Source organism: Eucalyptus grandis, chromosome 6, assembly GCF_016545825.1.
Source record: "Eucalyptus grandis isolate ANBG69807.140 chromosome 6, ASM1654582v1, whole genome shotgun sequence".
NCBI lineage: Eukaryota > Viridiplantae > Streptophyta > Magnoliopsida > Myrtales > Myrtaceae > Eucalyptus > Eucalyptus grandis.
Genome location: NC_052617.1, coordinates 26,901,813 through 26,971,718, shown reverse-complemented (window position 1 = coordinate 26,971,718; position 69,906 = coordinate 26,901,813). Strand labels below are relative to the sequence as shown.

Sequence of the window (69,906 nt, the reverse complement as noted above, 5' to 3'; positions counted from 1 at the left end):
ATTAGCGATAGGGCATTCAGAAAAACCAAACTTGACGTGTCTATTTATCAAAGTTTCTGTGGAAGAAATAAATTTGGAGGTATCAGACTCTCAAATTACTATCTTTTTCCCTCTTTCAAAGGAACTGATTCTTAGAATCAGCACAGCAGACCAGAAAAATTGCTGATCTTTGACAATGCAGCTGCTCAAGATTATCACAATGATCATATGCAAAAGAATGTGGATATTTCTTAACCTCATGAATTTTACCTTGCAATTATATTGACAATGGAATGCTAAACCACTCTGCTCTCAATCCAATTCTATAATAAAGTGGTAGTTCTTATTCTTATGCATAAGCTGAAAGGATGCCAACCTTGTCAACTTACTAACAATTGGCAATCTAAAAATCTCATATAACTGGATAAAGCTTCAATAAGTTGGAAGACAGGTTAAAACAATTAAAAATTCCAAACTGGTAGCCCATGACACATTTACCTCAAACTAGTTTGTCTCACAAAAAAATATATATATATATATATATATTAGACTTGTAACCCTCATGACATTGTAAACTAATTTTTATCTCACAAAGAATCCCAAACCAATACTCCTAATCCAAATCTACCAAACACGTCATATCCCAAACTACTAATGGAGGGTAGATTTGGCGTACATGTGTATAAAATGAAAAGAAATTTGGAATGTATGGATAAAGGGATACCAGTTTGGGATTTTTTGTGAGACGAAAATTAGTTAAGAGTAAATGAGTCATGAGGATATTAGTTCGGGATGCCCTTGGAAGAAACACAACCACATTCCAGGTGCATGTACATACTATGTAAAAATCAAGAGCCGTTATTCTCATTCCATATTAGTTTTATTTATTTCTGTAAATACTTTTACCCACCACTAGTTTCATACTGAATAACGCTGCTAATGCTCTGCCTATTTTGGTCTTACAGCTTTCCAATAGGAAACAAGTCAGCTCAGATTAGTCAGGTTGTAAATAAAACTATATTGACTTGGTTGTTACATCTCTCATTAGAGGTCACGTCATTAATATCGCTTCCTTTTCAACTCAGCAAGAGTACGCACCAGATCGTGCTTGTAGAATCTAAATATACCTAAATTCCTGGGAAAACAGATAGATGGGTGTACAAAAATTATCTGGCAGTAGAAAGTAGGAAGTGGAATACCATCAACATGACAAATTCTCAATCACCCCAACATGGTGCTCTTGCCAACACTGGAGGCCAATGTGAATATCTCTACTGCTCACAAGCTGAACGTCTCTCTAACTCGACACTGTTATCCATTGTGCAAAATTTACAGGGCCAGGACTTGAACTTGGAGCCCTCATCCTTGAGCCTTTCTCAACCACAAAGCTTACAGATTGGAGCAAGTGGCTGCATGGCACCATGACAAATAATGCCAAATGCACTTGTTATACAAGAGTTATAGAAGGAATGCAGCAAAAGAGAGAGCTTGCCCATGAATCTGGTCGATGAGATGAAAATGAAGCAATGCTAGTCACGCCTCAAAGAAACTTTATCGACTGCATAATGTAGAAAAGTTACAAAAATTCACGTCACGGTGCAAAAAGTATAGAGCTTCCACTTACTTCTCAGATTCACACCCAATTAACATTTTCACGTGTTGCCAAATCTTCAAGTGAACCAACAATGAAACCAGCTTGTAAAGCAACACTCTTTAACACATCTAGCAACTATGAGTAGCTCAGTTGCAGGTTCAGTACTAATACCAAAAGATGGACAAGGAAAAGAGAAGTGCAACTGCACATGCAACCTTCAACCGGAAGGAAGAAAATAAATTGAGATTTATCAATCTAACAAACAAGAAAAACTTAGAATGAGAAAATATGCAAAATGAAAACAATGAAAGTATCAAAACAACATGGAACCATCTATCTACTCGGTCAATTATTGGTATTCATTTATGAGTCATAAGACTCACAGGATTTAATGAGTTGTGTGAGAGCTAGTATGAGCACCTAGAGGGGGGTGAATAGGTGCAGAAATAATTTCGCGAGATATGTGCAGTACAAATCAACAATAGATTATGAAAAGGAAATTCTCAAAGCGAATTACGATCAAAGTAAAAGAGTGTAGAGAAGAGAATATGAACACAGAGATTATAGTGGTTCGGCTTAATCCAAGCCTACATCCACTATTCCGCACTGACAGCCCATTGGCCGGATTTCACTATGAACAAAAGAGATGTTACAGTTAGGCTCTTCCTTGAATCCACAGTGTAGAGACTCTACTACACTTCCTCAAGGTCTTTCAATGATATAGACTCTCTTTTGCGTACAAGATTTCGCTCAGCAGTTTAATTGACTAAGAACAAGGAGCTTCAGACTTTGGAATTCTTCTATCGCACACGCATTTGAACAACTGGAACGTCTTCCTTATATACTCATTTATGCCATCATACCCGTTGGCACTTACCAAAGGAATTCTTCCAATCTACCCGTTGGACAGAATCAAATAAAAAGATCTTCGAGCTATTTAAGGAACATGACGATAACCCATCAATCTTGCTCGCCCATACAATCAGGATCTTGGTTTCTATAAGTAGAACCTTCCAAGTATACTTCGCCAATCAACGAATCCACGATTCCCAAATCAGTATTGATCATAATAAAGGATTCCGTCATACTATATCCAGCCAAAAGATCTACTCCAGTCGATAAAGTCAAATCCTTGACAAAACATCCAGTTCTGGATAAGTCTTCTTCAACAATCTAGAAACTGTCAATGAGGATAGACTTTGAGTCTTGAGTCTGGCAGTCCGGAGGTCTTCAGACTTTGATGGAAGAGTCTGCAAGTCTTCAGACTAGACTGATGGAAACGTTTTATCAACTTCAAAACACTCAAGGAAGTTTTCTCCGACAATCTCCCCCTTTTTGATGGTGACAAAACTTTCCTGCAGATTTGGATAACTTTGACTTGCAAAACATTACTCAAGCAAATATGGATATCTCATAAAGATAAATGGCTTAGTAATAACACTAGAATCTGCATCCATAGAAAGTAGGTTAGCCTTATGAACAAGGCCATGAGATATCAATAATACTTAAGATAAACAGATGTTCAAACAATCAATTCCAAATCCAGTCCAAATCCAAACAGCCAAATGCAAACATCAAGTCAATCAAAAAAGGTTTTAAATCCAAACAGCCAAATCTGCACATCTCTCCCCCTTTTTGTCATCATTAAAAAGGTAGAGATGAAAAGAGAATGAAATTAAGATGGCTTGGGAACACGGACAAGCTGGAAATCTCCCATTGACTAAACAATGCCTTCCAGCCTTTTTAAGTCCTCCTTTAGTTGCGCTACTTCTTCACCCTTAGCATTTGTTTGAACTTGAAGAGCAAGGGCTTGGAGTTGATCATTCAAAGAAACTGAGGAAGCTTGTCCTGCATTCTGCATATTCTGAAGATCGCATCCCAGAGCATAGATTTGACATTTCATCTCCAAAAGAACATCAAGAATTATGTGAAAGTCTGCTGAATTATCAGTTTGAGTACTTGCTTCTGCACGATCAGACGGTGTATAAGTAGATGATGGCAAATTAGCATTGTCACGCAGATTGGGCGATGAAATATCGTGTCCCTCCTCAGGAAATTATGGGGCATAGATGTCCTCTGGATCTGCTGGAGAGCGACTTACTCCTTCACTGGTGGCAGGGATTGAGGATGTTCTTCTTTTCTCAGGATCTCCCCCTATTTCCATGCCTTCAGGTGGAGAAGAGTGTTCTTTATGTTCTTTTTCTACTCTCTCCTCTTCTTCTTCTTCTTCTATTCTTTCCTCCTCTGCATCTCTCTCCTCTGTTTCTTTCTCGAAATCTTCACTTCTCCAGGCCTCTATTCTGTTTCAGCCGTATCTTTTTCCTGTCTCTCCGTTGATTCTGGTGCAGAACGACTCATGTTCTTCAAAGCCATTGCAGAAATGGTAATGTCATCCTTATCCTCTTCATCCTCAACGTTGAGAACTCTTATTTTCTTGGATGGAGCAACCATGGGCTCCTTCCCTTTCCTTTTTGCAGTCAAAGATATTTGATGAGATTTGACAGGGGTTTTCTCCTTGAACTTCTCCAACTCCTTGTTGAGTTCCTTCAAACGCATTTTAAAGACCATTTTTAGTCTCACCACCATTTGATCACACGCTCGACCACAAAGAATTCGGGGAGGCTGAATATTCAAGTGTCTAAATAACTTGGTCACAAGAGCTGGATAAGGAAGTTGTCCCTTGTCCTTCACCACTGCCCTGTACATGTGGAACATAATAGTGTGTGGAAGAGAGAATTTTTTCCTAGCATTGATGGCATACATCAACTTTGCCTCCGAGTTTGAAACATCAGTCTTTGAAGTAGATTTTGGTCAAAGGCAATTAATCACAATCTTGTGAAGAAGAATGTTGGTTGCATTCATCCTTGAATAGGAAATCTTTTCTTCCGTTCTTCGATCCTTAACAAGTTCCAACGTTGCACGATTAATAGACACACTGATAGGTTAATATCTTCCTCTTTCAACCCCAATCACATCAGCCAATGTATTCATGTCAACCACATGGTCCTGATCTCGAACACTAAAAGAGAATCTATTCGCATCCAAGAAACTAAGATTCGAATAGAAATAAGTAGTAAGTTCGAGATAGGCTTACGTAGATTCGAACAAAACTGTTCGAGTTGAAGAAGACTGAATTTCTCCCACATTAACATTCACAGAGTCAAGAAAATCAAAATCCACACTTCTAGGGTTTATCACCCCACGCTTCAGCAACTTAGAGTACAATTGCTTGTGGTCATCCGATCTAAACAAGTCTGTCCTTTTGCTTCGGATTTTTGCCGCAACACCCATTCTCGGTTTAAACTTACTGTACATCCTATCATCGTCATTCTCATCTGGCTGACTCAGTCCTCCAACACGTGGATCAGTTGGGATATTTGCGAATGCCTCTTTCGCCGATCCAGCAGGGGCAATTCCCAAACGTTCCATCGTGCGTAGAAAATAGGTTTCATTTCGATACCCTTTTTCTTTCAAAAATTCATCAATGTAGTTCAAAGGAGTACCACCCCTCTTCAAAACACAGTAAAGCTTATAAGTAAAGCCAGGCTTAAGAGTTCTTACGGGTTCTGCGTCTTCGACGATTTCTTCCTCTTCTTGATGTGCAACATTCTAAGGTCTAGATGGAGGAGATGGACGCTGCTAAGAATGTTGTGGGCTTTGTTGCTGATTAAGAGATTCCTCTTCCTTAGTGAGATCAAAGTGCGTAGGCCCCTCACGCATCTGCTATGGTCCCCTGTTCGCGATCCTCGAAGACTTTCTTTGAGAAGACATTTTTCACAGTATTAGAGGGATTCCAAGCTTTTTTTCCCAAGAAAGATGACAACTTTTCGAAGATTAAACAAGAGAAGAAGATAGAAATGAAAGATCTGTGCTCTCTTAGGGTTTTTGAGAGTAAAATGAAGAAGAATCGACAGTATATAAGACAGTCGAAGAGATGCATACGGAACGTTGTAAAAATGAAATATAAAGATACCTTTTAAAAAAAATAACTGCCTTTTCAAAAATTAAATAACTGTCATTTTAAAAATTTCTTTTACGAAAATGAAAGATTACAATAATCACGGAAATTAAAAATAGCAACAATCAATTACGGATAAATGATCGTACCTTTTCGAGATTTGATCTAATAAAATATCTTACAGTCAAAAATCTTGATCATCTAAGTCTGATATTCTTTAGACTTTCAATCCTGGGTTTGAACTTTCTCAGACTTTAAGATATTAAGTCTGGAACGAATAGCTTCAAATTGATTTTTCTCCAAAGGCTTTGTAAATATATCTGCCAGTTGATTCTTTGAGTCAATAAACTGAATCGAAATTTCTCCATTTTGAACATGATCTCTAATGAAGTGATGTCGAATCTCTATATGCTTTGCTCTTGAGTGAAGAATCGGATTCTTGGTGAGATTGATTGCGCTGGTGTTGTCACATTTTATTTTAGTGCATGAATCTTCAATTCCAAAGTCTCTTAACTATTGTTTTATCCACAGAATTTGTGAACAATAACTTCCAAGAGCTACATGTTCTGCTTCTGCTGTAGAAAGAGCTACTGTACTTTGCTTCCTTGAAAACCAAGACATTGTCTTGCTTCCAAGTAGTTGACAGGTGCCCGAAGTGCTCTTTCTATCAACTCTGCATCCGGCTAGGTCTGCGTCTGAGTATCCAAGAAGAGTAAAGTCTCCTTCTTTAGGATACCAAAGACCCAAAGTTGAAGATGAGGTAATGTATTTGATAATACGTTTTGCACCACTTAAATGAGATTCTCTCGGGTCTGATTGAAACCTGGCACAAATGCCAACACTAAACAAAATATTAAGTCTAGAAGCAGTAAGGTAAAGAAGTGAACCAATGATGCTTATGTATAGCTTCTGGTCGATTTTCTTTCCTCCTTCATCTTTGTCCAACTTCAAGGAATTTGACATTGGTACATCAGTCTTTTTGCAATTCTCCAGTCCAAACTTTTTGACAAGATCTTTAGCATACTTTTCTTGATGAATAACGGTTCCTTCCTTCAGTTGTTTTACTTGGAGCCCGAGAAAGAAGGTTAGTTCACCCATCATGCTCATTTCAAATTCATCCTGCATAGACTTAGAGAATTTCTTGCATAGACTTTCATTAGAAGATCCAAAAATAATATCATCAACATAAATTTGAACAAGTAGAAAACTTTTGCTTTCTCTTTTGATAAACAATGTAGTATCTACATTACCTTTGACAAAGCCATTTTGGATTAAAAACTTACTTAGTCTATCGTACCAAGCTCGAAGTGCTTGCTTTAGACCATATAGAGCTTTTTTCAGTCTGAAAACAGAGTCTGGTTTCCTTGGGTCTTCAAAATCGGGTGGTTGTTCCACATAAACTTCATCTTGGATAAATCCATTTAGGAAAGCACTTTTGACGTCCATTTGGAATAACCTGAAATTTTTATGACAAGCAAGAGCAAGTAATAATCTAATTGCTTCTAACCTTGCTACTGGTGCGTAAGTCTCATCATAGTCTATCCCTTCTTCTTGCGTATATCCCTTAGCCACGAGTCTTGCTTTGTTTCTTACAACCTTTCCTTTCTCGTTCATCTTGTTTCTGAAAACCCATTTAGCTCCAATGATGGATTTACCTTTCGGTTTAGGAGTCAATTCCCATACATCATTGATACTGAATTGCCTGAGTTCTTCTTGCATGGCTTCAATCCAGCTTTCATCAGTTAGAGCTTCTTCTATACTTTTGGGTTCTATTTCTGAAATAAGAGCCACAAAGACTAGACTCTTCGCGCCTTTTGGATCTTGTGCGAATTCCTTCATTAATATCACCGATAATGAGATATGTGGGATGACTGGACTTATGCTTCCGGTTGTTAATTGATTTGTCGATTGTTGATCTTTTTCTTCATTTGAATCTTCGACAATTATTTGTTCTTTGGTCTTCGAAGTCTAAGCGCTTACGGAGATTTAGACTTTGTAGAGTCTAAAGCAGGTTCAAATTCTTCAAGTTGAGTTTGAATCGATTCATTTTGCATAGAGTCTTGAAATTTGACATTCATTGATTCCTCCACAGATTGAGTCTTTTTGTTGTATACTCTGTAGGCTTTGCTTGTGGTCGAATATCCAAGGAAGATCCCTTCATCTGATTTTTCTTCAAACTTCCCAACTCGATCATTTGCATTTTTCAAAATAAAACATTTACATCCAAACACGTGAAAATATGAAACAATGGGCTTCTTACCTTTGAATAACTCGTAGGGAGTTTTTTTTTCCAGAATAGGCCTTAGAAAAACTCTATTAATGATATAACATGCTATAGAAACTGCTTCAGCCCAAAAACGTGAAGAGATGTTTCTTTCAATTAAAAGAGTTCTAGCCATCTCTTGAAGCGATCTATTTTTTCTTTCCATGACTCCATTTTGCTCTGGAGTGTATGGAGAAGAGAACACATGCTGAAAACCAGATTCATCACAAAATCTTGTAAAGTCTTGATTTTCAAATTCGCCTCCATGGTCAATTCGTATACTTGAAATAACATACCCTTTTTCATTTTGAACCTTTTTAGCAAACTTTTTGAAGTAAGAAAAGGTTTCAGACTTACTTACTAGGAAATATACCCAAGTGAATCGTGAGTAGTCATCCACAATTACTAGGCAATATTTCTTAGCTCCAATGCTTTGAGTTCTGGTTGGTCCAAAGAGATCCATATGCAGAAGCTGCAGTACACGATTAGTGGCAACTTGATTTATTGGTTTGAATGAGTTTCTTACCTGTTTTCCCAACACGCATGGTGTACATAGACCAGTCTTTTGAAATGAAAGATTGGGTAGATCACGAACAAGCTTCTTTGCTGAAATTTTGGTTATTTGCTTCATATTGATGTGCCCAAGTTTTCTGTGCCATAAGTTTGCTTCTTCTTGAATTGAGATTAAACATTGAGCTTCATCTAGTTTGACATCCAAGAGGTAGATATTTCCATGTCTTCGACCCATGAAAGACTGAGAGGAATCTTTACTGGTTCCTGAATATATTCCCTCTTGAAAGTTGATTTTGAAGCCGGTGTCGCACGGTGGCGATACCAAGCAAATTGTAGTTGAGTCCTTCCACTAAAGAAACATTACGATTGTGAGACTTCCAATCTTTTACAGTTCCAAATCCCACAATTCTTCCTTTGTTGTTTCCTCCAAATGAAACTTTTCCACCATTAACTTGAACAAGTTTTATGAAGCAATTTGAATTTCCTGTCATATGCCTTGATCATCCACTATCCAGGTACCATTTAATTTTTCTCTTGATAGTGACCTGCATTTACAAAAGAGACTCAAGCTTTCTTTGGTACCCATATTTTCTTGGGTCCATTGGTGTTAGTATGATATATTGTCTTTGCCCATACCTTCTTAACAGGTTTCCAAACCATAGAACATTCTTTTTCAAAATGATTTGAACTATTGCACTTAGAACATTTAAGAGTACTGCGACCTATTGGTTTTAGAAACACTTTTTGGAAATGATTTTTGTAAGCATTTCTCGTAGGTATTTGCTTAATTCTTTCTTTTACTTTAGGAAAATCAATTAGAGGAATGGTTTCAGCAGTCATTCCTAAACCTGATTTATTGAAGTAAGGTCTTTGTGCTGAAAATTTTTTCTCAAGTTTCTCAGATCCTATAGAAAATCTTTTAGAAATATTTGAGATGTCATTTTTCAAGAATGCATTTTCTTTTGAAAGATTGTCTTCATTTTCTTTCAAGGTAGAAACACTTTTGTCTAAACTTTTGACCTTTTCTTTCAAAACATTTTCCTGTTGTTTTAGTGCAGAGTTTTCTCTTTTGAGTTCGGAAATTCTTTTAATAGAAGTCTTGAGACTAAGACACAGTTCATCAATGTATCTAGAGACTTTAGTAGGGATTTTCAAGTTACTTACCTCGATTTCATTGTCTGAATCTGAGTCCGATTCGGAGTCTGAGTCTGATTGTGCCATGAGACAAATGTTGGCATAATCATTATCACTTTCTTCACATTCTGTATCACTCCAAGTTTCTGCTTTGAGTGCATTTCGATACTTCTCAGTTTTTTCCTTTCTTTTTCCTCAGAAGGGGACAGTTGGGTCTGATCTGTCCTTTTTTCTTACATTCAAAACAGACTATATCTCTATTAGATTCATCATCCTCAACAGACTTACTATGTTGCTTTTGAAAGCTCTGTTTCTTTGGATTGAATCTTATTCCCTTTCTGTTTAGCTTTCTAAATCTTCTTATCATGAGAGCAAGCTCTTCATCATCCATATCGTCTTCAGAATCTGTGACATCAGAATCATCATTAGATTTTAATGCAATTGATTTCTTACCTTTAGGATCTTCATATTCGTTGATTCGCTCCACTTCATAAGACTAAAGAGTCACAACCAACTCATCAACAGAGAGTGGAATAATTCTTTGTGTCTCCCTTATTGAGGTCTTTATGTGATTCCAATCCTTTGAGAGACCACACAGTAGCTTGTTTATTTTCATTAGATCAGAAATTGGTTGACCTTGATTTTCAAGACCATTCACTATCTCTGTAAACGACTAAACATGTCAGTGATAGATTCTCCTGTTTTCATTTTAAATGCTTCATATTGTCCGAGGAAAATGTTGATTCTGGTTTCTTTCACTCGGTCAGTTCCTTCATAGGTGATGTGTAATCTATCCCATACTTCTTTAGCTGTAAAACAAGAAGATATTCTGTTATATTTTTTTTTTGGTAAGGTTTTTTTATTCACCCAAAAAAAATTAGTTAAAGATATTCTGTTATATTCAGTAGATGATAATGCACAATATAAAGAATAAATCGCTTTTGCATCAAGAGCTTGTCTCTTGGTTATCTCTTCTTGAGTCATTTCTCTAGACTCAACAGTTTCTTTTCCTCTTTCTGAGACAGGTGCAGCTTTAGGAATAATTCATTTGTCTACCACGTCCCATTCCAGAGGATCCTTTGATCTTAGGAATGCCTTCATCTTGTTTTTCCATATGTTGTAATCCTTTCCATCAAAGTAAGGCGGTCTGGTATTGCTTTGCCCTTCAACCAGTCCTGGAGCCAACATACTAGCCATGGATCTTTAACTCTGAAGTAAAACACTTCAATTCAAGTGAGTACACAAGCTCCGATTCCAATCCTTTGAGAGACCACACAGTAGCTTGTTTACTTTCATTGGATCAGAAATTGGTTGACCTTGATTTTCAAGACCATTCACTATCTCTGTAAACGACTAAACATGTCAGTGATAGATTCTCTTGTTTTCATTTTAAATGCTTCGTATTGTCCGACCAAAATGTTGATTCTGGTTTCTTTCACTCGGTCAGTTCCTTCATAGGTGATGTGTAATCTATCCCATACTTCTTTAGCTGTAACACAAGAAGATATTCTGTTATATTTTTTTTTTTGGTAACATTTTTTTATTCACCCAAAAAAAATTAGTTAAAGATATTCTGTTATATTCAGTAGATGATAATGCACAAAATAAAGAATAAATCGCTTTTGCATCAAGAGCTTGTCTCTTGGTTATCTCTTCTTGAGTCATTTCTCTAGACTCAACGGTTTCTTTTCCTCTTTACGAGACAGGTGCAGCTTTAGGAATAATTCATTTGTCTACCACGTCCCATTCCAGAGGATCCTTTGATCTTAGGAATGCCTTCATCTTGTTTTTCCATATGTTGTAATCATTTCCATCAAAGTAAGGCGGTCTGGTATTGCTTTGCCCTTCAACCAGTCCTGGAGCCAACATACTAGCCATGGATCTTTAACTCTGAAGTAAAACACTTCAATTCAAGTGAGTACACAAGCTCCGATACCAATTGTGAGAGCTAGTATGAGCACCTAGAGGGGGGTGAATAGGTGCAGAAACAATTTCGCGAGATATGTGCAGTACAAATCAACAATAGATTATGAAAATGAAATTCTCAAAGCGAATTACGATCAAAGTAAAAGAGTGTAGAGAAGAGAATATGAACACAGAGATTATAGTGGTTCGGCTTAATCCAAGCCTATGTCCACTCTTCCGCACTGCCAGCCCACTGGCTGGATTTCACTATGAACAAAAGAGATGTTACAATTAGGCTCTTCCTTGAATCCACAGTGTAGAGACTCTACTACACTTCCTCAAGGTCTTTCAATGATATAGACTCTTTTGCGTACAAGATTTCGCTCAGCAGTTTAATTGACTAAGAACAATGAGCTTCGAACTTTGGAATTCTTTTATCACGAACGCACTTGAACAACTGGAACGTCTTCCTTATATACTCCTTTATGCCATCATACCCATTGGCACTTACCAAAAGAATTCTTCCAATCTACCCGTTGGACATAATCAAATAGGAAGATCTTCGAGCTATTTAAGGAACATGACGATAGCCAATCAATCATGATCGCCCATACAATCAGGATCTTGGTTTCCATAAGTAGAACCTTCCAACTATACTTCGCCAATCAACGAATCCACGATTCCCAAATCAGTCTTGATCAGAATAAAGGATTCTGTCATACTATATCCAGCCAGAAGATCTACTCCAGTCAATAAAGTCAAATCCTTGACGAAACATCCAGTTCTGGATAAGTCTTCTTCAACGGTCTAGAAACTGTCAATGAGGATAGACTTTGAGTCTTGAGTCTGGCAGTCCGGAGGTCTTCAGACTTTGATGGAAGAGTCTGCAAGTCTTCAGACTAGACTGATGGAAATGTTTTGTCATCTTCAAAACACTCAATGAAGTTTTCTCCAACAAGTTGCATATTCATCATGCCCACATAAGGAGCTCAATTGAAGGATCAAATTGGATGGCATGCTAGCTGAAGCATTTCCCAAATGACATTTCAACTTAGAATAGAATACATTAGCTGATTCAAATTTTCTTCTCTGATGTGCACAACTGAGATCATCTGCTGCCCCACATGTCTGATCATTCCCTCTTGAATCCACATAATTCTGATCCAAATCACTGCTGGACGATCATGAAGCTGAAGCTTCATTTGATTCATGAATTCTTTTTCGAGATATTCAAAGCTTGGCTTCCTGCATTATCATGCCTCGTTTTTCTAGAGGTTATAATCTCATTCTCAATATTTTGCAGAATATCAGGCTTACTTTTTCTATCCCTGCCATCTTCCAATTGAGAACCACACCAGGTGTCATCCTGCAACAGCCATCGCAGCAGCTTGTGCTGGACTAAATACCATGATGCTACCTACTATCACCGGCAAGACACCTCGGTCCAAATGGTAGGAGAGAACCCAAAACTGCTCTCCTCTCTGCAGCAGCCAGAGCAGTTTGCTGCACCGATGAAATAGGTGGCTTTTTAGAAAAACAGCCAAGACGCCTCCTGGGAAGATCAAAACCCGGGCCAGTGCCGGTTATTACCTTGGCCATCAACATCTTGCATTCCTATGGTTGACATCGCAATGTACGTAAAGTAGACTGGAATACAAGTGAAGGCATTGTGACAGCACAATGCCCAAACCACCTAGTAAATTTCAAAATATAGTACATCTATCCTGAAGACTTGAATGGCGATGGCTAGAAAGGACACTGAGACATTTGTAATGACCGACCTTTCGAGGTTCATCCCAGAGCCTGTAGAACTTGACATCGTGGTGGCCGAGCGCCTTGGGGCAGAACTTGCGAAGCATCGTGTCCAGGACTTGATCATAAGGATAGAAATGATCGTCTCCATTCGGCCTGCGGAACCTCAGCTTCACATGCATGCATCGATCCACGTTCAAACCCTGAAGACGCGCATTCGTAGGAGTGCAATTAACACCGCTCTAATATCACAAGGAATCCTCCGTCCCAACGATCAAAAATAGAGATTCAGAATTCCCCACACACATACACGGATAACCATCCCAATCCTGGACAATCCGAACCACTATTTCATCGCTACGAGAGCAGCAAGATCTTACTAGAACTCGGAGAGAAGCTTGACCCTCCATTGACGCTTGTGTACAATGGGTTGAACCTGATGGGCGAGGATCTTCCAGGCGTCATCTTCTCCAGGCTTCCTCTTCAGGGCCTTGATTTCGCATATCTCGATGAGATCACCCTGGTTTATCTTCTTCTTTTGTAACTGGCAAAAAATGCACGAAGTTTCCAATTTATAGGATCCAACCCACTTAGTCCATAATCTTTAATTGCAAGACTATAAGACTAGCATGCTTATGTATTGGCCCACGCACTCACGTATTATTTACGTGGGATAAGACTCCTCTTTGTTTATTTGAAAGAAACTATCGACAACTTTTGTTGACTGCCTCATTGGAATGGGGTTTTTTCTTAAGCAGCCATAGCACAATCTCGTGAAGGTTTGAAATGTGGGAAGGAAATTGGGGGGATGGCGAGATCGGTTTAGTTTTCGAGTTGGATGATGTTTGGAGGCGGGGATAATGATGACCGTCGTAATAAGAATAATAACAACAGCATTAGTGACTATTATTATTTTATTTATCTTTATTTTTATATTGTTTGTCACTATATAGTGAGAACAGACTTGCTCTATTACGAGCGATATTTCGCAGGCACGTTGGAGTTGTTATATTACCTAATAAATTTAGTTTAGTCTAATCTTAGTTGAGGTTGCTTTATATTTGATTTTTATTTCTCACTAAATTTATATGATTTCGAGTTTTCCATTCAAGGCAGCTTTCCTTCTTTCGTTTTGTTATAATGGGTGAGTGGCGCATGTATTTTGTTATGATTTGAAATCTTATCTCTTGAAAATTATAAAAGTTTTAAGTATGATATAAGGTATGAAAAAGGTATTCCATAGCATGATGTTTATTAAAAATGAAATTTTTTTAAGATATATTTGTTGCATATAACTGGATTGAGCATTTAAACCGGCTTAGCTATTTGAAATGGAGGAAAAAGAAGTCATATTAAGGCTATTTTAGTCTTTTTGCATTTGTATCAATTTAGTTTATCTGGCTAATTTGACTGATCGATGCTGACATATACATTGGGCATCCTATGTGGCTTCACCCTATTGATGTGAATAATTTTTAATAATATTTTAATACTTTTAAATTTTTAAATTCTTTTTCTTTTTTTCTCTCTTTCTTTCTTTTCTTTTTTTTGGTCACTTTCTTCTTCCTCTAGCCGGATGCCGATGGTGACCAACGAAAGGCAAGGCCGACGAGGTCCCTCATTGGCCTTGGGGAACTTGGCCATGGCTAGGTGAGGCTCAACCTCGCTAGTCGAGCGTTAGCTAGCCTCTAGCCTCGCCTAGGTCAAAGGCAACCTCACCAAACATAGGCATTGCTCAACCTTGTTAGCAGTGGCTGGGTGAGGCTCACCCTCGTTGATCTGGTGAGGTCAGGCCTCACCCATGTCTGGTGAGGCTGGACCCTTGCTAGACCTAACGAGGTTGCCCCCGCAGCCTTTGCCAAGGTTGAACCTCGCCCAACCTTGGCCAAATTCCCTGAGGTCGGCAAGGTCCCTTGTTGATGCTACCTCTGGCTATTCATCGGCAACAATCGAAAGAAGAAAGTAATGAGAGAGAGAGAAATAAAAAATAAAAATAAAAAAATTATTATTAAAAATTATTCACATTAGCACTAATGGCACCACGTAAAATGGCCAATATCCATATCAACACCAACAGGCCACCAACTAATCAAAATTGGTCAGATGAACTGAATTAATATAAATACGAAAAGTTTAGAACTCAATTAGCTAAAAAAAAGTTTTATGACTAAATTGGAACAATTGCAATAAGTTTATGATTTTTTTTAGTAATTTTCCTGTTTAAAATGGCATAATAAAGCATCTCTTCAATTAGTTTGTGAGTTGATTATCTATGAAAGAGTTTGAAAAATGTTATATGACATATATCCTAACGACAGAATGAATTATGAAAAGTTTTATGTATTGGTCTGTGAACTTATTAAACGTTTTTTTTAATTTGGTTAAGAATCGGGAGATATGCACACGATCTCAAGGCGTCCTATTTGGGTTGAGCCATCGGCTGGTACGGGGGGAGACTCACTTCAATAGGAGAATCTTAGTAGGTCTTATCACATGTAAAATTATTTACAATGAGCGTTAACTTAGTCAGCGGAAGAACCATTAATATTATCATGATATTATTGTTTAATTGGATTTTTCATATGTATGAACTTATGTGACTATATGAATATATCTTCGGAAGTTAAGGCAAGTGACATATTGGGTCTGGGATAGTGTGTTTTGTTTTGAAATGATTAATACTATACACCATGAATACTCAATTTGTTTAGAAGAGAATTTTACTTCTCATTGAGCATTGGTTTTCTGATGTCATTCATTTTCAATCTTTTTTTCAGATTTTACAACCATTGAATAAGTCGGCCGAGAATGATTTTGATGTGGAACTTTTTTGGAGTTCAATTTTCAGTATAGTTTGAGATAATTGTGTATATGATGTACAATTAATTTTGTTGAGTTTAGTCTGGTTAGTCACGGGAGATATAGTTTGGTTATTTGACTTTCCTAGTTATTTGGTGAAATGTATGAGTTCTTTCTTGTGGACTTTGTAATTTTGATCCTACTAACCAGCTTGTCGTTTTATCCAATAAGAATATATACTGAGAACAAGTTTATATTGATATGTATGAGGATATATGTTTCAAATAAACAGACGACAGTGTCATTTTCTCTATATTTTTGTAGTTAGAATGTGATAGACTATTATGTCGACACACTACCATCGTAAAAGTATTATTCCTCAAACAAAGTTTGAACTATGATACTCAAGCTTATTAGTAATTTTATTTCAAATCATCATGATATCCAACAAGTGGCCAAGTGTTTGGAGCAAATGATTTGAATTAGAGCATGATCTCTCAATTAGAGTAACTAACGGGCTAAGGCCCTCATCCTCTATATAGAATCTTACCCTATGCGAGAGAAAATGATGATTTGTATGCTCTTTAGGAGTTAGCCAAACTGAATTTGTTTTATAACTTGGAGAAAATATTAGGCACCCAAGTGATAGACACATTGACTTCATACTAGTCCATTCAACGGCCAACACATGTCATTTTTGTGGTCCACATATCAGAGCCCCTCCCTCTCTCTCTCTCTCTCTCTCTCTCTCTAATGAATGACATACAAGTGTGAACCTAATGTTTCTTGTACCAGGGAGCTTAAAAAGACAAGTAACAAGTGGCACTCTTTAGTACATAAGCCTCTTCTCCCTCCTCACAACCCTATAATTGAATTCTTTTCTGTTTCTTACCTGTCGTTATTGTTGACCAACATCTGTAACCTTAACAACCCTTGTAATAACTACTAAAGAAGATCTCAACCGGTGAAGGTAGGCTGATAGGGCTTGGGAACCAGGTACAGATCCCGCTTCCTCCTCTGAGTTACGCCCAGCAACTCGCCCATGTCCAGCTCTTCTCTCTTCATTCCCTCAGGGAGCTCCCAGTCGAAGTGATACAGCAACATCGCGAGGGGAAGCTCCACGTTCACAATCCCGAAGTTCATCCCTGGACACATCCTCCTTCCTGCACCGAATGGTATGTACTCGAAGCTAGTCCCTTTGTAATCGACTGGGCTGTCCTTGAACCTCTCCGGGTAAAAGGCCTCAGGGTTGTCCCAGTACTTGGGGTCTCTGCCGATCGCCCACGCATTCACGACCACTTTGGTCTTGACCGGGATCTCGTACCCGTTTATCTCGAACCTCTCTCTGCATTCCCTGAGCAGCAAGGGAATAGAAGGGTGCATCCTCAGGCACTCTTTTATTACCAGCTTCAGATACTCTAGTTCAGGCAACCCCGTCTCATCTGCTTTGCCTCTCCTGTCAAAGACCTCTCTCACCTCGGCCTGCGCCTTTTTGAGGATTCTCGGGTTCTTCATCATCTCGGCCAATGCCCAATCAACCTGCGTGGCTGAAGTTTCGCCCCCGGCAACGAAAATGTCCTGCATGCACATTTCGTATTCCATTTTTTGTTAGAATAACTCGAATGACAAAGAAAAGATTGCCTCGAACTAATCAATAACATGTTCGAACATCAAAGTTATTTTTAATCGTCTCGAAGTTCATGCTAAATTAATTTGGGCCGTGCTGTCTCGATAGACTTCTTCTCGCACCGATATCATTTCCACACATGAAAGTCCACCCATGTCAAACTTTGACTGTGTTCTGAAGTCAAAATCCAACTGATTTGAAAACCCAAAGCTGCAGTTCATTTTTCTGAGGGAAATTGAGCATGATGAAGAACAGAAAAACTTCGTTACCAGTATTACTGCTTTGATGTTGTCAGTGGTCAGGGAAAATTCAGGACCACCAGGATCGGCAAACCTCAAGAGAACATCGATCAAATCATCATGTCTCGTTTCATCATCTCTTCTCTTAGCCCTCTCTTCTCTTTTTTCTCTGATGACGTTGTTCATCATACGGTCTGCTTGCCGATGCAACTTCTCCAATCGTGGCTTCATCCTGCTAATCACATGAAGCCACTTTGACGAGGGAAACGCGTCCCCAACCTCAAAGCCAGCCGCCAATTTATTTGCTTTGGTGACTACTGAGATGAACTCCTCCTGCTCTTTGAATTTCTTCCCGAAAGCTGCAATCGAAGTAGCTCCGTAGTTGGTCGAGAATAGTTTCTGAGTAAGATTGATTGGAGACCCCGCATTAGAAGCAACCCATTTGACGAGATTCAAAGTCTCTTCTTCCCTTATATGCCTAAAAGACTGGACCCTCTTGGCACTAAGGAGCTCCAAAGTGCTGATTTTTCTAATTTGCCTCCAGTATTCACCGTAAGGCGCGAATGCAATGCTGGTGGATCCATATGACATTACTTCGGAAGCAAGAAGCGGCGGCCTCATTGCGAAAGTAAGGTCGTGGGTCTTCATCACCTCTTTGGCCATCTCGGCCGAAGAAACGATCACGTGAGGAACTTCCCCAAGCTGCAAATGCATCAACGGCCCGTGTTTCTTGGCCAAGTCCCGCAACGCACGAAGAAGCGGTGACCCGAGAAGCTGGTGCAAGTTTCCTATAAGAGGGAGCTTCCTCGGACCGGGAGGAAGCTTGGGAAGCCCTTTCATTTCAGATTTGTCACATAATTTTCGTAAAATGAAGATGCAGAAGGAGACTATGCTTGCAAAGGCAAAAACTCGGAATTCCATTTAGGGGAAAGTGTAGGAAAATGATCAGGCTGCCTTCCTGAACAGACTTTGATGATCAATACTTTTATTTATAGACTCTTTTGGAAGGCTGAAAGCTGTTTCTGACACAACAAGCCTATAAAAGTCAAAATTGTCATCTTTGTGCCGACGATGGCAATGAGATAATCACTGATTTGCCGCCAATGGGACGCAAGCATCTGCCGAATGAAATATTATATAATATTGGAAGCACCTTAGGTGCGTGAATTACCTATGATGCTTCCATCATAGGAGAGAATTCAAATAAATAGTTGGACGTAATAAGATGTTTACTGTCTAAGGTTGAGGGGACCATCTAAAGATCAGCCTGCCAATGTCTCCAAAGAAGAGAAAATGGAAGAACTGCTTTGAATTTTCAAATGAGACGCTTCGTCATCTAAGGTTAAAAAGGGAATCGATCCATTGTATCCTACGATCCTAAACATTGGAAGCACCTTTGGTTGCTTGTGTCCAAATCTTTTTAATTTGACTAACTTAATCCTAAATATCTTAATAAATTATCTATTCAATCTATCCAATCAATTTTGGTCAGAAATCACTGACGTAAATGCCATACGTCTTACGTAGCACTACGACACTGACATAAACAAAATTTAAAAATTGTATGAATTTTTTACTTTTATAAATATTATTTTCTCTTTTTTTTTCTTTTTTTTTCTAGATTTTCATTGTGTCCGGTCTCCCGGCCTCTATCGAGAGTCACCCGTGCCAAATCTAGCAAGGGTTAGACCTTTGTGACCTAGGCAAGGTGCGACCTCGCTGGATCCAATAAAGTCGAGCCTCGCACATGGCCAGGAAGGCTTGACCCTCGCCGAAGCCTTGCTAACCCAACCCTGGCGGGGCTAAGCTTGCCTAGCAACGGTAAGGCTCGGTCGATGAGAGTTGTTAGTGACCTTGCGGGCCATAATGAAAAAATAAAAATAAAAAACAAAAAATAATAAATAATAAAAAAAGGAAAGCATGAAACTCTTACAAGGACATTAATAACCACTTCCCCACTTCCTCGGGAATTAGTTCTCCAACGCCCTCGACCGTTGGATCATCAGTCGTCCAATCACATCCGTCCATTTAAACTTCACACATTCAACTCTTCTCCCAGGCGCCCTACTATTGCAAACCGGCCATCCTAGAAGGACGAGAAAGTTGTGGATGCTAGAAATCCCCAAATATTACGATAAGAAATCCAGAATGTGAAAAACAGGACAAGAAAGTCGTGGAGATCGTGCTTATAAACTACATAAATCTGATGGTAATAAAATTACTTAACGATTGTTGTTTTTTTTTTTTTTTTTGGTGACCAAGGATCTGTCGAAGTCTGCCCTTATCGGCTTATGCCGATTTGGGTTCTCACAGCAACCCACTACCAGGGCCCCTACTTTAATCGCTAACAATGCAGGATTTCGAACCTTTGATCCCCTTCACTGGAGGAGAGATCTCATCCAACTGCGTTGTCCACGGATGGGTAATGATTGTCGTTTAGTGAACAGAAAGCAACAAAGTAAGCATCAATTGATAAAACAAATTGAGGCGCCCACGATGCCAACTTCATTGTAAATTATTCCTCCTTTAGTATCAATGTCCCACGGCTGCATCAAGAATAATAATTTTTCCCTCTCATTTGAGCAATTTAGATAGGATAACAAAGTTGACTAAGTGAGAGCGATAGAGATGACAAGCGACGATAGAGATGACAAGCGACGGAGAGACGGTGGTGTGATAATGAGCAAGTATTGAATATGATCGGAGCCCCCATTTACTTCATCGTGTGCTACATCATTTTTGGGCATGGAGATGGTGTGGCATTGTTTGTGCCCTACCCATCCACGTTGGACTGAGCTACGCCATTTTGCATGTCCACATGAACTAGATTTTTAAAAACATATGCCAACGCAAATTATTCTTTAATTATAATCGCCGTGTAATTTTTTTTTGTTGGAATTTCTCGCTGGAAGCACTTAAATAATCATTTTTTCTCCAATTTGACACTTAAGTGAGCTGAAAAAAAAACTTTTAGCACTAAAATGAGTACCTACGAAACTTTTGGCAATTTTAATGTCCTTATGCCGATTGAGTTGCCATGAATTGATGAAGAACTTCTTGAACGATTAATATATTATCCTAAATTTGTCGTCCACTCACAAAGGTAGCCTGTTCTTTTGAGATTAGCTCACAAAGCCAAGGTTTTAGATGATTTGCCATGACCTTGGAAATAATTTTGTATGCATAATTGCATAGGCTGATCGGTCTAAACTAATCAAGTCTTTCAGGGTGATTGATTTTGGGAATTAGAGCTATTACCGTCTTGTTTAGATCGCTAAGAAACACTCTCGAACTGAAGAAATCTCTCACCAATATGATAAAGTCATCCTGAATTATATCCCAATGAGTCTGGTAAAACAGACCATTCAATCCGTCTGGACCTAGAGCCTTCGTGGCCCCTAGCTGAAAAGTTGCCCGTCGCACCTCGTCTACACTGACTAAGGTGGTTAAGTGGTCATTCATTTCTGTAGAGACTACCTATCGACATTGATCCAGAATTGCTCCATAGTTACGATAACCAATAGCTATATATAATTGTGAGAAAAAATCAGACGTCATCTCCTTTAGGGCCTAATTGTCCCACACCCAGTTGTGATTATCATCCTGTAACATACCAATTCTATTTCTCTGCTGCCGTTGGATGGTAGTTGCATGAAAAAAATTGCTATTCTTGTCTCCCCATCTCAACCAGTTAATCTTGGATCGCAGAGCCCAAAACTGCTCTTCTTGCTGCCATATATGTCCGATTTCCTCCCTAAGATGAGATGCTTCCTCCTTATCAATGCTGGTACCGTATGGTTTGTTTACAATAAGTTGAAGCTGCTATTGTAAGACTTGCATTCTCAGGTGGCCGTTTTGGAATTTTGAGCGGTTCCAATCTTGTAAAGCATTAGAAACAATCCTTAGTTTATGCAAAAGGCTGGAATTTCTTACCTGAACTGAGTTCCATGCATTAGAGATGATCGCTCGGCACTCTTGATCTTGATTCCAACAGGCTTCGAAAATGAAAGGTCTTCGGCGTCTTCTATAGGCTACTGATGTGGACAAAAAGAAGGGGGCTATGGTCAGACCCTAGGGCTGGCAAAGCAAACACCTCCGCCTTAGGATATAAAAGTCAATCTATCGTACACATAACACGGTCCAAACGTTCTTTTACTAGTTCAACGCTATCTCGATTATTCATCCAAGTAAAAACACATCCCTTGCTTTCTAATTCCACCAGGGCACAGTCGTTTATGACCGCTCGAAAGGAGTGAAGACAATACCGATCTGAAGGACACTTGCCTACCTTTTCCCACAGATAGAGAATTTCATTAAAATCCTCGGCACATATCCAAGGTAGAGTGTTTGAGTCGCTGATCGTTCAAAGTTCCTCCCATAGCAGCTATCTATTATGGTAGGATGGTGGAGCATGAAGACAGGTGATGCGCATCAGCCTATCTTCCATTAAATCTCGATAGATCATATCAAAATAGTCCTTCGAAAATTGTTCTATCTCTAACGATATAGTTTCATTCCAAAAAATCGCCAGACCCCTTACTAAACCTGCTGGGTTTCGCACAAAAGAGCTTCTGAAATGTAACCGTCACTGCAAGCGTTGAAGCACATTCTCATTGTTCTTTGTTTCCATTAAGAACAGTAAGTCAAGCTTTTCCTTGGCCGTCAAGGCCTTTAGAGCATGAACTATCAAGGGATTGCCCAAACCCTAACAGTTCCAGTAAAATATCTTCATTTGTGTGTGGGTGGCTGTTTGAGGCCAGCCACCAAAGCCTAGTGATCCGCTTCATTTGCTTCTAATACTGGTGTATCCATAAATTGAGTATCATCGACGTCATTGGATGCTAAGTGCCTCATATCATAGGGAGAATACATTTTATGTTTTTTGGCTGATCCCATTTTTGGAATGGCTCCGGTACCCTTCTGTTTCTTTGGTTGCTGCATTGCCATGGAATGACTTATAATGCCCTTCTTCTTGGCTTGCGCAGGAATCAAAGCTGTTGTGAGAGTATGCCCCTGTATTAACAAAGGCTGTGGGATTTGCTGATGAGTTGCTGCTGTAACAGAGTTGCGTTGTGCTGCTAGTTTAGGCAAGGTTACTTCTTCGGCATTATCTATTCAAGGCAACACAGTCGGTAATAAAGCTAGAGACGTCTCAAGTACTGTCTCTTCATTTTGCTCCTTATTCTCAGGGGGGTTATAGAACGCTTGCCAATAAGGACTGTATTCTCTAACCTCCGCTCGTAACCATTGACTGTAAGTCATTTTGCATTTACCATCCAATTTCACTTCATCAAAAGGGTATTCTTTGCAATACGTGGCAGAATGGCCTAGTCTCCCGCAGGAATAACATAAATGAGATAACCGTTCATATCGAAAGTCGAGCCACAGCGTCCTCCCATCTATACGAATCAGTTTTCCGGTCTTTAAAGGTTCGTCCAGATTTATTTCTACCCTTACCCTTCTAGCCCTTAAGGCTGAGCCCTCTTTAAAATCAACTTTAACTTCTAAAACTTCGCCGATCTATTTCACCGTCTTTCTAATCATCTGTTCCGTAGTCCATTCCAAAGACAGTCCAAAAACTTGCACCCAAAAAGCACAACAAGTAAAATCAAAACAATGTAAATGCGTATTAGGAATTCACGACTTGAAAATTACTAAATGACTTGAGAAGAGCCACAGACCTCCTTCTAATACTCTTTGTTTCTCATTGTCGGAACGGAATTTTGCTATGTACAATCCACCCTCTCTCTGAGAAATGTCAACCTGGTCAGTCTGCCAAACACGCTTTAAGGTACTCTAGAAGGCTTGGAAGTTAATAGAAGAGTTTGATAGGACTTTACCCACTAATATTAAATGACATTTCTCCAATTTTTCTGGTGGGGGTTCCTCCTCCCATATCTCTATTTCTTGTGCAGAACAGAGGCGTCCCAAGCATTGACACAAGGCAACCAGTCGCAAGGATTCATCCTGGTTGTCCAAAGCCATAGGACAGAAAAAGCTCAAGATAGACCTATCCTAATTCGAATTGAATAGAGTAGATACCATGGTACTAGCTACCCACTGTTCTTCGGAAAAATTTGGTACCAATAGATTGAAAGATAGTGATAAAACAGAACAAGGCAAGAAACAAAATACTACAGATGGAACTAAGTCACCTCTGAAGTGAATTGCACAAAAAGACGAGGCATGCAACCATCCAATAGCCAAGGATAGAAGACTACTAGGTCACTGGGGGTTCCGACAGAGATGCAAAGACTGTTAGGGAAAAGAAGCCATGGGTGAAAGCTTCGCTGGGTAAATACGGAAAGATAGGGCAATAGAAAAAGGGTGGGCAATGAGGGGGAAGGCAATGAAATCCTAATTAAATATATTGTACAGGCAATTCCACAATATGCAATGTCCATCTTCAAGCTTCCCCTATCTCTTTGTAAAATGATTGAAAAGAAAATTTCCAGTTTTTGGTGGAGGAACGATAACAGCAGGGTAGGAGTTCATTGGTAGAAATGGAAATTGCTTAAAACCAGCAAGGACAATGGAGGGCTAGGCTTCCGAGACCTAATAGCGTTCAACAAGGCAATGCTTGGAAAGCAAGCTTGGCGTTTACTTCAACAGCCTAACTCTTTATGGAGTCAAATGTTTAAGGGGCTATACTTTCAATCAAAGGAGTTCCAATCACAGGTAAAGGTACTCACTCATCCTAGGGCTGGCAAAGTCTTCTTATTGGCAAAGAGGCCATCCTACCTAATGTACCAGTCTGTTAGGGATGGAAATATGATCAAGATTCGTGAGGATAGGTGGTTACCTATAGGAACTATAGGCAGACCAGCCACAAGAGAGGAGCTAGGGATGGTGGCTGATCTTATTGATCCTATCCACCATACCTAGAATCTTCCTCTTATCACACAAATGTTTGACGATTAGGTTATTGCAGAAATAATTAAAATCCCTATTAGACCCTTCTATGCTACTGATCAGTTAGTATGGACAGCTACAAAGGATGGGAATCACACAGTGAAAAACAATTACAAAACTCTAGTCAACACAGCAGACATACAAAGCGGTCATCAAGCCTCAACATCGTACCAAAACCCCAGAACACTTTGGCACAAAATATGGACTATGAAAACAGCACCAAAAATCCGCACATTCTTATGGACAGCATGCCAGAATGCCCTTGCTGCCAAAACAAATCTATTTTATCGTCACATCACCCCTGATCCTATATGCAAACTATGCAATCAGAAATCTCCAGAAACCCTAAAACACCTATTCTTCTCATGTTCGTGGACTAAAGGAGTATGGAGTCATCCTCAGCTCAACATTTCTGTATCACCTAATACAGTGCATCATCTGGACACGTGGATCACAGAACGAGCAACAAATCACAAACTCTTACCTAAACTGGAAACAATTGCACAAGTCTTATGGCAGATCTGGTGTATGCGCAACAACAGCATATTTCGCCGGCAGAGCCCAGATCCAAACTGCGCAGTTGAGGACGCCTTTGCACAAACACGGATCCAACACATTTCTACTCAGAGCCAACAGTGAACGGGGGACTCTACTCCCAAAACAGAAACCTTGTGGAAACCCCCTGATTGTGCATCCCTGAAATGCAGTATAGATGGATCTTATCATCCTAGCAGTCAAGAGGGCACTATGGCGTGTATAAGCCGAAATCATCAAGGTAGTCTTACAGATGTCTACACCAGAAGCTTCCCAGTAGCTTTTGTGTTTCAAACGGAAGTTGCAAGCGCTTACCTTTACTCTTCATCACCTGCTGCACCAAGGCCTCAATAAGGAAAATCTGGTGATTGAGTCTGATTGCCTGCTTTTGATCGACACAGTTCAAGCGAGAAGGAAGCCACCATGGGAAGAACGTGCGTTGTTTGCTGAAATTGCCACTTTGCTTTCCCTTTACCCTAATTTGCAGCTTCGGCACTGTAGACAAAAGGCAAATGGAGAAACAGATTAGGCTGCCAAAACCCACAACAAATCCAACTTGGCCTGTAATTGGAATATCTTTCCTCCCTTTGTTTTGCAAGATATTGTATATGCCGATGCAATTGCTTTTGGATTTAATGTTGCGACTACTTAAATACTATCTACATTTTCGACCTAAAAAAAAGGTCCAAATGAATAGTGCCCTCTCAAAATTCTATTTTATTTGCAGGGCACAAGCCAATACAACCAGGAGAGAAAAACCGAAGAAAAATAAAGTAAAAAGAACAAATTTGAAAATTGCAGGGCACAAGCCAATACAACCAGGAGAGAAAAACCGAAGAAAAATAAAGTAAAAAGAACAAATTTGAAAATGGCATGATGAGAAGTGCACTTCGCGTAGCATCATAAAGTGAGTGTCTTTAGTCGGGGAAAAAAAGAGCAATCTAGTTTTTTTATTCCCGTTTCACTGAAAACAAAATAATGGTGGAAACTCTCACGATCCAGTTCGGACATACAGAGAATTCTGCAGAAACTTAAAACAGATACCAAATGAAAACATCAAAATCCACGAAAAGATCATGGCAACTTTACAAATTTTTAGAGTCAGAAAACATGAAACTCTTGCAACTTCCACTATCCCTCGGGGATTAGTTCACCAATGCCCTCGACCGTTGGATGATCAATATTCCAATCACATCCGTCCATTTCAAACTCGCATGGTCAATTCTTCACCCAGGCCCATTGCAAGCCGGTCAACCCAGATCAAATCCTCGGCGGATGATAAATGATAGGGTAAGAAATTTAGAATGTGAAAAAGAGGCCAAAAAAATTGTGGAAATCCGGCTTATAAATTACATAAATCTAATAATAATAATAACAAACCCCCACCCACGAAAAGGGAAAATATTTATCCGGAGTTAGACCCATCCTTAATTAGAACGGATCATTCACAATGATTGATCACGCGAATTTCGCAAAATCATACAAAATAATTGTTATGGAAAAATATTCTCCAGAAGAAGGGGAGAGAGCAAGTGGAGAGGCTCAAAATTAATGGCAGAAGAGACGGGAAGCTCATGATACTAGCATTTGCGATGACCCATCATCGGTTGAATATAAAGGGCAGAATAAAGAGAAATCTCTTTTTTGGACCATTGCTGGCCATTCGTCATCGTCCCCGCCTTCAACTGTATGGGTACCCAAATCGAGTTTAGACCTGAACATCAGATTTTCAATTGAACAAAAAGCCCAGCACACGGAAGCAATTGATATGTTAACCTGAAAATGAAGCTAGCCATGACCATGTACATCTTCATCAGATGATGACCTCTCAAAAATGACACTTTCTTTCTCTATTTGCGGGCTTTATGTTAATAAGAGATCTGAACTCCGAAGTCACTCTTTGCCAGTCAATTTGCTAGCTCCTCCAAGCGAAGAACCCTATCTTGATTGGCAGCTTCTGCACGAGCCTCAACAATAGGATCCATTGTCCACAGTGATACTTTGGATGTACATTATCTGCGTTGACCATGCTTGAGTAGTCTATGGGAGTCACTGAGACCACCATCAAATTAGGATATACACAGCTGAAACAATGTCTACATAGTTAGTCCAAAAAGCATTTGGAATGCTCAAGTTTAGAAAAGTACCTTGTCAATAACGTTGACAGGCACAGTGATGGGTCATTAGTTCCTAAGACAGTGCAAGATGCTCTAATTAATGGCCAGTGAAAACTCGTCATCTTTCTGTGAAAACTAGCTTTTATACCCTTTTCATGTGCAGCCTCTCTTTGATAAGCCAGACCTATCAAATTATTCTTCTAAGTTCTTACTTCTAGTATTGTAAGTGACAAATATTTGTTAATGTCTTCTTTTGTGGCCTGGCTCAATCATTGAGCAAGACATGCTTCTTCAAGTTGCTGAAGCAGCATAAGTCGATTTAAAGAACAAAAACAAAAGCTGCCGAAGCAGCAATATATGGCCATCAGGCAAAAATCATGCCGTCTGTAACAATTAACGACGGGGCATTCAGAAAAACCAAACTTGACGTGTCTTATTTACCAAAGTTTCTGTGGAAATAATAAATTTGAAGACATCAGACTGTCAAATTACTATCTTTTTTCCCTCTTTCAAAGGAACTGATCCTTAGAATCAGCACACTAGCCCGGAAAAATTACTGATCTTCGACAATGAAGCACCTCAAGATTATCACAATGATCATATGCAAAAGAATGTGCATATTATTTAATCTCATGAATTCCTTGCAACTATATTGACAAAGGAATGCTAAACCACTCTGCTCTCAAGTCTAATTCTATATTAAATTGGTAGCTCTTATTCTTATGCATAAGCTGAATGCCAACCTCGTCAACTTACTAACAATTGGCATTCTAAGAATCTCAGATAGATCGATGAAGCTTTAATAAGTCGGAAGAAGGGTTAAAGCCTTTAAAAATTCCAATTCGGTATCTCATGATACATTTATCTCAAACTAGTTTGTCTCGCCAAAAAAAGAAAAAAAATGGTACCCTCATGACATCCCAAACTTTCACAAAAAATCCCAAACCAATGCTCCTAATCCAAATCTACCAAATACAACATATCCCAAACTGCTAACGAAGGGTAGATTTGGTGTACATGTGTATAAAATGAAATTTTAGTTTGGAATATATGGGTAAAGGGGTACCAGTGTGGGATTTTTAATGAGACGAACAAGAAAATAAATTGAGAATGATCAATCTAACAAACAAGAAAAACTTAGAATGAGAAAACTTGCAGAAGTGAAAACATTGGAAGTATCAAAACAACAAGGAACCGTTTATCTAATCAATCAACCATTAGTATTCATTTACGAATCATTATACTCACAGGATTTAATAAGGCGCATATTCCACGTGCCCACATAAGGAGCTCAATTGAAGGACGTTCAGCAGTGCCCTTAAGCCCGGTTGAGGAGTCAAATTGGATGGCATGCCAGATGAAGCATTCCCCCTAATGACATTTGAATTTAGAATCGAATACATTCACTGATTCAAATTGTCTTCTCTGATGTGCACAGCTGAGATCATCTGCTGCCCTGCATGTCCCCAGCATTCCCTGTTGAATCCACGTAAAGCTGATCCACATCACTGCTGGATGATTGTGGCTGAAGCTTCATTCAATTCACGAATTCTTTTTCTGAGAGATCAAATCCGAAGCACTTCCTGCATTATGATGCCTCGATTTTGAGGGGGTTTTGATCTCATTCTCAATATTTTGCAGAACATCAGGGTTACTTTCTTTATCCCCACCGTCTTCGAATCGAGAACCACACCAGATGTCATCCTGCAGTCTCCTCTCTGCAGCCATCACAGCAACTTGTGCTGGACTAAGTACTAAGATGCTACTATCGCTGCCAAGACGACTCGGTCCAGATGGTAGGAGATAACCCAAATCTGATCCCTTCTCTGCAGCAGCCAGAGCAGTTTGCCGCAGTGATGAAAAAGATAGCTCTTTAGAGAAACCGCCAAGACGCCTCCTGGGAAGATTGAAAACCTGGCCAGTGCCAGTCATTCCCTTGGCCATCAACTCCTTGTACTCCTGTCGTTGACATCACGACGTACATAAAGTAGACTAGACTACAATTTAGGGCATTGTGACAGTGGCGCTATGCCCAAACCACCATCCACATTTCGAAAATTAGTGCATCTATCCTAAAGACCCAAATAGAGATGACTAGAAAGGACATTGAGACTTTTCTAACCACCGACCTTTCTAAGTTCATCCCGGAGCTTGCAGAACTTGGCATCGCATCGTGGCAGAGCTCGTGAAGCATCATGTCCACCACTTGATCATAAGGATAGATATAATCGGCTCTAATCAGGCTGCGAATCCTCAGCTTCACGTGCACGCCATGACCCACAGTCGAACCCAGAAGACGCGCATTCATTGGACTGCAATTACCACCGTTAATTCATCATAATGAATCATCCCTCCTATCAATAAATAAATAAGAGATTCAGAATTACACGCGCACATGCACGGATTACCAACCCAATCCGGGACTACCCGAACCACTTTCCCCATCGGGAACCAGTGCACGCGCAGATGTGACTGAGCTCGTGCGTCAACCAAAGGGCATTCGTCCAATAAAAAAAACAAAAACGAGGGTCATGCGCATAAGAACAGCCCAAGTGCCATAACTTGGCACGGAATGACACTTAAAGTGCCATAACTTCACAGTGATACACTTGAGTGCCAATTTTGAAGTTAAATGGAACACTTAAATGCCACTCCAACGAAAATCCGGCCAAATGGCTTACGTGGTCATTTTCCGACGAGTTTGGTCCAAAACGACAAAACGGCGTCGTTTTGCACGCTAACGTGGCGAGAAAATGCAAAAACAACGACGTTTCATGTCTAACGTGTAAATAATAATATAAAAATTAATTAAATTAAATTTAAACTTAATTTTATTTAAAATATTCAAAAAAATTTAAAAAAATTTAAAAAAAAAAAAAAAAAAAAAAAAAAAAAGGAGGTCAAGGGGCGGGTGAGGGCCGAGCCCTCGCCATCGCCCAAAGGGCCGGCGATGGAGGGGGAGAGTCGGTCAGGGGTCGCCGGATCGCAGCGTGGGCCACGACCCTCGCCCCATCTCCGCTCGAGCCCTCGCTAGCCCCTAGCCAAGGTCGGGCGACCCCAACCCTCCCCACTCCATCACCGACCCTTCTCGGCGGCGAGGGCCCGCGAGCCCTCGCCGGATTTGGGCGAGGGCCGCAACCCTCGCCCCAAATCCGGGGGAGGGCTTGGGGTGAGGGTCGCGGGCCCTGGGCGAGGGTCGGGAGGGCCCGCGACCTCCGCCGCCGCCCCGAGAAGGGCCCTTCCGACGACGGGGGGAGGCGGCGGCGACGAGGGCTCAACCCTCGCCCGCCCCCTTCGACCTCCCTTTAAAAAAAAAAAAATCTTAATTTTTTTAATTTTTAAATAAAATTAAGTTTTTAATTTAAATAATTTTTATATTATTATTTACACGCCGGACACGAAACGGTGTCGTTTTGCATTTTCTCGCCACGTTAGCGTACAAAACAACGCCGTTTTGGACCAAAATCACCGAAAATTGACACGTCGCCATTTGGCCGGATTTTCACCGGAATGACACTTAAATGTTCCATTTTACTCCGATATTGACACTTAAATGTACAATTTCAAAGTTATAACACTTAAGTGTCTCCGTGCCAAGTTATGACACTCTAGGTGTCCCAATCTCTTGGCATTTTAAAGCATCAAAACACTATCGGGGCTTGCAAGACGAAACCGAAACGGGAGCAGCAAGATCTTACCGGAACTTTGAGAGAACTTGATGGGCATCCGCTCGAGGATCTTCCGCGGGCTTCCTCTTCAGGGCCTTAATTTCACATACACCGTTGAGATTACCCTGGTTCATCTCCTTCTTGTGGTCTCAGGAGAAAAAGCACTAACTTCTGCGAACTAACTCATTGTGGATGCGGGTTTTTTTTTTTTTTTTTTTTTTTTTTTTCTGAAGCAGCCATGGCACGACCTCGCGAAGGTTTGAAACGTTGGAAGCGATTGATTTGGCGCGATGGCGAGATTGGTTTATCCTTCGAGTTTGCGGGGTGTTTGGAAGCGGGGATAGTGCTGGCAATGAGGACACAAAATTCTCGTTGGGCTTCTGTCTTCCATCTTTGGGGCCACCTTCCAAAAATTATGTCTAAAAAAAGTGTGTTTGTTGGTAAGAAAAAAAAGGTTTGGCAAATTAGTTTTTTGAACTTTCACTTAAAATCACTCAACAGAATTCCACCTCTGATTCAAAAAGTATACATGATTAGAAGTAGGAAAATGAGTTCACTAACTTGAAAATGTGATAATTTTTTCTTGAAAACTGATTTTTTGAAGAGTATTTTACTTTGGGAAAAAAATTTCAAAAAAAAGCTTAAAGTAATTATTTTCTCAAAAAATGATTTGAAGCGGATCTCATTTTAAACGAAAATCTAAATGGCCATGATTGTTTCAAATAAAAGTCTCAAATGGTCATATGATTATTTCAAATAAGAGTCTTACCTCGTTGATAATCGACCAACTAAATTTTTCCATTGATGAAGGGTGCTTTTGTCCAAATCTTCTTTTCTTTTCTCTTCCGGCATTAGCTGGCGAGCGCTGGCAAAGGCTATCGAGGATCGTTCTCCACGATCCTCACCGACAACTAATAAGGGTTGATGAGGACCTATAAGCACTCATCGAATAGCAAGCAAGGGTTGGCAAGCCCTTGTTGGCCGCAAGCGAGACCACCCTCGCCAAATCTAGTGGAGAGTTGACCTCACTTGGGGCTAGTGAGGGCTTGTAGGCCTTCATCTGCCCTTACCAACAACCGGTGAGGCCCAACCTCTTTGATGCTCACAAGGGGCAGCCTCCCCCATAGTGAAGGTCACCTCACCCAAGTGAGGCCATCCCTCGACTGTGGCTAACGAGGGTGGCCCTCATTGAATTGGGTGACAATGACCCTCGCCTTGCCTTCTACAAGCATCACTAGCGCCCAATTGAACATCGACAAAGAAAGAAGAAGAGTTAGAAAAAAAAAAGAGCAAATGACAAAAATGCCTTTGATCGCCAAAGAGTCAAATCCTTATTTGAAACACAACCATTTCATGTCATTATTTGAAACAAACATAATTACTTTAAACTCTTATCTTTCATACCGCAAAAAAAAAAAAAAAAAAAAAAAAAAAAGACTCTTATTTAAAACAAGATCTATTTCAAACATTTATTTGAAAAAGTAATGATACTTATAAAATGATGTACATTTCATATCCTTATTTAAGAAAATGAAAACATTTCGGATTATTTTTTGGAATTTTCCTTTTTACTTTTATGAACACTCGATGTTCTATAGTATAACGTCGAAGTACACACATTTGACAATATATCTTTTATATGTCCGTCGTGGCATCACAGGTACGAATGATTAGTGCCTGGGGCAAAACTCTTTCGAGATTAACAATCAAAATGACGAAAAAGACCTAAATACATCGTCGTTAATTCATCACTGACGTTTATGAGCGTATTTTCAAAATAAGCCCTTTAAATAATTGTTAGTATCACCACTAGCTTTTTTTTTCTTTTTTTTTTTCTTTTTCTTTTTCTTTTTTTTTTTTTTTTTTTGGGGAGGGTGTCAACTAGCTTTGATAGCAACGAAAACACTTTCTTAGGGGGGGAAAGCGGAAGCGAAGCAAATTTCTCGGGGCTTTCCGCTTCTCCTTTTTGCTCTGCTGATAATCCTAGGGCATCACAGAGAGAGACGAGAGAGAGGTGGATCGAGATCTAACGCTGCCAGTCGCGCTGACCCAGATTTGACGTCGGGGACGATGAGCGGAATAGCCTTAGTCCTTGAGCTCGCGAGGAAGAACCCCACCTTCCCTTCCGCCCAATCTCTGCACTCCTACGGACATTTCTCCGCCGCCGCCTCCTCCGCCGCCGCCGCCGCCGCCGCCGCTCCTTTCGCGGCGCGATTCCTCTTCGGGTACGCTCCCCCGCCCTTCCCGCCTTCCCAGGGCATCGTCCTGTAAATGGTTTCTTGCAGAAAACTCATTGCTTTTTTTTAGCTGAAATTCGCGTTGCCGGCAGTTGATGCGAGTCTCCGATACGATGTGGCAGCGTAACTGGATTCTTGCGAGAAAGAAAATTTAGAGAGTTTGGGATATCGGGGCTTTTTGGGTTTTAGCGTGGAGATCAGAGTGACGTGTTGGTATCTTGAGCTGTGAAGATTTTCGCTTTGGTAGTCTCGGAGCAATGAAAGCTCGTGACCGGGAGCGATTATCTTTTGCGTCGCGATTGTCGCGTGCGCGGTGTGTCATTGCAGTATTGTCTCTATCATTTAACATAGTGTGATTCGGTATTATTTCCGATGTGGTCAGCTTGGTGTTTCGGGATACATACCGAAGTTAGGGTCACCTTGCAAAGTTCTTGAGATCCTAATTATGCATACGGATGATGTGAACTGATTTTTCGCTTGACCGAGTGTCGAGATGGAAAATCCCCAACTTCTCAGTGGAGAAGTTCAGAAAGTTAGGACTGTTTGTTTCTTATGATCAGTAGCTTTTGCTGTGTATGTCGTATGTCTAGTGCAATCCGACGCTGGTGATTTTAATGTCGATGTAAACGCAAGTTGTATCCTCATGGAGGGTTTATCTTAGATAGACTGTCTTGTTGTCGTTGTCGTGTTTGCTTGAGGCGGTGATTGGTGATGTTTGCTTTCACTGGCGTATGCGTTTTCTCATAAGGGATGAGCAGCTATTTGCCCTAAAAAATAATGCATATGCATATTTTCTTATTACTTTGAGATTTCAGTGATTAAAAGATTGACTCTGCTCGGCTACAATTTTTATTGGTCTCTACTAGCCGTTTCGCTGAATATTCTTCCTCTCCCCCCTTATCCTTCATGACATTTCATTCTCATGCAGCAGTTTTAGGTTACCTGTGGCATACTGCGATGCCGGGACAGCACAGTCTGAAGATTATGTTTCTAGTACACAAAGTAATTTCGAGAATATACTGCATGAGGAGTCTTTGACACATGGCGCCAAGATATACAAAATAGAGATGAAGCCTCTCTTTTCAGCTTTTGAGTTTAGGACATTTGCCTTGACTTCGTTAAGGTCTTTTCTACAGTCCTATTTGCCTCTTATACAGTCCAGTATCCAGGAGGAAGAGGATGAGAATTTCCTGCAGGATGCGAGGGAGGAGCATCCTGTAGATTTGGTTGTTCCCTTCAAAAATTCTGTCAAGCAAATCATTCGGGAGGTGAGTGCATATATCTCCCAAATTCTTCAACGCGGTTAAGAACACCATGATGGCTTTCCATCCCATTGCTAAGAGTGATTCTCTTTCACTGGCAGAGAAGCACACAATCAATGCAAATTAATATGGGGAAAAAGTGGGGGTTTTTAATGTGTAGAGAAAGAAACATTACTGAAGATTTCATCTATTTGGAGAAAAGAAATTAAGTTCTAACCATGGAACTATGGAAAAATTATGAGAATGGCATTTTACTTAATTTTTTACCCCTTTTACTTATGATTTATTTAGTGCATTCTGATCTGTTTGGCATTTTTAAAAGAAAAAGACATGAAATTTTACGGAAACTTTTGGTAGCAGTTTGAGTTTGAAATTTGCTTCATAGCTATATTGGAGAAAGCCATTGGACAGTTCTGTGCTATTAGGATTCTTCATCATACTTTAGTATCGTCTGGGGCAGATATGTATTGTGGAATACACCTTCCAGGCTTTACCACGTCATGTCTGTGGTCTCTTTTGTTCGGTTCCAGAGCTATAATAATGACAGTAATGTCAAAGTTCAATGTCTTATAGGACTTTGTGGCAAGTTATGGTTGATTCACTGTCACTTCTCTTTTGAAGGAAAAAGTTTGAGAGAAAGAACAAGAAAAGCCTAAAGTTTCTCTCTAGTAGACTAAAACTATCTTTTTCCTTCTCCAGACTACAGTTGTAACTACTAGACGGGTATTGGAAAGGCTTGCTGTCCAATATATTTCACAGAGAATGGCATGGAAACTTCTTAAAGGTACTTTTCTCGCAACTCAGCATGTGCGTGAATTAATCCAGCGTCACCCAACTAATATCTTCTATCCTATGTTCAGATGTTCCCAAATCCACTACACGCAAGGCACAAAGAGGGATGCCAACTCTAGTTTATATATGCAGTGTTAGCAGGACAACTTTTAGAGGTGAATTCCTTTACATTTACAACTTTCTACACTGCAGTGATGAGTTGGTTGATTATCTGTCTCATCGTTTCTGCGTATCATGTACCTTAACAGGGCAGTTACTAGGAACTGCGGCAACATGGCTGGTTCAAGTAGGAATTGAAACTTACCGATGCTTGTCTTGTATATTCAAGTCCAAGGAAGAAGATGAAGTTGATCCAGTAGAGCAAGTTGTAATTCTCGGGAAGAAGGTCTATATAGTTACTATGAAGTGTAGTGCATCCCTGATTTTTGCTTCGATCGGGGCAGGGATTGGTGCCACAATCGTGCGCCCTTCACTGGGGCAGTGGATTGGTAAGCACTCTATTGGTTGTGGGCGCCCCCCCCCCAAAAAAAAAAAAAAAAAAAAAAAATTGATCATCTATGTTGATAGGTCCAAATTCTAATGTGGTGCGATTGATTTGTAGGCTGTGCTCTCGGCGACTTAGCTGGCCCTATTATTGTGTCATTTTGCTTGGAGAAATATCTCCAGTTGGCTATATGAAGTATTGGCTTCCAATTCTCTCGCATGGAGCTACCCCAAAAATTCAGGGTCTAGCTAGACTTGAAGCATTAACTGATGATGCCACTTGCTTGATGATGTCCATTGGAAGTGGTTGTTGAGGCCAGATGCTGCAGTTCAAATCATTTATCAAATTCACACCAATCGGTGTGGTTCCTTCATTTGGACGTGAAGTCAATCGCATTTTGCTTCGGAATCGCAACCCTACATTGTGTCCGTCATGATATGAACGATAGTGTATTTGAGATATTCCTTCATTTAGACGTGAAGTCAATTGCATTTTGCTTCAGAATCGCAACCCCACATTGTGTCCGTCATTATATGAACTATAGTGTATTTGAGATAATTCTACAGCAACTTAATCAAGTTTTGTGGAATTGTGCTGCAATTTGCTCTAGCGTACCATGTAACCAGATTTTTTCCACTCTAATAATCATCTCAGGGCATTATTGTTTTGACTTTGGAAGTGATCTTAATGAAATATATGCATTGCAATGTGCTTCTGGTATTTCCGATTATAAAGTGTTAAAGTATGCTCGTAACTAAAATTTCATCAGCACGCTTACAAACCTCAGCAGCTTAAATTCCACCAATTCAGCAGAAATTTCCAACCATTTCCCTCCTCTCCACACTAATCAGCATCTGGAGCCCTAATTATGGTGTTCGTTTCTCTTTTCCCCATAATAAGTACACAGCGGCAGAGTATCCGAAGGCATCCCAGATCATCAAGCCTACAATTATTCCGAACCCAACTATCGTGGCCAAGAACGCATCCACAGAGTCCACGTTCTGCACGTACCGGTAGGAAATCACAGAAACATAGATGAACATGCCGCAGAAACCCGAAAAGATGGCAGAGCTCCAACCTGCAACCACACCCTGCGTGGTTGGATCTATTACGATCCCTATGGCCATGCCGATGGAGCTTGAGATTGCATAAGCAAATGCATATGCATCACAGGACGAGAGAGGCCTGTTGGGCATCATCCTCAGGAGGACGATGCCCATTGCAACTGCAGCAAATATGTTATGCGGGAAAATGGTCCGCAGGGTTTTCCATGCATCTGGCTTCGTTTCTGCGACTCCAATGGCGATGCCTAAAAAGACCGAGTGGAGACAGAGAGCTATGATCAACAGGATGCCGTCACTGGGCAATCCAACGGCCACGCTCAAGTTGTGATGGTGGGTCGCTCCGTTTGCACTGCTGCCTTTTCCATGCACGATGCCTCCTGGCATGAAAATGGAAAGATTTATATGATTTCTTTCGGATAAGATCATCAACATAATCATTGCACATGGTTTTTCTGCAAACAGCTGAGCTGAGGAAAAACTAAAAGGCTTAAAATGGTTCCGATGTTTAGACAGATAATTTGGTCTTAAAAACCCAATTTTTTGTTCTGTTCGGGCAAGAGCGCCCTGTTTCTGTTATCAAATGCTGTCAATCGGCTCTGCGTAATGGAGAAAAATGAAAGAACGGTGGACCAACGGAAACTCTTAAAAGTCTTGGAATTGACTAGGTATGATCGATTGGCAAATGTTCTGGAGGAAAACAAAGGAAACAAAGACTATTGCTTCCCCAACAGCCCTCTGCTACCAAAAACAGAGCAGCAATAAACTGGATTGACTCGACTCCGCTTCTGATTAATTCACTTGATATTCATCCAAAATCTTCTACTTCCACACACTAGTATGAACCAGTGCCCATGTTCATGGTCTTTGGTCCGTTTTGGCAAATAAAAGCTGCACGCAATGCCTGGACTCTGTTCCTGATGCGCATTTCAGAGCAGAAACAGAGTTTGCAGGCAACGATTAAATTCACGCAGTCAACCGCGTGACGCATTCATAATGGGAGCCCAGACACGTTTAAAAAAAAAAAGGAAAATAAACAAGGACACAGAAACAGGTCTTGTTTTCCATTTACCTGAGACCTCCAAATCGACATTGGAGCCACTGCTCTGTTCCTTCTCCTGCTTGCCGTAAAGGTAAGAGATAGCGAAGTGGACGAGCATGGTGAGCAAGCTGCCGGCGATCGAGAGCATGACCGTGGAGGAGAACTCCCTATCTGTCTGGTCACCAAACGTCTCGATGGCGTCCATGGGGAAGCGCATCCATTCTGTCGCGAGGAAAAACCCGCCGGCCACGTACGTCCCCTGCAACAGGAACGCCTCGTCCCACTTCAGCAAGTACGGGGAGACACCGCCGACAAACGTGCCAACGAAGACCAGGGTGAGGCACCAGATCTTTGCCAGGATTAGGGACTTCGAGCGCATGTCTTCATGTTTGTCTCCGACGGAGTTGGAGGAGGAGTCTTTGCCGTTGTCCACGCCGTGGACGGCAGCGGCGAGGAGGAGGGACAGGAAAGAGAGAGAAAGAAGAGGAGAAGAGAGCGAGACATTGTTTGCAGTATAAGAGAGAGTGGCGGGGAAGACCAACAAGGGGTTAACATTCATGAGGATTTGAAAATTTTATAGTACAAGATACAGGAGGATACGGCCGAATTTGAAAGGACTAATAGCGACTGGTAAATTAGCGATGTTACCAAAGAAAATCTGATGTCGTTCTATTGCAAGATTACGATCACTAAACCAGTTATAATTACCGTGTACACTTGCACAAACACAAAGCTTAATAAAATAAATAAACCCCTTTTGATTTCTTAATCGCCTTTCCCGCAGCGTCGACGATCATAGTTGGGATCAATGAGGCGATACGTCTTGGACTTCTTGCGTATGCCGTCCATTTTTTTTTTTTTATAACCTATGGATGTGTTTCATAAAAAGAGGGCAGGCTTATGAAGCTCGAGGTCAACTTGTTTGGTTTTACTTAAAAGGAGAACATTTTAAAAATGAAAGAAAACGTTAATTCAAATGATCATGAAAAATACAAATTCACATGTCGATATGCGCAAGGTTCTGCATTGAATAAAGAGAAAATTTCCAGAAGCGCTAACACCAAAACATGTTCAAGCCTTTGATCATCGCCACGGTTAGCAAAGATCAAGTTAGATGAGATAGAGGCAAGATTTGAGGTTTGGTAATATTTTTGTTTTCTAGGAGAAAAATTTATTCAGAAATGATTTTTTCTATTTCTGTTTCTAGGAACAAAGAAATACATATTTTGCACTTCTTGTTTCTATTCCAAATCTATTCTCTGACCACTTTTCTATTCCAAAAAATAGAAAAATTAGTTGCTTTTGCCAAATGGATTTCTTGTTCTTCTTTTGTTCTAAGGAACAAAAGAACATAAAAATTGAAAAATGGAATGGTTCCCAAACAAGTTCTTAGTTAGCAAATTTAGTTTATTGACAAGAAAATTGATTTTAGCCGATGGAAAAAATGTGAGTGAAAATGACCAAATCTCGAAGCAAAGCATCGACAAATGAAGGTTGATTCAAGCTACAAAAAGATCACGATTCATATGACCATTGATGGAATGAGTTTGAAATAATGGTCTAAGCATTATAGCCGGCAACTTTGGATTCAACTGCCAGAGGGCCATTTGTAAAGGACTAGACTTAACACAATTGTTGAGTAGCGAAGTTGAGAAGTCCACGAGCAACTAATAGTGGCAATTGCAAAGAAGTGGAGAAGACAGAACCGTCCAAATGGTGGAGTCATTTGTTTATGGGTAACCAGTTGGAGATGGGAATTGTTGCTTTGGAGGAGTCACATAGGATGTGCTTGATTTCTTTGTAATTGTTGTTAAAAGTCAATATTATGTGTAAATGCTTGGATTCCAGTTTGGAGAAGGGATCAATCCATCAAAAGATTAGTAGTTGTTTAATTTTACTTCCAATTTTTCTTCACATTCCAATACCTTGTACATGAATAGCAACGATTGTTATTGGTCCATTTTTCTTATAGTTTATATTTCCTATCTGAAAATCAATAAAGAACCTTTTCGACACCTTTTGTCAGTTCGCATTGATCCATATGTTCGAAAGTATATTTTCAACACTTCGGGCAAAATATCTTTTTGACACACTCGATGTGATCGTTTTTTTTTGATCGGAGAAAGCTTTCCTGGCAAGAACCAGAAATCAATAAGAGGGAAACTGTAAAATATGGGTTTGATCCGGTCAAAAAAGGAAAAGAAAGAAAGAAAGAGAAAGAAGAAGGAGAGGGATTGAGAGTCTTCGGGAGAGAGGAAGAAAAAGAAGAGAGAGAGAAGGAAAGAAAAGAAAGAAAGAAAAAAAGAAAGAAAAAAGAAAAAGAAAAAAAAGGGAAAAACAGAAGGGAAAAGACGGAAAGGAGGAGAGAGAGAGGCACGACAAGAGCTCGTGCAAGGAAAAGGAAGGAAAGAAAGGAGAAGGAGAAGAAGGAAAGGAAGAAAAGGAGGGTTTCACGCTTTCTCACCATGGAAGCCTTGCCAAGCCACCTCAACTATGTAACGCAATGCCCGGTAAGTGCTCGTGCCTCCCGTTCATTCAACAGGAGTAGTTTCGGATATAAGGCTTGAAATTCGGAATTTTGGAAGAATTTTGAAAAATTAAAAATGGGGATAAGTATAGCACAAGCGAAGTGCCATGATTTTTTTTTTTTTAGTCATTAAGCCACGTATTTTTATAGAAATGATAGTTTATGGTGTTATGGAGCTGAATTTTAATATAAAAATTAATTAAATTAAATTATAAAAATAAATAATAATATTTTAATTTAAAAAAAAAAAAAAGGTGGATCATGATTTGAGTTTACGATTTCCCCCACCTTTTTCTTAAATTATTATTATTTATTTTATAATTTAATTATATTAATTTTATACTACGTCAGAAAACAAATTTTTTTTCTTTGTTTAACCATGTCAACACGTTTCTTTTGCGCACTTTAGTTAAGTAATCCATTTTGATGAACAGTGTCATCCGTCTAGGGCACTTGTCTAGCACTTAGAAATGATAGTTTAGGGTGTTACAAAGCTATATGATTTTATGGATCTTGATTTGAGCTGTAATTTGTTGGTTTTTGGCCTGATTTTGGGTCGATTAAATAAAGGTTCTTGTAGTATGTTAGAAGGGCTTTCTATTGACTATAAGAACGTTTGAAACGGAGTTCGGTACAAAAAGTTATTATGCTCTCAAGTTCCGCGCTCAAGTTTTGCGTTGTAGACGGCTTAAATAATCAATTTGGATATGTGGTTTATTAGTGCGTAGGTGTTGTTTTATTGACAAATAAGCATAATTTAGTCGAGTAGTTAGTTGGAGAGTAGCATATTACTTGGTTTTGATATCATTTTCGATTAATTAATAGAAATACGAGTACGTTGGCTCAAGTAACCACGTAGGTTGATTTTCAACTTTCCTAAGTGAGTGGTGTTATATCTTCTAAGAATTTATAAACTCATATCTTCAAAATAATAAAGATTTAATATTTTATGAGTTGTGAATAAGCATGTATATTGCATAAAATTGAATCTGGCATTTACTACATTTTGATATTTGCGAATAGTGTGAGAACTTTTTGGTGAAAATATATATTCTGTTTGATGAACAAAGTTGAAAAATATTACATATTTTGAATTTGTGAAACATTTTTACAAAAGCTCGATTTTGAGATAGTTTATGGAATGTTGTATAGATATCGATTTGTGATAAGCTTTTTGACATGCAATTGATTTGATTTGGTTTGTAAAATCGGTTTATGAGATGAGTTCTAAATGATTTGAGAAATATTTTACGAAAAGTATTTGTGGCAAATGAATTGAGTTGCAAAAGATTATGTGGCTGATTTATGAAATGTATTGTGACATATGAAATGATTTCTGGATATGGCTTTGTGAAATGTAAAGGTTGTTGTAGATTGGTGTTGATGCTCAATATTGCCGTGAGTCTAGTGAGGGACTTGTGAGTATGCGCATAGTAGTCTAGGATATCCTTATGAGCCAAACAACCGACTAATAATAAGTGGAAACCTTGCAAAGGGACGAATCTTGGTTGCCTTGTCACTAAGCGTTGTATTGTGATCATGGTTTGATATTGAGCAACTGATTGATCAATGGAGTGGACCATTGACATGTGATTTGAGTTTAGTCGTTGGAATGGATAATCGACGTGTGGTTTCATATGAGATTGATCAATGGAATAGATCATTGGTGTGTGACATGAGATTAAACAATGGAATGGACCATTGGCATATGAATTAATGAGATTGATTAATGGATTTTACCATTAATGTTTGTTTTGATATTATTATGAAAAGAATATCTCTACTAAAGCATATGTAACTTATTTTCTTATTTTATATTTGTTATATGATGGATTTTAGTTAAAAGAGTTGTGATTTGGTTTATAAATATGCATAGCGAGTGCTTGATCCACTTAAAAGATATGCACTACTCCAAGCTATGGTTGCTCACCCCTCTATCTTCTAATATTTTTTTTTCAGGTTCTTCAGCCAGCAATAAGTATTATGAGAGTAATATTGACGAGGAGAATTTTAGGAGTTGGATTTTGGGAGCTTTGAGATTGCGTTCTTTAGGAGAAAGGATGGCTGTGTCATCCCCCACTCTTATTGGTTTTGGGGTTTGACAGAAACAATGATGCTTGAAACAAGAATACAGTGACGCAAACTGGAACTGATATTTTTGCTTAGTCTGAGTCTTCAATTGCCGGAAGAGTGGCAGAAAAAATTCAACACGAAGGAGGTGATCTTCCCATGAATCTTATCGAAGAGCAGTTAAGGTAATGGCGCCAAATTCTACTATGTGTCAACCATTAAGGAGGTTCTTTGAAGAACTGTAAGGAGAAATAACTAATTACATTGTAATCATATGTTGGATGTAATCAAGCCGACACTTGTCAATGGGAACGATCCCTGTTTAGGCCAGGATCTTCCAATCAAGTACTGCAAAAGATTCCTACAATACCAAGGTATGTTCCTAGTCATCCTTCATATAATATCAGCCTAGTCAACCCCTACGAGAATTCTGCAAAGGCATAAGTCCTTAATTTGAGGCCAAAAGAAAGGAAATGAAGTTAGTCAAAATAGTCATATCAGTAACACCAATTTAGCTAACCAGACTTGTTGACAGATGGTTGAATGATAGAAGTTGAAAACTCTAAGCCATCGGTAGTTTTAGCATCACTAAATGTAAACATCCCTATGATACCTAAATTTACCTATTAACATTAATTACTATAGGAAATCCGGCAAGGCCAACCTTGCCGCCTAATCTCCAATCTCGGCACAAGATGTCCAACCAAATGTTCAATTAGACAGCCCAAATTACTGAAGAGGTCATGCAACGATTGAGATTGGATAAAGGAGTTGTGAGACTTATATGTAAGAAAGCGTATCTTGAATGGGTAAATAACCAGCCTTTTCACAGAAGCTTTAAGATCCCTTATTTCGTCATTTTTAGCAGCGAAGATGACCAATCTACAATTGAACATCTTGGTCGATTTGGGGCCCAATGTGGTGAAGCGAGTGTTAATGAGTTTTTAAGGCATAGGTCATTTCCTTTGGTGTATGACTAGGCAGAGATAGATAATTTCGTTCTCAGTTTTGAGGTACCGGTCATTAACTTGGCTAGGCTCAATCAATATATTGAGGAGTCAAATCAGTTTATTACTTGATTTAAGAAGGCTAAAAATAGGCGCCGGACCTCACTCTAAAAAAAAGAATTTACAAATTTGGGTTTTAATGGGTTGAAATTCAACAGTTAGGAGGATTCTAAGGGTAGGACCTCGCCGATTTGTTTGAAAGAGATAAGAAGCAGCATAGGGATTTTAAACAAAATGCGGCCTCTCTAATAACTATGAATCGGAAAATGACGACTCCGATGAAAATAAGGAAGTGGTCGCAGTAAATAGGGTGCTCGATAAGCTTTATGTTTGTCCAATATTAAGGCCTGTTGGGCCAAAATAAAAGAAACAACAACAACTAGGGCTAAAGACACACAAGTATACTCGTTTGACGGGAATGAATCAGCGTCGACTTCCATTTTTCCTTTTCCCTTGTCATCAGGAAGCTTGATTTTTCCTTGGCGACTAGCTTCTAGAATTGTCTTCTTGAAAGCAATAAAATTGACTGTGTTATGGCTCCGTGAATAGTGTCACTTGTAATATCTTTTGTTGACTAAATTCGAAGAGAAATAGCCTCAGAAGAAGCTGTGTCGACCATGCAAGCAAGATATCAACGTAGAGAACAACGATTCGGCCAGAAGTAAAATGAAAGTAAATTACCAGCCCAGCTGAGAAAGAAAAGTTACTTGTGATCCTATTCCCACCGCTGAAACTCATCAAGCGAGTGTGTTCGATCGAGTTGCCTCTCCGAATGAGAGACCTATGCAAAAGAAATCCTTCAAGGAACGATATGAGAAGGTGACCCTGGCGTAGCAGCACTCGATTAGAGCCTCCCAATTTTGATGTCGATGTGAAGAACATTATATTGACAGGTGGGGTGACATTGACCAGATTTTGTCACAAGCTACGTGCTTTGGGAATTTCCGATTATCAAGTGCACAAGTTTGCTTGTGATTCAAATTTCATCAGCACAATGACAAACCTCAACAGCTTTATTTTCACCAATTCAGCAGCTATTTCCAACCATTTCTCTCTCTTTTCCTTGCTAATCAAGTATTTGGAGCCCTAACCATGGTGTTTGTTTCTCTTTTCTCCCTTATAAGTACTCAATGGCGGAGCATCCGAAGGCATCCCAGATAACCAAGACCGCATTCACCCCAACCCGAAGCATCTTGGCCAAGAACTTATGAATAGGCATGTACTGTCTGGAAAGCGAGAGCTTTGAAAAGACATACCAGAACACGCCGGGAGCCAGACCCATGAAGAAGTTGAAGATCCAACCCGCAACCGCACCCTGCGCTGTTGGGTCTACTATGATCCCTATGGCCATGCCGATCGGGCTCGAGATCACAATCGCAAAAGCAAATGCGTATACAGCACACAACAAGAGAGGCCTGTTGGGCATCATCCTTAGGAGGGCGATGCCCATTGCAATTGCTGCAAATATTCCTTGTGGGGAAATGATCCACATGGCTTTCCGCGCACCTGCCTTTGGTCCTGCGATTCCAATGGTGATGCCCCCAAAGAGCGAGAAGAAACAGAGGGCTACAATCAACAGGATGCTGTCACAGGGCAATCCGACGGCCATGCTCGCGTCGTGATGATGGGTCACTCCGTTTGCGCTGCTACCCTTCCCCTGCACAATCCCCCCTGATACGAAAATGGAAAGATTTGTAAGATTTCCGTCGAATAGGATCGTCAACATTATCTTTTGCACATCTTTTTTCTGCACACAGCTCAGCTGAGAAAAACTAGATAGCTTGAAATAGTTCCGATGTTTTGTCAAAAAGGAAAAATCTTTTGAAATAGGCATTGAACTCTCTCTCTTCTCAATTACCGGATTAGACAGGATAATTTGACCTTAAAAATCCAATTTTTTGTTCTACTCGTGCAAGAGTGCCTTGTTTCTGTTATCAAATGGTGTCAATCGTCTCTGCGTAAGGAAGAAAATTGAAAGAACGGTGGATCAATGGAAACTCCTAAAAAGCTTCAATTTCGGAATTAACTAGGCATGATCGATGGGCCCCCTGCTCTGTAGGGCAATACCAAAAACAGAGGACCAATAAACAGGATTGATTAGACCTTGCTTCTGACAGATGCACTTGAAACTCATCGAAACTCTTCTACTTCCACACACTACCACGAACCATTGCCCATGTTCATGGTCTTTGGTCCGTTTTGGCAAATTCAAGGTGCATGCAGTGACTGGGACTCTCTTTCTGATGCACATTCTAGAGCAAAAACAGAGTTTCCAGGCAACAATTAATTTGACTCAGTTGAACCCTCCACACGCATTCATAATGGGAACCCAAACACACACACACACACAAAAGGAATACAAAAATATGGGGAAAAAGGAAAGATAAACAAGGACACAGAGCAGGTTTTGTTTTCCATTTACCAGAGACCTCCAAATCGCCATTGGAGCCACTGCTCTGTTCCTTCTCCATCTTGCCATGAACGTGGGAGATAGCGGAGTCGGCAAGCATGGTGAGCAAGCAGCCGGCGATCGGGAGCATGAACGAGGAGGAGAACCCCTTCTCAGTCAGGTGGCCGAACATCTCCATGGCGTCCATGGGCAAGCGCATCAGCGCCGTCGCCTGGAACAGCCCTACGGCCAAGGGCTTCCCCCGCAACAGGAACGCCTTGTTCCACTTCAGCAAGTACAGGGAGACGCCGCCAAGGAACGTGCCGACAGAGACCAGGATGAGGCACAAGATCCTGGCTAGGATTAGGGACTTCGAGCGCATGTCTGCATGTTGGTCTCCATCGGAGGAGAAGTAGGAGTCCTCGTCGTTGTCCCCACAGTGGGCGGCAGCAGTGAGGAGGAGGGACAGGAGGAGAGAAAGGAAGAGGAGGAGAGAGCGAAGCATTGTTTAGGGTATAACAGAGACTGGCGTGGAAGACCTCAAGGGGTTAACATCCATGAGGAATTGGAAAATTTTGTGGTTCAAGAAACAGGATTCAGAGGAATTGGCGAGAACTACAAACGGCGACAGGAAATGGGGCGCTGTTACCAAAGAAAATCTGTTCTCTTGCAAGATTACTATCACTAAACCCATAATAATCACCATCTACCCGACACAAACACAAAGCTTAATCAAATAAGACTTATGTTATTTTCACTTCTTTATTGGCTTCTACCCCTTTTATCACATTGAATTGATAACATTATTTTTTACAGACCCCACTTTCAATTTAAAATTATTTTTTACATTTGTTCTTATTCTTTTTTTTAATTTCAGTAAATTAAAAATTTATCCACACCCCTTCCAAATAATTTTTTTCAACCTAATCGCTTCTTCTGCACCCATTACGCTTCAACATTTGTTTATGCTTGTCTTCTTTTAAATATATTCTCCATTATTATATATAAGCAAATACTGATAAAAAGATGTTAGTTTCACTTGCAAATCGTTTACTTTATTTCCTAGAGTTTTCTCATGATTGTAAAATTTTCGACTTCAATTTTACTACAAATTTGCAAGAATTTACTCAAAAAGGCTCACACTTTTTCATCTCATTTTTAGCTTCTAACACCCCAATTTACAATGAAATGATTGCATTATCCCTTGCGGATCCTACTCTTGATTTAAGAATATTTCTTATCTTTTTTTCTTTGGTTTCAATTTTACTAGAGATGAAATTACCATGCTCCTAACAAACAGTAATTATCAAGATTAAATATGAGGCCTATTGTTGATTTAGACTAATGCTCACCTTCTTCTTTTTTTTTCTTCTTTTTTTTTTTCCTTTTCTTTCCCATTTACAACAAAATTTGTTTACTTCTCCGAAAAATATTTTATTTGGTAGATAGTTAACTGATTTTTGTGTTTCTAATATAAAAAAAACTAATTATTTTGTTTATTATTTGTATATTTTTTTTTGTACTAGAAAATTATTATTTGAAAAAATAACCTAAGCAAAAGTGAGAGGATAACCTTTAAGGTAAATTATGTATAATGCATACATCAACCACAATGTCCAATTTTTGAGTAAATTTTTGTAAATTTGTACTAAAACTCAAAGGCAAAAAATTCACAATTATGAGAATAATCTAGGAAAATAAAGTAAAAAATTTGGAAATAAAACTAACATTTTTTACTTCGATATATGATTAGTACTCGCTTAGATTATAACAATGGAGAGTAAATTTAAAAGAAGACAAGCATAAACAAACGTTGGAACATAATGAGTGCGGAAGAAGTGGCTAGGGTGAAAAAATTTATTTGGAAGAGATGTGGATAAATTTTTCTTTTAGTGAAATTGATAAAAGAAGAAGCAAAAAGGTAATAAAATAATTTTAAATTAAGAATGAAATCCGCAAGGGATAATGTTGTCAATTTAATGTAATAGGGGCGTTAGAAGCTAATAAAGGAATAAAAATAGCGTGAGCCTAGAATAATAAACCCATTTTAATTTCTTAATTGCCTGCCACTCAACGTCAACGATCATAGTTTATATCAATGTGGCGAAATATCTTGGACGTCTTATAGTTGCCTCCTCCTTTTTTGTCCCTCTATAACCTAAGTCATCGTTTCATCAAAAGAGGGAAGGCTTATGAATCTTGAGTTTAGCTTGTTTGGTTTTGCTTAAAAGAAAAACATTTGAAAATGACAGAAAACGTTAATTCTATGGAATGCGAAGAATACAAATTCACATGTCGATACACACAAGATTCTGTGTTAGATAAGGAAAAAATTTCAAAAGCGCCGAAACCAAAACATGTCCAAGCATTCGATTGTCGACTCATATCCTGAAAACCGCGTTAGAAGCGATAGAGGCAAATTTGAGGCCCTTGATGGGCGAATTCAGTCAGTTGACAAGAAAATTAGTTTCGGCCGACATAAAATATGAGTGAAAATACTGCTGATTCTTCTCCGTTTCTGACATTGCCTTTGCGTTTGTAATTCGTGAAGTCGTTTCGCAATATTCCTCTGTTACTTGGTTCTATGTGAGTTTTATCGGTTATGAAAACGAAGAAACTTATTCTTCTCGACTCTATATATACTCGGCAAAAGTACAGCACAAGTGCCATAACTTGGCACTGAGGGACAGTTAAATGCCATAACTTTAAAATGGTACACTTGAGTGCCGGTTTTGAAGTTAAATGGGACATTAAGTGCCACTCTAGTGAAGATCAGCCAATGGCTTACGTGGCGACTTTCCAAATAGCTTGGTCCAAAACGGCGTCGTTTGACGCGACATGGCGGAGAAAATGCAAAACGACGCCGTTTCGTGTCTACGTGTAAATAATAATATAAAAATTAATTAAATTAAATTTAAAATATTCAAAAAAATTAAAAAATTAAGAAATTTAAAAATTAAGAAAATTTAAAATTTAAAAAATTTAAAAATTTTAAATAAAAAAAAAAAGTGAGGGAGGCCGAACGGGGCCGCTCCTCGCCGCGCGCTCCCCGCCGTCGCCCGGAAGGACCGGCGACGGAGGGGGAGGGTCGGCCGGGGTCGCCGCCCCGGCCACGACGACGACGAGGGCTATGAGCCCTCGTCGGATCGCAGCAAGGGCCGTGACCCGCCCGGATCTAAGCGACGGCTCGCCGGCCCTCGCCCCACGCCGTGGCCCGGCGACCCCGGCCGACCCTCCCCACCCGTCGCCGGCCCTTCCCGGCGGCGGGCGAGGAGGCGGCGAGGGCCCGCAAGCCCTTGCCGGATCTCGGGCGAGGGCCGCGACCCTCACCCTAGATCTAGGCGCGGCCGCGACCCGCCCAAATTCTACGAGGGGTCGCGGGCCCTCGCCGCCTCCCGCCGCCACCGGGAAGGGCCGGGCAACGGAGTGGGGAGGGTCGGCCGGGTCGCGGGCCCGGCCAAGGGCCGGCGAGGCTGGCCGACCGGCGGCGAGGGCCCGCGAACCTCGCCCGCCTCCCGGGCGAGGTCGCGCCCGCCACGATCCGGCAAGGGCTCGCAACCCGCCGTCGCCGGCTAGGGGCCGGCGACCCCGCCGACCCTCCCCCTCCATCGCCAGCCTTTCCCGCGACGGCGGGAGGCGGCGGTGGCGAGGGAGCCGCCCGTCGACCCCCCCCTTTTTTTTAATTTTTTTAAATTTTTAAATTTTTTTAAATTTTTAATTTTTATAATTTTTAAATTTTTCTTATTTAAAAAAAAAATTGAATATTTTAAATCTAATTTAATTAATTTATATATTATTATTTACACGTAGACACGAAACGGCGTCGTTTTTGCGTTTCTCCGCCACGCGCCTTGCAAAACGACGCCGTTTGGAACAAACTCGCCGAAAATTGCCACGTCAGCCATTTGGCCGGATTTTCACCAAAGTGGCACTTAAGTGTTCCATTTTACTCCGATATTGGCACTTAAGTGTACCATTTTAAAGTTATAGCACTTAAGTGTCTCTTCGTGCCAAGTTATGGCACTCCAAGTGTCCCAACCTCATATATACTCTCTCCAAACTCTTCTCATATGATTCTAATTCTTCTTCGAAGATTGGCAAACAACAAGCTCGTCGCACAGCGCTTGTCTCACAATAGTCTCTTATCTCTCAAACTGAAGACGCTCAATGGAGCCGAGCCCCACCATTGCAGCCATGGAATGGTACTTGTTTTCGCTCATAAAGGCGTTGAACTTTTTATTATTCGTACAACCAAAAAAGAAGGTCATTCATGCATTGAAAGTACCGCGAATAAGAATCGTCAATGGAACCAAACAAGGTCTTACTATCAAGAGAAAAGTTAAATTACAAGATTATAAGTCGAACTATTCGACTCCTAGTTGGAAGAATATTCAAACTCCCCTTGCACAAAAACTTCCTTTGGTCCCGGCAACAACCTGACTTCACTAAACCGACACTCGCTTGGCCGATGGAGCTCTGTAATATGCCGGGACAATCGCTGGGAAGAACATTTGCCTGATTGCTTCTGCTCGGATGATGGGGAATATAATCCTAGATGCGCCCTGCAAAAAGTATCAAAACATCTTTCATATTTCACGAATTTGCCATGTTGTGCCAAGAAACTAGTAAGGGCTGGAGACAAAATGAGAGAGAGATGTATTTAAGACTAGAAATGACTCACCGAAATTAATCTGAATCCGATCCGGATGCGTTCAGGAGAAGGGAATGGCAAATACGCCCCACTCCGCATATCGTGACTGCAAGGATGTGGAGAACCAAGCTCAGTTCCCAAGGCATAGAGATTTAAAGCACGTGTCACGGGCCGATCGATCAACTCTTGATCACACGTAGGCTGATCCATGCGGCCTTAAGGTTTTACCCCTAAGCAGCTTTTCAACACTCACTCACAAGGATCTTAGAGAGAGAGACTTCTAAAGAGAGAAGCTCTGAATTTGTATTCACTTGAAAATGAGATGGTTTACAATGAGGGGGGAAGACCCCTTTATATACAAGTACAAGGCAAACTATATCCGTAGATCTCTCTTAGATCTAACAGTGGAGATTGTATCTCCTCAATTACCAGCTACCCGCATTTATTACATAACAGTACAATTACTTTACCACCCACCCCCAAGAGTATTCTAGAAGACTCGAGAAAACCCTAGTAGACGGGATAAGTCGAGGGTCGGATGTGTCACGCCGGTCCCGTAGAAACCTCTTGGGCATGCTTTCTTTCGGGCCGTGACATTCTCCCCCACCTAATCACGCGACACCCTCGTCGCATCTTCAACGTGAAAAGCTTCAATCTCTTTCATGAATTGCCAAAGACTTTCCGCGAGCTCCCAACTTGCTTCACTCTCCGGAAGACCCTTCCATCGAATCAAATACTCTCGCTTGGGCGTGCAATACCACTTCCGTATGACTCGATCCGCCAAGATGCTCTCGACCTCTTGATCATACGAGGTTTTTGCCCCGAGTGGTGCCCGATGAGACTCCCCACGATCCGGATCTTCGAAAAGTTTGAGCATACTTACGTGGAAAACCGGATGCACCTTGAGTTTTGGTGGTAGCTCCAGCTTGTATGCGATCTTCCCGACCCGTTGCAGCACACGAAATGGTCCCTCGTAGCAACGGATCAACCTTTTGTGCATGTCCTTATATCGAAGAACCACATGCAGCTTAGCCAACACTTGGTCTCCAACTTGGAACTCCACGTGCCGTTGCTTCTTATCCGCTCATTTCATGCGCTTAGAGGCCTTGTGTAGACACGCCCGTGCCAAGTCCGTCTGTTCTTGCATATTCTTGGCGAACTTGTACGCGGGCGGACTACTCCCCCGGTAACCCGAAGTGATTATGCTCAGGATGTTCAGTTGTTGCCCAGCCGCAACCTCGAACGGACTTTGATTGGTCGACTCACTCCGTTGCAAGTTGTAGAAGAATTGGGCTACGTCAATCAGCTTCGCCCAATTCACTTGCGCCGTGCTCACATAGTGTCGAAGATAGATCTTCAAGAGTGCATTGACCCGCTCCGTCTAATCGTCGGTTTGGGGATGCAAACTCGTCGGCATATTTAGCTCCAACCCTAGCAGCTTGAACAACTCGGACTAGAAACGTCCCGTGAAGCAAGGATCCTGATCGCTCACGATCGTTTGTGGCACTCCCCAATACTTCACCACATGTTTCATGAACAGTTTGGCTGCCTCCTCAACCGGGCAATCCTTTGTTGTAGGCACAAAGGTTGCGTACTACGAGAACCTGTCAACTACAGCCATTAGAGTCCAACACCCTTTGGACTTTGGCATATTGACGATAAAGTCCATTGAGACACTCTCCCATGGACGAGTTGGAATGGGAAGTGGTTTCAACAGGCCCGACGAAAACGTTGCTCCAACTTGTCTTGTTGGCATACGAGACAAGTCTTCACATAACCCTCCACGTCGTCCCGCATTTGAGGCTAGTAATACTGATCTTTGACAAGGGCCAGCGTGCAACGGATCCCTAGATGACCCGCCCACTTTGAGTTGTGGCACTCACGCAAGATCTCCTTCCTTAGTTTCCCATGGAAAGGCACGTACAGACGCCTTCCCTTAGTGTAAAGGAGCTCGTCCTCACACCAAAATTGTCGGGTTTTGCCCTCCTTGGCATACCCAATGAGGGCTTGGGCTCTTGGATCATGCTTTAGTCGTTCCCTTATGCGGTCGACCCAAGAACAGTTCGGTCGACTCAACGAACTACTCATCAACTCCATCTTCCAACTCAACGCGTCCGCCACGGGGTTGGCCTTTCCCAGCTTGTACTCCAACGCATAGTCGAACTTTGCCAGAAAATTTTGTGACCGAGCTTGCTTTGGACTCAACTTCTTTTGAGTCTGGAAGTAACTCGTGGCTACATTGTTCGTCCTCACAACGAACTTGGACCCTATGAGATAATGCCCCCACGTCCGAAGGCAATGAACCACCACGATCATCACCTTTTTCTTAAACGGTATACCATCACTCGGTATCGTTCAGCTTGCAAGACTCGTACGCCACCGGATGGCCATCCTGCATAAGCACACCACCGACAGCAAAATCCAATGCATCAGTCTCTACCTCATAGGGTTTGGTGTGGTCGGGCAATGCCAACACCGGCTCCTCGATCATAGCTTGCTTCAATCAATCGTAGACTCTTTGGCATCGATCCGTCCACTCCCACGCCTTCTCCTTCTTTAGCAGGTCCGTGAGTGGCACGATGATGCTTGAGTAGCTTCGGATGAACCGCCGATAATAGTTGGTGAGGCCCAAGAACAACCTCAACCCCGTCACTTTTGTTGGCAGCTCTCATTCGATAATCAATTGAATTTTGGGCTTGTCCATCCACACTCGTCCACCCCCAATGATGTGCCCTAGGAATGGAACTTCCTCTTGGGCAAAGGCACACTTCTCGTGCTTAACGTACAACTCGTTCTCGCGCAAGACTTGGAAGACTTGCTTCAGGTGTTCGACATGCTCCTCCAATGTCCGACTATAGACTACAATATCATCTAGGTAAACCACTACAAACCGATCTAAGAAAGGGTGGAGTACCTTGTTCATTAGTGTGCAAAATGTAGCCGGAGCATTGGTGAGGCCGAACGGCATCACGAGGAACTCATAGGACCCATACCGCATCATGCATGTGGTCTTCAGCTCGTCCCCTTCAGTGACCCGGACTTGATAGTAACCCGATCGGAGATCCAGCTTAATAAACCACTGAGCTCCACCAAGTTGATCGAAGAGATCTACGATAAGCGAGATCAGGTACTTGTTCTTCACTGTTAACTTGCTCAGCGCCCGGTAGTCAACACATCCAGAGTGACCCATCGTGCTTCTTTTGAAATAAGACCAGCGCACCGAATGAGGCCTTGGACGGCTGAATGTATCCCGCATCGAGCAGCTCCTTGAGTTGCCTCCTCAACTCTTCCAACTCGGGGGGCGCCATGTGATAAGGCGCCATGGCAGGTGGTTGAGCTTCAAGCACTAGCTCGATCCGATGATCCACTTCTCTCTTGAATAGCAGCTTCTTTGGCAACTCCGAAGGCATCACGTCCTTGAACGAGTCGAGGGCTCGGGCTACCTCCATTGGGAGTTCCTTCCCTTCACCCTTGCCATCATCGATCTTCAAGGCCGCTAGGAAGGTCACCTCACCCTTCCTCACTCCCTTGGTGAGTTGTATCGCCGAAATCATCTTTCGTTCACGATCCGACTCATGGTGCACCAAAATCACGCATTGACAATACTTGTACAACACGCATATGCACTTGGCAAATGATACAACTACAGCATGGATCCTATCTAGAAATTTTATCACAATGATAATATCATAGTCATCAAAGGGAATTACCTCTAGGGTCTCCTTGCTCTTCCATTGCCCATGTTCTAGCTCCACGTCCTTTACGATCCTAATCGCGGGGACTTCCTTGGAGTTCACCGTCTTGAGCCAACCAGCTCCCTTCTCAACCCGTAGGTTAAGTTTCTTCACGGCCTCCTCCGATATGAAAATGTCGGAAGCTCCAGTATCCACGAGTGCACTCATCGTGGTCTTCCTGATCTTCGGGTCCGCGAACATTAATCCTTTAGGCTCCTTCGCCTTCTTGGACTTGATGATGCTAAGGAGTCACAGCGACCCCAATCGCGCCTCCTCCTTAGTCTCATCCTCTTTGCAGAGAGCGGCCAACTTGGCCTTGTTCGGGCAATCCCACGCTATATGCAGACCGTCACAAAAGAAACAGCTATAAAAGTGTACCTTCCTTTGTCCTCCTCTATTTAGCCCCGCATGAGCCCAGTGAGGACCTGCCTATGGTGGTCTATCTCCGGCCGAGCGGTTATATCTCCCTCAATCTCCCCCACTAGTGTTTTTATCCCTTAAACGAGTGTCCGATCAAGATGTGGAAGGCGACGCCTTATACTCCACGAGTGACTCGGCTACGATCATGGCCGTCATGAGATCTCCCACGTTGAACCGCTTCAGCTCTTGCTTGGTCCATGGCTTAAGACCACTCATGAACTGGTGGTACGCCTCGACTTCATTCATCGAGGGGATTTGGAGTAGCAACTCCAAAAACCGCTTGATGTAGTCACGTACACCACATTTCTGCTCGAAACGCTTCAGCTCGTCACGAGCTTCCTCCTCTGCGTAGGCGGGGAAGTAGTTCCGTCGGAACTCCTCGATGAATCCACCCCAGGTCGTGATAGGATTCCCACACCTATCATCCAACTGACGACGCCACAACAACAATGCACTATCAGCTAAAACATTGAAGCAATGTTTACCCGTGTTTAGTCGTCGTTGATCCCCATGGCTTGGAAGTATCGCTCCATGTACCATAGGAAGTTGTCTACATCTTTGGCCACCCGCGAGCCCCGGAATTCCTTCGGCTTCGGTGTGTCCACTCGTGGACCTTACACCATGATTACTCCATTCACGCGTGCAGCTTGTGCTTCAGCGAGCTTATCCGTAAGCTCCACTATCTCCGCGCGCATGGCCACCATCATGGCCTCCAAGAGTTCGCACCGTTGTGTGAGTTCATCCTATAGGGTCCCCAGCAACTCATGGCAGAATTCTCTCATACCGGTCTTGAGCTCTTGCACTTCCGCAACCAGCTCCTCCCTTCCGACGTCAACTCCGTCCGCGGTCTGGATCAAGTCGTTGACCGATCCTTGGACATCGGTTCCCGCCTCTAAAGGGACCGGTTCCTTTTTCGGGAACCAAAACCGGTAACAGAAGGAAAAAGTTCTTAAGAAACACAAAAAGGGAAGAAAACCTGCCGAGGAAAAACAATAAAAGAAAAGGAAGGAAAAGTTCTAGAGAAAAGGAGAGGTCAGCAAAAGAAGACAGCTGCAGGAAAGAATGTGACGTGAGAGAGAGACGTGAGAGCAAAGGAAAATAAAAGGAAAAAGTAGAGAAGCAAAGAGATTGTTCGTCTTCGTCGCACTCCGCCTCGCAGCCGCTCGAGGGCTTCGCTATGCCAGCCACCGCACGGCATCGCGCTCATCTGCGAGCACCACGCCACGTCTCCATGCCAAGCTTCACCGCGAGTAGCCTAGCCGCCGGCCACCGCCGCCGGGTCCGTTGCTTCCCCGCCGCACCTCCGCACAAGCACCCTTCCGCGATGCCGTAACCGGCCGCCGAGCCACCGCGCTCCTCCGCCTCTACTCCGACGCCCAAGCAGCCCTCACCTACGCTGCTCTCCATCTGAAGTTTTGCCCCGTCTTCACGTAGCCCTACCGACACCGCTCCACCAGCAACCTGCGCTATGCCCAACACCACAGCAGCTTGCCTCTGTCGCCGGTGCCCCTGTTGCAGCACCTCTGCATGCCGGACGCCGCGTCATTGTCACACCAAAGACACTCCACCGACGACCCAACACCCCTTTTGCTCGAGCATCTCACCGTCTCGCCGTACCAGCCTCACCTACACTACCCTCCCTTTTTGTGTTTCTTTTTCCGCTACACCAGAACCGATCGTCAAGCCACCATGCTCCTCCGCCCTTGCTCCGACGCCTAGCAAACCTCACCCTCGCACCGCTCTCCATCTGAAGTTTTTCCCCATCTCGCATAGCCCTACCGACGCCTCTCCACCAAAGAACTCCGCACTCGCCGAAGCCATAGCAGCTCGCCTCTATCGCCGACGCCCCTATCACAGCACCTCTACATGCCGAACACCCTGTCATTGCCACACCAGCACTACAGCTCAATGACCCGATGCCCCTTTTACCCGAGCGTCTCACCGTCTAGCCGCACCAACCTCGCCTACGCTGCCCTCCCTTTTTTGTGTTTCTTTTTTCCACGGAACGAAGGAAAAATAAGGTACCAGCTAGTTTTTATATTCTCTTCCTAAATGTTTGCCATGTGATTTTAATGTTACAGAGTAGAGATTTCAAGACAATTCTTTTATGGGCAATTTATTTTTTTGATGGGTCATGACCAATTTGCTGCTAATGCAGCTGTTACTTTATAAAATGCTTGGATTTGCATTTTCATTCTACTGTACCATTTTTTGTATGTGGACAATGTCATCTAGAATTATGTGACAATTTAAGCTTTAGTGCACATATACTGACATATGTGGGCACAATAATTATAGTTAATCAATTTGGAAACTTCTTATTGGTTTTTATTATGTATGTCCAGATTCTTGGCATTGGTATGTTTGCTAAGATATAAGAAGTTACCATAGAGTATACGCGTACGTTATAGTTCAAATCTAAAAATGGAAAGAAAAAGAAAAGAATCTGTTGGAACCTAGAACCGACCTTGGAACTTGTGACAAGGTAGGTTCCAGGTTCTTAGTTCTGACGGGTAGGTTCCAGGTTCCAAAAAGTAAGAAACCTGTACCCAAGGGTAGGTTCTAGGTTCCAAATGGAACCGAACCGGAACCTAGAACCGCTCACCCCTACTCTTTAGCGTTGGCGTGAAGCTGAGCGTAGATTCCACTCTCACTTGGGAGAAACCAATGGACTTGATCATTGATATTTTAATTGAGATGGTGAAAAGTTGTGATTTGATTATTTTTTATTTTGATTATGGATTTCAAGATATTGAGATTGATGGATTATGATCAATGTCTCTGTGAACCTATTGAGGGATGTATGGGTATGTGCATACTAATCTAGGATATCATTGTGGACGGAGTCATCGGCTAATGATAAGTGAAAACCTAACTAGGAGGAATCTTAGTCACCTTATCATGGGAGTTATGCATGACCATGGCTAAATATTTGAGCATGGGTTTAGTTAGTGAAGTGAACCATTGACATATGATTTGAGATTTATCGATGGAATGGACCATCGACGTGTGATTAAATGAGATTAATCAATTGATAGACTATAAATAGTTAATTTATTATTGTGAAAAGGGTATTTATGCTATTGGTACAATTATGATCACACAATATATAATTCATGTTGATCTTGTAAGTTTGATATATTTTGGATTTGGCGTAAATGAGTTATGATTTGGTTTTGCAAATATGCATAGTAATTGTTCGATCTGCTTACAAGAAATGTATTTACTCATTGGACCGTGATAGCTCATTCCTTTCTTCTTATCATGTTTTTCAAGTGCCTCAGTTAGTGACTAATAGAGCAAGAGCATCGTTGCGGGAATTATTAGAAGCTGGATATTTAGTGTATAGTTTAAAGCTGCATTCTTTGGAGAGAGGATTGTCGTATCACTCCCTTATCCATATAGGATTTGGGGCATGACACAAAGAGCAATGTGAACTCTAGTTTATATATGGTGTGTTAGCACTTAGCAGGACAACTTTTAAAGGTCAATTGCTTTATATCTGCGACTTTCTTTACCGCTGTATGAGTTTCCTGACGATCTCTATCTTATCATTTCTGCCAATCATGTGCCTTAACAGGGCAGTTACTAGGAACTGCGGCAACATGGCTCGCTCAAGTAGGAATTGAAACTTACCAATGCTTGTCCTGTATATTCTGGTCCAAGGAAGAGGATGAGGAAGTTGATCCAGGAGAACAAGTTACAATTCTCGGGACGAAGGTCTATCTAGCGACTGCGAGGTGTAGACTGTAGTGAATCCTTGATTTTTGCTTCGATCAGAGCAGGGACTGGTGCTATTATTTTACGCCCTTCACTCGGGCAGTGGATTGGTGAGCAAGAGTCGTGTACTCTCTCTCTCTCTCTCTCTCTCTCTCTTTCTCCAAGTTGATCATCTGTTGACTGTCCGAACTCTTTCTCTCCAAGTTGATCATCTGTTGACTGTCCGAAGGGGATGGATACATCTGCTTTGCTATATCCAAATTCTAATGTGGTCCAATTGGTCTGTGGGCTTTGCTTTGAGAAATATCTCCGTTTGGAACTCTAGAGCATCGGCTTCCAATTCTCTTGCATGAAACTACCCTGAACTCGGGGTCCACCACCACCTTGACTTAAAGCACTCAGTTGATGATCCCATTTGCCTGATGATGTTCATGACAAGTTGCTGTTGAGGCCAGATGCTGCCGTTCTGGTCATTTATCAAATTTGCACCTAACAGTGCGGGTCCTGAATTCAATCACATTTTGCCCCGGGATCACAAACCTAAGTTGTGTACGCCATTATATGAACCATACTAATTCTACAGCAACTTATTCGAATTCTGTAGAATCGTACTCCAATATGCCCTTGTCTACCGTATAACCAGATTTTCACCCCTGGGATAATCATCTCAGGGCATTACTTCCGACTTTTCTAAGTGTTCATAATGAAAAAATTACGGAACAAAATATGCATTGCAATATGCCTTGGGAATTTCTGATAATCAAGTGTTCAAGTATGCTTGTATTAAAATTTTATCAACACACTGACAAACCTCAACAGCTTAATTTTCTCCAAAACAGCAGCTATATTTCCAACCATTTCCCTCCTGTCTACACCACACTGAGTATCTATAACCCTAACCGTAGTATTTGCTTTTCTTTTTCTCCCCGATAAGAACAGGGCGGCATGGGGGCAGAGTGTTCTTAGGTATCCCAGATCATCACGATGGCAATCACCCCGACCCCAAGCGTCACAGCCAAGAACTTATGAATGGGCGTGTCCACGGAGACCGCCCTCTGCGGAATGTACCCTTTGGAAAGCAAGTGGTTTATGGAAACATAGACGAACACGCCGCAAGCCAAACCCATCGAGATGGCGAAGATCCAATCCGCGACCGCACCCTGCGTGGTGGCGTCTATTATGATCCCTATGGCCACGCCAATGGGGCTTGAAATCGCGAAAGCAAATGCGTATGAAACACAGGATAAGAGCGGCCTGTTGGGCATCATCCTCAGGAGGGCGATGCCCATTGCGATTGCTGCAAATATTTTGTGGAGGGAAATGGTCCACAGGGCTTTCCACGCATCTGCCTTTGTTTCTGCGACTCCAATGGCGATGCCTTCGAAGACCGAGTGGAAACAGAGGGCTACGATCAACAGGATGTTGTCGCTGAGCGATCCCACGGCGACGCTGGGGGGGTGATGATGGGTCGCTCCGTTTTCGCTGCTGCCCTTTCCCTGAACAGTGCTCCCTGCTATAAAAATGGAAAGATTCATAAGATTTTCCTCGGATCGGATCATCAATATGATCTCTTGCACATTATCTTTCCGCACACAGCTGAGCTGAGGAAAAATTTTTAAAAAAATTAAATTGATTGGTTCGGATTCTATGAAAAGGGAAGATCTTTCAAAATAGGCGTTAAATTCTCTTTTATCAGTTCCTGTATTAGACGAATAATTGGATCATAAAAATCCGATTTTTAATTATGCGTGCAAGACACCCTGTTTGTGTTGTCAAATGGGTCAATCCGCTCGGCGTAGTGGATGGCGACAAACGAAAGCCCGGTGGACAAACGGAAACCTCTAAAAAGCTCCAATTTCGGAATTAACAAGGTATAATCGATGGGCCCACTGGTCTGGTGGGTGACAAGTCAAAACAAAGGAAAAAAAAAAGTATCATCGCCTTCCCCTACAGTTCTCACCTAACAAAAACAGAGCAGAAATAAACTGGAGCGATCTGACTCTGCTTCTGAATCAAATCACTTTTAAATTCTTCGAAACTCTTCCTACTTCCACTAACTAGGAAGAACCGATGCCCATGGTCAAGGTGTTAGGTCCGTTTTGGCAGATTCAAGCTCAAGCAATGAATGTGCTCTGTTTCTGCCGCCCCATTACAGAGCAAAAACAGAGTTTGCAGGCAACGATTAAATTCACGCAATTGACCCCCTCCACGCGCATTCATAATGGGAATCCAAACCAAAAATAGAAAAGGGAAACCGAAGGCAAAGAAAGAAAAAAGAAAGAATGAAAGATAAGCAAGGACACAGAGCGGGTTTTGTTTTCTGTTTACCTTGGAGCTCCAAATCGCCATAGGAGCGACTGCTCTGCCCCTCCTTCTTGCCGTAGACGTAGGCGAGAGAACAGTCTGCGAGCATGGTGAGCAAGTATCCGGCGCACGCGAGCATGAACGCGAAGGGGTACCCTTCTCCGTCAGGTCGCCGAACGTCTCGTTGGCGTCGCTGAGGAAGTGCATCAGCGCCGTCCCGAGGAACACCCCACCGGCGAACTGCGTCCCCAGGACCAGGAACGCCTCGTTCCACTTCAGGAAGTACGGGGACACGCCGCCGACGAACGTGCCGACGAAGACCAGGATGAGGCACCAGATCTTGGCGAGGATCAGGGACTTGGACCGCAGGTCAACGTGCTGGTCGTCGGCGGAGGAGTCCTCGTCGTCGCCCCCGCCATGGGCGGCGGCGGCGGCGATGAGGGACAGGAGGACGGAGACGGAGAGGAGGCGAGAGGGAGACATGGTTCAGAGGGGGTTGGCGACGGAGGCCGAGGGGTGGTTCACATTTATGTACGAGGACTTTGGTAAAAATTTTGCAGTACAATATGCAGAGGAAATCGCCCAGGGAGAGAGGGGGAAAGAGAAGTACAAAGACCAGGCAACGTGGAGTGGAGGGGGCGGCTGAAATTGGAAAGGCGTACTAGCAGCGACAGGCGAAGATGCGCTGTTTCCCAAGGGAAATCCGGCGTCGTTTTCCTGCGAGACTATTATCGCCGAACAGAGTAATAATTACGATGAGCATCGCCGCACAAAACACGAAGCTTAATAAAATAATAAACCCCCATGTCATAGTTGGGATCAGTCGCGATGTAGCTTCGACGTCTTAGAGATGATGTCACATTTTCTTCTTTTTATAACCAAGGAATACGTCTCATCGAAAGAGGGCAGGCTCGTGAAGCTCGAATTTAAGCTAGTTTGGTTCTTGCTTAAAGAGAAAAATATTCATAAAAGTTGGGAGAAAACGTTTTAATTCCACGTTAAATAAAAAGAAAGTTGTTAGAATCGTCGAAGAACACGTTCATCAAAATTGTGATTGCTCCAAACGGAGGCTACGTGCCCATTCGAGCAAAGCAAGATTACTTTGGCAAAACCCCGGCACGGAGGGCTAAGGTATAGCCACGGTTCTTCCACAAATTGGTGCGAATTCCAAGGAAAAAAGTGAGCCCCTCTTTTATTAAAAAAACGAGACGAGGTAGATGATTGACTTGACAAGGAACTTCACGGGAGGACCACGCTCATGTTCCCTTCAGCGTTAGCGTGAAGCTGAGTGCAGATTCCACTCTCACTTGGGAGAAAGCATGGACAGCGATTCACCACCCGATCTATCTTTCCGGTACTGTACTAAGAAGAAGACCAAATACACAGCCATTCACATTTGGTAGGGCCGAAACCACAAAAAACCACTAACGAACCCTCCCTTATCCCTAACCCCAATCCAAATTGGAAGAGAAGCATGAGTGGACCCACCAAGAACACGCCAAACAAGAAAAGTCCTGCCTCTTACGTCAGAGTCAAATCACGCCATAAGAAAAGGGAACAAATTGCAGAGAAAGGGGAAATAAGTATGAACACAACAAGAAGCAACTTGAAAAAAAACCGAGCTGAGCTGACTCAAGAATCACAAATTGTTCATTACTATATAGGTAGGCGAAGGCATAGGGATTATCCAATGGTAACATCTCTAGGCAAAATTGTGTAAACAAGAGAGAAGCAGAACACCTAACTGGCTGCAAAAATAACAATACGGGCACAGATTACAAGATTCCCTAGTTAGTTTTCTAAATTATGCTCGGTTTAAAAAATCAAAATCTTCCAGCTGAAATCGCTGTCGAATTGCAAGTTGCAAAGAAAAAATCGGTATGTCAACCTCTACAATGACGCCTTTCACACTGATCTAGTTTTATCATCCGAGTACTTAATGAAACTCTGTCATCTTGGCCAACGTCGTTTGGACACTCAACGCCGCCAGAAGCTTCTGGTTTGTCTCTGTTCCTGCATTCGCCTGCATTGATGACCAACCCAAAGACTCAAGAAGTCATTTAAACAGTTTTATCTAGACTGCATAACTATTATAATACTCCAGAGCAAGCATGGACTTAACCATTAACATGCACGAGAATAAATCAATTTCGGGGAAGTCAGTAAAATCTTCAACCATAAAAAGATAAAGAAATAAAAAGGTGGCAATACTAGCGAAATCTACTGGAGCCACTGGGGCAACTCCAATGAAACAGGGACTGGCATACAAAAGGAATCAAGCAATCGGCCATTTTTTATGATGAAAAAAATTGAAGGACAGTAAGACACGAAATGGATTTTGGAAAATTGAACACGCACTTGGGAATTGCACAGAAACAGCACACGTGTCAGGACCCATCCATTTCACCTTCTTAAAATAATATTACTTCACTCTTGACAACATACACAAAACGCCAAGGTGATGACAGTACTAAGTCTGAGAGTCTTTAATAAGACAGATCTAGGCATGCTTAGGAGAAAAAAGAACGGGAAAAAAAAATAAAAGTCTGCCTCAAAAAGAAATAAAAAATAAAAAAATAAGCTGAGGAGATTTGAGAAGAAAAATGCTTCATGTGATAGCATTTAAAAACAATAGGATAGATAGCAAATCAATGCCATCAATCATTACGTCAAGTGATCAATAAATAGAGCAGGAAAAGAACTGCAATATAAAGGATATTCGCAGATGGGTTGTTCCTGCAATATAAAGATGCAACATACAGAGACAAGACCTCATGATGTCCAAGCAATGTTTCAATCCAGGATTTTTACCTTTGATGCTCTTGAGAACGTTTGATGAACTCCTGGGCAATATTAGTCCCCTCATAAGACGCTAGCACTGGTCTAATATCGGTCGGTTGTCTAGTGGCAACAACTACATGAAACATTTCAGAGATGCCTTTGAGTTTTAACAAGCAAAACTGTCATTTGATCATAAAAACCCCACGCATTTACAAAAATCTTACATTCTAGAAATGGAATAAGATCCAAAAGTGTTGTGTCATCTGTTTCGAGCTTCCAAGGTTTAATTTCAACACAATTTTCAGGCTGAAGACATGATTCTTGTGCATGGCCACTGACATAAATGACTTTTCCAGGATTTCTATTAAGCTTTGAAAGATCCTGCCATGAAAGGTATACCAAAAGCTAAGCCTCATACAGAATTTTTTAATCTTACACAAGGAAAAAAAAAAGAAGATTCAGGAAAGAAAGACACTCCATCAAGAAACCGAAACTTCCTACAGCATGGATCATCAAAATCCTTAAGAAGCTATTGGATTCAAAACAGTAGACTATGGCTAATGCAAAAAGAAATATATCGTCAAATAAGTCATTTAAAAGGATAATGGCCTAAAAAGACCTTGAAGATGAGGAAAACAAAGGTACATGGATGAGGTACAATGTCAGCTGTTTCTTCAGGAAAGACAAAAAGATTCTAAGGACAGATGGTTTTAGCTCATATAGAGTTCTGACACAAGCAAGCGTCAGATGAACAATCCTCAATCATGCAAAGCAATGGTAGACTGAGAATTCAACGTGAAGGGCAAGACAAATTTTTCATTAAATATCTCATATGAATATGTTTTTGAAAATATGTTCCCTTATAATATTAGGAATTTTGGACCGGGGAAGGAGTGGGGCGACTATCTCCCCCATGTTCTGCCAGTGCGCCAAAGTTCAGTACTTCATGCTGCTGATGGGTCCACTAGTCTTTAAGATAAATGCATAGATAGAGAAAGCAATCACTCTCCACAATTCAGATAGGATCAAGTCAAAACCTCAATGAGACGCCAATAGTGAAAAGTTCAAGCCAATTCCAGTTCCAAATTACCATAGAAGAACAAACGGTAGCTCATCCAAAAGGAACAGACATAGATCGCAAAAATTAGGAAAGTAGGAAAAGGATATAAGAACAGGAAGTGCATTAAAAAAGAAAATCTGTGTCACAGTGAGGATAATGACTAGCTATCTAACATCATGTTATCAAGCAAATTAAGATTTAGGAGATCACTGGTTGGGGAGAGTATAGAATAACCAATTTAACATACTCTATAGTGCTTTCCATCCTGATATTTGGTTGCACCTCTGTTCAGCCTATAGCGTATGCACTGTTTCCCATCCAGCCTTTCAACAACAGGATCAACATACTGCAAAAGCCATCACACAAGATAGATGCATGAATAGAATGAGCATCAAGGCAGAAGAGCACATTTGAGTGTCGTCCAATTTAAGGATAAAAATCCAAATACCATCTGCAGCTGGTCCGAGTAGATGACAATTTCATAGAATTTCCCCAGATGTTCCAAGAAGTCATCTACACCAGGTCTTTTGAATGTTCTCCAGCCTCTGTCACGCTTTCAAGTGGAAAAGAATAGTTCTAAAATTGAGTCATGATTAAAAGAATTGCTTGTCCCAATAAAACAATCATGAAAAAGTAGAGTTGTCTGCAAGTCAGCAGATAGGTGTACAGAAACTTTTAATCTTTGAATGATGCCATTGCAAAAAAAAAAAAAAAAATCAGTGCAGACACTTAGGAAAATTTGCATACATAGTTAGTCCTCAAGAGAACAGTGTAAGGACAGATCACTCCAGTGTAGCTTACCTTCCAATCAGAATAAACCAGTGTCTCGTTTAAATCGAGAACAAGTGTGAAAACATGCTGTTCCATCGGATGCAAATCCGGAAGAAGCTTATCTGATGTTGGTTCCGTATAACCCTGTGACCAATTAATGACAACATAATCAAGCACACAAGAAAAGGTCCTAGATGATAAGATGAATCAAACATACATTAGGCTTACTTGAATTTGGTCTTCAATTACTTTTCTCAGATCCAAATAAAGGTCAATAGCTTTGGCAGGTACTGCAAATCACCAAGATAACAACATACTCGATATCCATAAGAATGTAAAGGATAGGGGATATATGGCTAAAATATCTTCAATAGGTTGCTAAATGAAACTCCTGACTGCCAGTTCTAGTTGATGTGACAAAGATTTACATTATATTTGGAGGATGGGTTGAACCAACTTCTGCTAACAAAATCCTAATCTTAGTCTCTGCACAAATGCCTACCAGATAACATTTAAAACTTGTCGAAGGATCTTTGCTAATGAGGATTCTTCTCTGTTTAAGATCAATCACTTTATATAAACCATTAGATTTCCAAGAAGAAATTGTCACCCCCTTCTCATCAGCTAAACTTTTTAGTTTAGAAAAGAGGGTAATTTGACCACACAGTCAAAGCTTATTTAGGGGTGTTTATATAGATGTTTACTCTTTTTTATGCTTAATCTAAATCTTTCAACGGACGCACTTGATTTTCTTTTTTAACCCTAATCAACTGTAACTTTCGCAATATACAAATGTTGATATGTAGATTTGCAATCTAAGGGTGTGTTTAGATAATACTTTTTCCTTTTGATTTTTTCATTTGACTTGACCTATTTTGTCGCGAAACACCTACAGCATTTCACATAGTATAAACGGCTGACAAAAAATTTGTATGTAATATTCTTCATAATTTTTTGAAATATGAAGAATACTTTGATTTTGATGCGAAAATTGAAAGAAAAAAAAAAGCACCTTCCGGTGCTAAAAAGTCTAAACAAAAGCGCACTAATAACTCAAAAGGAAAATGGCAAAACAACAATGATGATTGATGACAAGCAATGAAAAGCCCACAAATATATAACATGCTTGCAATAATCAAAGGAAAACGATCCCCTAAAGATGCAATGGACCCCAAAAAACGTATTTACAAAAGAATACATTCACACTTGAGTGCAGAAGAAATTTGGAAGTTTACATGAACCAGTCATCTCAACTGCAGTGTGTATGGAGAAAACATCAGTAAGAAACTTGCTATTGGCCAGGTAGGATCATAGCAGTGCAAAACGACAATAAAATGAAGAGAGCTAACCTGTCATAGCAGCAGAGTAAAGTAACCCTTGGAATTTCTGCAAAAGAAAATTAGTAGAAAAAGAAAAAACAGATTCATTATTATCAAAACATATTCTCTGTAATTTCAGGGTAGCAATAGCGACAAAAACAGTGAAACGTGAAAACTTCACATGCGGGTAATATAACAAAGCCTGGAAAGAACTGGTTTTATGTAGTATCACAGATAGAAATTCTTGAATCAAAGGAAATATATCACACCAATCATTCCAACAATTCTGAGGAAAAAAAGTTTTCAAATTCCAATCCTTTGATTGAACCCACGTACTCACAATTTACTAAACTATTTTTCTGGGATCCATACACAGTAGACGATTCCCATAGCAATGTCTACAGATGATTGGAAGGGGGCCAAAACAAAATGCCACTCATCATCAAATATTGGAAAAAGTGCAGAATTATGCATAGTCGCATGAAAGTCACCATAAGTTTCTGAAAAAAGTGAGAAAAAAAGCAACACGTAATTCACAATTTTACTACTCGTGAAGTTAGCAATAAATGTTATTCTCGCAACGGGGCATTCAAGGAGAGAGCCACACTTACATCAACCGTGGAATCAGACTCTTTCGTATTGTAATCAATCGAACTTCGAAATGCCTTTGTTTTCTCATCTACTTCCTCCAAAGAGTATGCTGCACTTAGATATAATAACGAAATCAAAGCACGTCAACCCCTCTGCACTCTTCTATAATCCGAAGCTAAAAAACTCATCTTTAGTCTATAATACCTACATCAAGCACACTCAAATGCACCCAACACTATTAATCGGCAATCAGCATAACCATCAGAAACCTCAAAAGTTTTCACGCCGAAACTGCTCGGCGCCAGATGACAACCAGAGAGGAACATCCGAAAAACATGGCTCGAGCAAACAATTAGAAAGTCAACACTTCAAAACTGAGATGGCCGACGAACCGTAAGAGGCGTAGCCGGCGGCGGCGGTGACGCCGGTGAAGGCGGCGGCGAGGCCGTACTTGAGAAGGCCCCAGGGCTTCTTCTCCGCGGAAGGCGGCGCCGGCGCCGGCTCCTGCGGGGCGGGGGGGGGGGCTGATCGGAAATGAGGGCCTGGGAGGCGACGACGGGCTCCTTGTGGGGGTGGATCGAGGAGGCGTCGGAGCTCAGGGAGCGCCGGCAGCGCCCCGAGAGCAGCGAGGCGGCTCGAGATCGGGCGACGATCGACGACATTTTCGATTCCCTCTTCGCGGGTTCTCTCCCGATCCGGGGATGGAGCGATCCGGGGTTGAAGTAGGGTTTTGCAGAGCCGGAGGGAGAGAAAGGGAGGAATTGGGGGGTGTTTGGGAAGCACGATTGACTAATTTGATGTTGGGATTTGTTCCATTCCGGGCCTGGTTGGCGACGCGCTTTAAGTTCGCTCTTTGGCGGTTTCCGCGACCGGCTAGGCGGTTGATTTTTTTATTTTTTTCTGGTCACTTCCACCGACTTATGCAATTCTTCTCTCCACGAATATTTTATCATTATTTTTATTTTGCGATAAATGGATAATTTAAAAAATAAAATGATCGCTTATATCTCTAGTAAAAATAAATTAATTAAAAATATTCGATGTCTATGAAAATATTTAGACATAAATGTCGATAATGAAAATATTTCTTAGTGATTAGTTATTTTAAGTGATACTAGCAAAAATAAATGATTTGAAAAATATTTTTCTAAAAATTAATAATTAATTGATAAAAAAAATCTTGCATTATTAACGACAATTTATTTTTTAAATCATCCATTTTCCACGAGATAAACGTATCATTCACTCTTTTCTTTTCTCTCTCTTTTATGTTTGAGAAATTGGGGAAAATGGAGAGAAGGAAAATTTGCATAGCAAATTTATGTTACATTATTGACAACAATTTATATCTAAATATTTTCATGAATGATAAAAAAAAAATTTCATTCATTCACTTTGTAAGAAATACATGCGATTATTTTTTGGAAAATATTTTTCAAATCATCAATTTTCCAAGAAGCAAATTGCATTATTCATTATTTTCTTTTCTCTCTCTTTTATGTATGAGAAATTGGGGAAAATGGAGAGAAAGAAAATTTGCATAGAAATTTTTGACAAATTTTAAAAATTTCATAATTAGGAAAGATAAGGAAAAAATTAAAAAAGAAAACACATACATCGCTTTTCATTGAGTGACTACTTTCATACCTCTATTTTTACAGATATTATTCCCATACCTCTAAACAAAACCCACATTGAAAAGACCAAATTAACACTTTTTACAAGCTTATTATTATCTTGCTCAGGTTTTGGTGGCTTGGTATTGGATTGGTTTTGAGTTTTTTCCCCTTTTATGTGGGTGTGCGAATTTTATATTTGGAGATGGGCAATTTTTTGAAAGAAAATGTCGTTTTTGTGAATATAGATACAAAAATAACTTAAGAGAAGGGGCAAAATGGTTTCTACAGGTAAAATTGAGGTATCCATTTGGTAATTTCAAAAGTAGAGATATCTAAATAGTTATTGTGTCAAAAATGATGCATGTTTTTTACATTTTCCCAAAAAATTAAAGTTAGTGAAAATTTCCATTACTCTCTTTGCCTATGTGCTTCCAAACATAGTGAGATGTGAACTAATTATCTAGACTAGACACTTGCTAAGTCTGAAAATGCTTTGCGCTGAGAAGGTTGCGTTGATAAAAAAGAAATAGTAGAAGTGTTTGGTATGACCACATTGCATCCAGTAAAAATGTGACTTCAAAGTCCTTTGAATATTTTGAATTATCAATTAAGATGTTGTTAACACCTAAGTCTTTGTCCAAATATCATGTTTATATATTTTCAAGAAAGTAAAAACTTGTTTTCCATATAAATATTCAATGTCAAATTTGCACATAGATTATCTAAGAATTTGATATAGTGTTTAAATGGAAATATTTTTTTCTCAAAATCTACTTTCCGGAAAAAAAAAAAAAAAGTAGTTGGGGCCAAGGATATGAATATGACTAGCTAAGCCCTAAAGGGTCATATTGCAATTGAAACAACTAGTTGGGGCCAATGTAATTTTCAAAAGTTGGGACACCAATTTACAAAATTTTACAAAATTTATATGAGCCCTTAACCCCTAATTAAGTTTGAAATTGAGCTTGGACTAGATTGAATTGATCAAGTCGAGCCAAAAGAACCAAATTGAATTGAATTGGTCATTCTCTAATAAGAAAATGGCCAACTTTGTTGGACTTTCTTGCAAAA

General features: G+C 41.0%; 9 protein-coding genes across 10 annotated transcripts; 1 reads left to right on the top strand and 8 right to left on the bottom strand.

Moving 5' to 3' along the window:
- Window positions 1–16,511: 16,511 nt before the first annotated feature.
- On the bottom strand, window positions 16,512–18,712 carry LOC104449136 (cytochrome P450 71D11). The gene is made up of 2 exons (XM_010063169.3): window positions 17,794–18,712; window positions 16,512–17,475 (listed from the first exon to the last, which is right to left on the bottom strand). The coding sequence occupies exons 1-2, from the start codon at window positions 18,682–18,684 to the stop codon at window positions 16,855–16,857; spliced, it is 1,512 nt and encodes a 503-aa protein (XP_010061471.1). The 5' UTR covers window positions 18,685–18,712; the 3' UTR covers window positions 16,512–16,854.
- Window positions 18,713–28,868: 10,156 nt separating this feature from the next.
- Window positions 28,869–31,128, bottom strand: LOC104451776 (DNA-dependent metalloprotease WSS1-like). Its single transcript, XM_018875560.2, has 3 exons — window positions 31,025–31,128; window positions 29,449–29,638; window positions 28,869–29,285 (listed from the first exon to the last, which is right to left on the bottom strand). Exons 1-3 carry the CDS (start codon window positions 31,126–31,128, stop codon window positions 28,869–28,871), a joined length of 711 nt encoding a protein of 236 aa, XP_018731105.2.
- Window positions 31,129–32,912: 1,784 nt separating this feature from the next.
- LOC104449134 lies at window positions 32,913–36,441 on the top strand. 2 transcript variants are annotated; one of them, XM_010063168.3, is made up of 6 exons: window positions 32,913–33,219; window positions 34,163–34,499; window positions 35,193–35,277; window positions 35,354–35,440; window positions 35,534–35,773; window positions 35,887–36,441. In XM_010063168.3, the coding sequence occupies exons 1-6, from the start codon at window positions 33,065–33,067 to the stop codon at window positions 35,961–35,963; spliced, it is 981 nt and encodes a 326-aa protein (XP_010061470.2). In that variant the 5' UTR covers window positions 32,913–33,064; the 3' UTR covers window positions 35,964–36,441. The 2 variants fall into 2 exon arrangements, with proteins under 2 accessions (XP_010061470.2, XP_010061469.2); XM_010063167.3 differs by having other exon boundaries at window positions 32,914–33,219; window positions 34,160–34,499.
- A 194-nt stretch (window positions 36,442–36,635) lies between these two features.
- On the bottom strand, window positions 36,636–37,217 carry LOC108960356 (zinc transporter 2-like). Its single transcript, XM_018875559.2, has one exon. The coding sequence runs from the start codon at window positions 37,215–37,217 to the stop codon at window positions 36,636–36,638; it is 582 nt and encodes a 193-aa protein (XP_018731104.2).
- Window positions 37,218–37,688: 471 nt separating this feature from the next.
- LOC104451775 (zinc transporter 2) lies at window positions 37,689–38,431 on the bottom strand. Its single transcript, XM_018875558.2, has 2 exons — window positions 37,903–38,431; window positions 37,689–37,747 (listed from the first exon to the last, which is right to left on the bottom strand). The coding sequence occupies exons 1-2, from the start codon at window positions 38,429–38,431 to the stop codon at window positions 37,689–37,691; spliced, it is 588 nt and encodes a 195-aa protein (XP_018731103.2).
- A 6,134-nt stretch (window positions 38,432–44,565) lies between these two features.
- Window positions 44,566–45,189, bottom strand: LOC120294662 (zinc transporter 2-like). The gene has a single exon (XM_039315017.1). It carries the CDS (start codon window positions 45,083–45,085, stop codon window positions 44,594–44,596), a length of 492 nt encoding a protein of 163 aa, XP_039170951.1. The 5' UTR covers window positions 45,086–45,189; the 3' UTR covers window positions 44,566–44,593.
- Window positions 45,190–45,684: 495 nt separating this feature from the next.
- On the bottom strand, window positions 45,685–46,420 carry LOC104451774 (zinc transporter 11). The gene is made up of 2 exons (XM_039314478.1): window positions 45,899–46,420; window positions 45,685–45,728 (listed from the first exon to the last, which is right to left on the bottom strand). Exons 1-2 carry the CDS (start codon window positions 46,368–46,370, stop codon window positions 45,685–45,687), a joined length of 516 nt encoding a protein of 171 aa, XP_039170412.1. The 5' UTR covers window positions 46,371–46,420.
- Window positions 46,421–59,102: 12,682 nt separating this feature from the next.
- Window positions 59,103–61,344, bottom strand: LOC104449133 (zinc transporter 2). The gene is given in 3 exon segments (XM_010063166.3): window positions 59,103–59,900; window positions 60,719–60,850; window positions 60,853–61,344. Coding segments are annotated over 3 exon segments (1,005 nt in total). The 5' UTR covers window positions 61,178–61,344; the 3' UTR covers window positions 59,103–59,352.
- A 973-nt stretch (window positions 61,345–62,317) lies between these two features.
- LOC104449132 (mitochondrial import inner membrane translocase subunit TIM50) lies at window positions 62,318–68,890 on the bottom strand. Its single transcript, XM_010063164.3, has 11 exons — window positions 68,864–68,890; window positions 67,609–68,005; window positions 67,237–67,325; window positions 66,656–66,692; window positions 65,535–65,596; window positions 65,337–65,450; window positions 64,984–65,088; window positions 64,783–64,881; window positions 63,700–63,856; window positions 63,506–63,608; window positions 62,318–62,717 (listed from the first exon to the last, which is right to left on the bottom strand). The coding sequence occupies exons 1-11, from the start codon at window positions 68,888–68,890 to the stop codon at window positions 62,672–62,674; spliced, it is 1,236 nt and encodes a 411-aa protein (XP_010061466.2). The 3' UTR covers window positions 62,318–62,671.
- Window positions 68,891–69,906: the final 1,016 nt, after the last annotated feature.

Bases quoted from the DNA above. Each gene is read 5' to 3' on its own strand.
- LOC104449136 (XM_010063169.3), bottom strand. From the start codon at position 18,684: ATGGAATTCCGAGTTTTTGCCTTTGCAAGCATAGTCTCCTTCTGCATC. The intron at 17,476-17,793 runs GTAACGAAGTTT...ATGTGCATGCAG, and splicing joins ACATCAAAGCAGTAATACTG to GACATTTTCGTTGCCGGGGG.
- LOC104449132 (XM_010063164.3), bottom strand. From the start codon at position 68,890: ATGGGAATAATATCTGTAAAAATAGAG. The intron at 67,326-67,608 runs GTTCGTCGGCCA...ATCTAAGTGCAG, and splicing joins CGCCGGCTACGCCTCTTACG to CATACTCTTTGGAGGAAGTA. The intron at 65,597-66,655 runs GTTAGCTCTCTT...GGTGATTTGCAG, and splicing joins TTACTCTGCTGCTATGACAG to TACCTGCCAAAGCTATTGAC.
- LOC104451776 (XM_018875560.2), bottom strand. From the start codon at position 31,128: ATGAACCAGGGTAATCTCAACGGTGTATGTGAAATTAAGGCCCTGAAG. The intron at 29,639-31,024 runs GTAAGATCTTGC...TGGTAATTGCAG, and splicing joins CAAGTTCTCTCAAAGTTCCG to TCCAATGAATGCGCGTCTTC. The intron at 29,286-29,448 runs GTTAGAAAAGTC...TGTCAACGACAG, and splicing joins TGAACTTAGAAAGGTCGGTG to GAGTACAAGGAGTTGATGGC.
- LOC108960356 (XM_018875559.2), bottom strand. From the start codon at position 37,217: ATGCCAGGAGGCATCGTGCATGGAAAAGGCAGCAGTGCAAACGGAGCG.
- LOC104449134 (XM_010063167.3), top strand. From the start codon at position 33,065: ATGAGCGGAATAGCCTTAGTCCTTGAGCTCGCGAGGAAGAACCCCACC. The intron at 35,278-35,353 runs GTACTTTTCTCG...TCCTATGTTCAG, and splicing joins GGCATGGAAACTTCTTAAAG to ATGTTCCCAAATCCACTACA. The intron at 35,441-35,533 runs GTGAATTCCTTT...GTACCTTAACAG, and splicing joins TAGCAGGACAACTTTTAGAG to GGCAGTTACTAGGAACTGCG.
- LOC120294662 (XM_039315017.1), bottom strand. From the start codon at position 45,085: ATGGCCGTCGGATTGCCCTGTGACAGCATCCTGTTGATTGTAGCCCTC.
- LOC104451774 (XM_039314478.1), bottom strand. From the start codon at position 46,370: ATGCTTCGCTCTCTCCTCCTCTTCCTTTCTCTCCTCCTGTCCCTCCTC. The intron at 45,729-45,898 runs GTAAATGGAAAA...TTTTTGCTCTAG, and splicing joins TGGCGATTTGGAGGTCTCTG to AATGTGCATCAGAAAGAGAG.
- LOC104451775 (XM_018875558.2), bottom strand. From the start codon at position 38,431: ATGAATGTTAACCCCTTGTTGGTCTTCCCCGCCACTCTCTCTTATACT. The intron at 37,748-37,902 runs GTAAATGGAAAA...AATGCGCATCAG, and splicing joins TGTCGATTTGGAGGTCTCAG to GAACAGAGTCCAGGCATTGC.